This window comes from Myotis myotis, unplaced genomic scaffold (genome assembly GCF_014108235.1).
Source record: "Myotis myotis isolate mMyoMyo1 unplaced genomic scaffold, mMyoMyo1.p scaffold_m19_p_17, whole genome shotgun sequence".
In the NCBI taxonomy this organism is placed as follows: domain Eukaryota; kingdom Metazoa; phylum Chordata; class Mammalia; order Chiroptera; family Vespertilionidae; genus Myotis; species Myotis myotis.
In genome coordinates, this window is record NW_023416321.1 from 31,043,773 (window position 1) to 31,104,720 (window position 60,948).

At 40.4% G+C, this 60,948-nt stretch overlaps 2 protein-coding genes across 3 annotated transcripts; one reads left to right on the plus strand and one right to left on the minus strand.

The window, feature by feature from the left end:
• Window positions 1–7,021: 7,021 nt before the first annotated feature.
• LOC118672352 (S-phase kinase-associated protein 1-like) lies at window positions 7,022–7,869 on the minus strand. The gene has a single exon (XM_036341990.1). It carries the CDS (start codon window positions 7,782–7,784, stop codon window positions 7,293–7,295), a length of 492 nt encoding a protein of 163 aa, XP_036197883.1. The 5' UTR covers window positions 7,785–7,869; the 3' UTR covers window positions 7,022–7,292.
• A 31,630-nt stretch (window positions 7,870–39,499) lies between these two features.
• On the plus strand, window positions 39,500–56,226 carry WSB1 (WD repeat and SOCS box containing 1). Of its 2 annotated transcripts, XM_036340644.1 has the most exons (9): window positions 39,500–39,832; window positions 44,589–44,757; window positions 46,107–46,375; window positions 47,499–47,630; window positions 49,188–49,288; window positions 51,466–51,638; window positions 52,146–52,259; window positions 54,467–54,574; window positions 55,080–56,226. In XM_036340644.1, exons 1-9 carry the CDS (start codon window positions 39,793–39,795, stop codon window positions 55,237–55,239), a joined length of 1,266 nt encoding a protein of 421 aa, XP_036196537.1. In that variant the 5' UTR covers window positions 39,500–39,792; the 3' UTR covers window positions 55,240–56,226. The 2 variants fall into 2 exon arrangements, with proteins under 2 accessions (XP_036196537.1, XP_036196538.1); XM_036340645.1 differs by lacking the exon at window positions 52,146–52,259.
• The last annotated feature ends 4,722 nt before the right edge of the window (window positions 56,227–60,948 follow it).

Genomic DNA, 60,948 nt, shown 5'->3' on the forward strand with positions numbered 1-60,948 from the left:
TATATTTCCTTGAGAAAATGTCTATTCAGATCCTTTGTCTATTTTTAATTGGGTACTTTTTATCGTTGATTATGAGTTCTTTATATATTTTAGTAGGGATCTTATTTTATTTTGGGGGGGTTATTTTAATTTTTTTGAAATTATTGTCTTCTCAGTCATATGCATTCTCACTTAGAGCATCAATGTACTTGAATCCAAAGACTACAAATAGATGGGTTTGTCAGGTTGTAAAAGTGTTTGCAAGCTGATACAACCTTCTGGGGGCCCTAGGGACTCCTGGAATCCATGAGATCCAGCTAGCAATTTTAAAAGAATCTATTCAATCTCAATAAAGATATAGCTTGTTTCTCTCCTTTCCTTGGACAGGAGGAAACAGCACTGTTCCAGCTCAAGTCCACACCCCCAGGAGAAGTGCATCTTCAGGAAACAGCACAGTACAGGCTAGGGAACATTCCATGGTGCATGGACACCATGGCGCATGGACACCATGGCCCCAAGAAGTGTTTCATCATTTCCTTTCTTCTCATTTCCTTTTACTACATATTTAATGATAGTTTCTTTTCTTCTCTTCTCTTCTCTTCTCTTCTCTTCTCTTTTCTTTCCTATTAATAATGGTTTCTTTATGTCATATATAGAGACCCAAAGATGAGTAAGTCATGGAGGGAGAAATAGAAACACAAACAGAAGATTTTCAACACCATGTGAACCGAGATGTGTTCAAAGCATTCTGGGAGTGTGCAGACAGAAGCAACTTCTTTTGTTGAGAAGGGATAATGGTGAGATGGGAGATTGGAAAGTATGGGAGCTTCGTGGAGATCATATTTAAGCTGGTCTTGAAGAGTGGGTGTGTGAGCTTGTCAGGTGAACAAGGAGAACTTCACAGGAGATAGAATTATGCATCATCTGAGAGTTGGTGTACGGGCTGGATCAGGCTGTGTGAACCTTGACACACGTGCAAAATCATAGGGGTTTATCGGCATGGTCAGGTCCTCTTGTGCCTTTGTAATAAATGGCTTTTGAATGAATCAATTGATTCCTTTAGGGCAGTCTGATTCCAGCCCACCTCTAGGTTCAGAGTGAGTGTTTGGGTCAGAAGGACAGAGTAGGGAATGAGTTAACCCCAAAGCAGAACGGGGCTGTTCGAGAATTCAGTCTGATTCCTTAGTTGTCAAGGTTCACACAGCCCGATCCCGCCTGCACACCACCTCTCAGATGATACATGATTCTCTCTCCTGTGAAAGAGTCAGTCAGAGGGACCAGTAACTGTGGAGAGGGGTGGGTACGGCACCAAAACGGGGATTGGTGAGAGGGAGAGGGAGGAGACCCAGAAGACGCACTCTGTTCGTTCTATACGTCTGTTTGTCCTTACATCTTACCTAGTGTCCACAAACTTGTAATGAGTTGCTCAACGAATGACGTCAAAGGCTGAGCTCTTGGTGTAAAACAGGTGCTCTTATTCAGTCCCTAAGTGCCAAAAACATCCCATTGCCATGGACTCTTGTCCTCTGGAAGCTGGCAGGAGGTCAATCACTATCTTCCTAGAAGCTCCAGGAGAGCCGCCAGCTGGATGGGAATTGAGTCCCTGTGGCCCCTGCCTGGGTCTGACGTGCTGCCCCAGGTCTGTGTTGCAGTGTGAGAGCAGGTGTGTTTGTCAAGCAGCTCCCTGAGAAGTCACTGAAAGGTCAACTCAAATGGCTCAGAACAGTAATAAAAGGTGTATCTCACACAGCAAGAATTCCTTGTAGACAGCAGGGGCTGAGGTGACATTTTTAATTCATTTTTACCTTGAGGGTGTGGACCTGTGGGACCCCCTCTTTATGAGGGGACCTCCCACTAAAAGCCTCCCGTTCTGCAGAGCTTTGCCAGGCCATGAAATCAGTCAAGTTCACCAGGTTTGGAAAACCCTCAGGGCAAGAGCCGCCTTCAGCACTTTTCTCTGTAATTAGTCTGAGGAATCTTTACTTTCTAACCAGCTCAGAGATATATTCCAGAAGACATTTTTAATATTTCATCTGTCATAATCAGCAGTTTCCAGTGGGACAGTTGGTAGGATTACTACCAGACACCAATGCCATTTCTAATTCTATATTCACTTTCACCAGTTAACAAAAACCGTGAGAGAAGGATTTAAAGTGAGGAAGCCCTTTGGAAATCTCAGTTTTCTCTTTTTTGTTAATATGTTTTAATAGAAAATTGGTCCACATGATACAACACTCAAATAATATTATAGGACATTTAGTTAAGATATTTTGTTAAAGTCTCCTTCCTACCCCTCACCCCCAGCACCTTCCCACTTCCTACACATATAACATTACAGGTGTTCTTCTCCTATTCCATCCTTTTTAAAAATACAAATGATGGCAGGTTATTTTTCACCTAACAACATCTCTTGGAAATTGTTCCCAACTAGCAAAGAGCTTTTTCATCCTTTTGCGTGGCCTCATAGTATTCAGTTATGTATGGATGGTATAACACATCGAAGCAGGCCTCTATTATGGACATTTAGGTTGTTTCCAAGCTTTAAACTATGCAGCAATGATTAACCTGGCACATATGTCATTTTATGCTGCTTGAGTATGTCTGTAGGATCATTCATGAAGGGGAATTACTGGGTCAAAGGACAGGTACATTTCTAATTTTTATAGAGCTTGCCATATCACTCTCCACAGAGGTTGTAACAATTTATACTTTCATCATCAACATATAAGGGATAAAATGCGCTATTAAACTTTTTGATCTTTGTCAATCTAATAGTTAAAATGGTAAATAAGAAACAAGATTTTCTTGTGTTTAATGTGTTACTGTTTTGTTTTTTAAAATATATTTTATTGCCGAAACCGGTTTGGCTCAGTGGATAGAGCGTCGGCCTGCGGACTGAAGGGTCCCAGGTTCGATTCCGGTCAGGGGCATGTACCTGGGTTGCGGGCGTATCCCCAGTGGGAGATGTGCAGGAGGCAGCTGATCGATGTTTCTCTCTCATCAATGTTTCTAACTCTCTATCTCTCTCCCTTCCTCTCTGTAAAAAATCAATAAAATATATTTAAAAAAAAAGTCACTCAAAATGCTGAATCTCCATTAAAAATTATATATATATATTGATTTCAGAGAGGAAGGGAGAGGGAGAGATAGAAACATCAATGATGAGAGAGGATCATTGATTGGCTGCCTCCTGCACGCCCCGCACTGGGGATCGAGCCTGCAACCCAGGCATGTGCCCTTGACTGGAATTGAACCTGGGACCCTTCAGTCCACAGGCTGACACTCTATCCACTGAGCCAAACCAGCTAGGGCTAATGTGTTTTTATTGATTTGAGAGAGAGCGAGCGAGCGAGAGAAACATTGATCAGCTGCCTCCTGCACGCCCCCTACTGGGTATTGAGCCTGCAACTTGGGCATTGACTGGGAATCGAACTGGTGACCTCTCAGTGCTCTAGACGACACACCGGCCAGGGCAGAAACAAGCTTCTTGACATTTTGGAGAAGTAACTAGTAGGCAGAGGGCCTGAGAAAATACTGACTCCTGTTGACCCAGAAAGCAAACACCAAATCCCCTCCTGGGATTTCCAAATAGACTGGATTAAAAATTAAAAATAGCAAAGAATCTTGGCAAAGAAGCCTCTCTGACTTAGGTAGAAGATTTTCCCCTCTAAAGTCCTTCTTGTCTTCTTTCCTAAAACAAATTCTGATAAAGACCCCAAGCATCCAAAGTCAACTGAGTACAGAAAGTTTAAGGCAAAGGAATCTCCTTGTTGTGCTGCCAGGAAAAGGAATATTTACCATCTCTGTTCATGGCTAACACATTACCCCAAGAACTAGCTTCCTTTGTTTTCCTTTCCACGAGGTAGGAGAGTAAAAGGATTTTCTAGACCCAATAGAATTTTCTACAATACTGGAAATGGTTTGTATCTAAGCTGTGCAATTTGGAAGTCACCAGCCAAGGGTGGCTAATTGAGCCCTTGAAGTATGGCTAGTGTGACTGAGGCATTAAGTTTTTATTTTTACTAAATTTTACTTAACTTAAATAGCCACATGTGGCTAGAGGCTACCATACTGGACAGCACAGTTGTAGGAGACTAGTTTAGGGTGCTCTTTTCCTAAAGAGATGCCTAGGCCTTACTGGATCAGGATGCCCGTGAATGCAGCCTCTGACACAACTGGGGTTGTTGCTGCTAAACAACAGGACTATGTAGCTTCTGATTTTTATAGCAATAAAAATAAATAAAATGATAAAATAAAAGGATCCTTTGAGCCCACCATCACCCTAGGTCCACCCTATCCCCAGGGCTGAGTATGCATAAATGAAATAAGTGTTGGGTTGAGATAAACATCTTGTTGAGGAAGAAGTTTGATAGGAAAGGAGAGGGTCTGAGCTTTCTTGGATGACCTGGATATGTGTGTTTCACTTCACCATGTTGGGCCTAATAATACAACAAAATTACCAAAAAGAGTACTTGCCTGGTACAATTACAATTATTTTACTAAATGTCCACAATGTGCTAGTTACTAGACAGAACATAGAAATAACAGTCACCCTCCTCCAGGGCTATATACTCTAGTGAGATGGATTTTAAAATAATAAAGGAGATTGAATGGAGGTAAAAGATATCAAAATGGGAGGAAAAGATGCTTAAGCCAGTGGCATCTGTAATTCTCTCTGTCATGGATTTTTAAAAATATACATACTTTTATTCTTTCCCATCTAATCATAGAAATAATATTTGCTTTTTATGGAAAAGTTGAGATATATAAGCACAAAAAAAAAAGAAGTATTAACTAGAATATTGTAAAAATATTTCCTTAACTGCCCTGGCCGGGTGGCTCAGTTGGTTGGAGTGTCATTTTGTATACCAAAAGGTTATGGGTTTGACTCCTAGTTAGGGCACATCCTCAGACTTGGAGGTTGGGGTGCCAACGGGAGGCAACCAATCAATGTTTCTCTCTCACATTGATGTTTCGCGCTCTCTCTCTCTCCCTTCCTCTCTCTCTAAAAAATCAATAAACATATCCTCAGGTGAGGATAAAAAAAATTTCCTTAACTAATTTTCTAGATTATTATTTTTAGTGATCATGGCTTTCATCTTGTGGATAAACTATAATTTATTTGACCAATGTCCTGTTGTTTTCAATTTTTCACTTTTATAAATAACTCCATGATAAACTCAGCTTTATACATTAAACTCTGTGCATATATCTAATGACTTATCTCAGCCCATTTCCTAGAAAGGGAATTTCAGAATTGATAGATGTATTAGTCAAAACGTTTAAAGTGACAAATAGCTAAGGGAAACCAGATTAAGGAGTTCCACCACCAACAAAAGGAATTTATTGGCCCACTTGGCTAGTGTGGGGAAGCATGAGACTTGGTTGGAAAGCTTGTAAGGAGGATATTCCAAGAAAAGGGAAGTGTGTGGAAGGCCGCCTGCCCTGTTTATTGGAATTCCAACTTAGGGGAGACTTAGGGGAGTGTCGAAGGAGGCACCCTAAGGATTCCTTTACCTTTCCAAACAAGTCTGTGCATGTGCAGACCCCTGGGTGTTTACTGGAATCCTTAGGCTTAATCCCTGGATGCCCTTGCCTAGAGGACAATGTAAACACATGTGTCCTCCAAAAATTACTCACCCTACTGCTTGTATCTAAAGATAAAAATGCCAATAAAAGCCTAACAAGGCAGGCAATCGGGGTTGCCTGGCTCCTTCAGTCAGGCCGTCGCCCCTTAGCCTTGTCTTTCACAGGGAAACTGTATCGGATTAACCTGTTCATCCATCGCTCAGGGGCTGCTGGTCAGCCCGGCAGCTAGGCCCTACGGGGTGAGGATGGCATACCCTATTTCAGGAATGGCTAAATCTGGAGCTCAAACAATGCTCTCCGAACATTGTCTTGCTCTGTCTCTGAGCTGTGCGTTCTCCAGGTCCTAGAAAATATGTAAATGTCATCTACAATCCAGCACGTTAGCAACCACAGTAGAAAGGGTTCCATTTTTGTCCAGGTAAGAGTCTTTGGCCTATCCCTGGGTCGGGTGAAGGTATGGGGAGTTAAGCTCAGCCCCACCTGAAGCACAAAGCTTATGAGAGAAGGAGTAATGGTTCATTATAGAGAAATGGAAGTGACATTACAAAAAAAGAAAAGAGGGCAGGGAAGCCAGGCAGGGGTCTTCACTCCCATCAGCAGTGTCTGAGAGGGCTCCTCTCCCCAAACTCCCAGCAACAGTCTTTCCTGTTTTTTAGTTAATTAGGTAAAAATGACATCCTGTTTCGTTTTGCATTAAAAACTATTTTTATATGTTTATTGGCCAGTTGTAATCCTTCTTTTGGAGACTGCTCATTTACAAAATTAGAGCCTTCACCTTTTCATGATTTGAGTGTCACATGCATGAAGCTGCCTGTATTTTCACCATGGCAATTCTGCCTAAGTTAGGGTAGCTTTGGAATGCAATTTAAGGTCTGCAGTGCAAGTCCTGAGCTTGATGATGCCTCTCAATTTCTTATTTGGCTATTTTTCCAGATATCTTGTCAAGTTCTAAGAAAAAAATTCCTTTGTCACTTTAATTGAGGTGATGTTAAATTAATAACTTTATTTAAGGAGAACGGCTTCTTAACAATATCCAATATTTCCCCTCAAGGAACATGGCTTATCTTTGCTCATTTGATGCCCCTCATTAAAGGCTTGAGGTTTTCTACATCTATTTATGTTGTTATTATTAACATAATACATATATATTACATATGTATTATATAATCAGGTGATTTAAATTAACATGTAGAAGCCATTGATTTTTATATACTTATTTTATAACTGAACTCCTTGTTTTTTTAATGTAAATATCATATGATAGGTAAATGACAATAAATTTGATGCCTTTCTAATATTCCTCTGTTACTTCTTTATCTTGTTGTTCTGAAATTTTGGGACCAATGTTAAACACTAATGGTGATGGCTGTAGCCTAATATTGGTGGGTATGCCCCAAGTATTAACCTTTAAGATACTAATTTGTGATAATTCAAAGAAGCAGCCATCTAATTCTTTTTTTTTTTTTTTTTTTTTTTTTAGAGAACCCACAATTCAGTTTTATTCAGAGCAAAGAAAAGATATTTTGATCATACTGGAAGAAACTCAGCCATAGGTTTGGAATCTGTACCCAAACTACACATGCAATGAAGACAATATTCTGCTAATACAATTGATTTGCTGCTGCATTTGTCTACTGTTTGCCTAATATTAACAATTATAAACAGAGCAGTGCAACTAGTATTTGGAACAATCCTTACAGTGTTACAGTGTCAGGCACAACTTTTCACTTCCCTTCACACCACGGGTTCTCTTTGCGTACCTGGGCTTCCTCTTCTTCAGGAAAGTCATTTTTTATATTGAAGGTCTTGCGAATCTCTTCAGGGGTTTTCCCCTTGATCATATTGGCAACAGTCTTGCATGTAACATCAAGCAAACCTTTGTTGTCTAAATAGTTTGCAGCCAGAATTAGTTCAAACAGTGTTCCTTGGTCAACTTTGAGGAATTCTTGGTCCCAAACAGGAATATCATCTGTTCGCTTTTCTTTGTTCTCATCATCCTCAGGAGGAGGAGGGTCATCCTTGTGGTGGGTGCACCACTGAATGACCTTTTTTAATATTGCTGCATTAACATTTGGTAGAGGAACTGGGTCATCATCGCCTTCATCATCCATTCCCAAATCTTCTAACATGGTCTTGATAGTCACAGATTGTTTGGCAATTTCAACATCAACTTCAAATATCTCTCCATCAGAACTCTGCAATTTAATTGAAGGCATGGTGCTCGGTCTCAAGGAGAGAGCGGGCCGGAGGCTGACGAGAGCCGGGTAGCGCCAGCAGAACCAAAAGGAAAAAGGTGGAGAACAAGGCCACTTACCTAATTCTTAATATAATAGTTTTTGTTTGCTTTTTAAATCAGGAATGGCTGTCAGGATGGGTTTAAATATTGGTATCTTTGCATTGATCTTTCCTGGCGTGCCCTATAAATTTACACAGAGGCATTTTTTTTTCCCAATTTAGGAGAGTTTAATTATATCCTTGATTTTAGGTCTGTGGTAATACTGTCTTGTATTCAGCAACGGCTTTAACTCTGAATTGTTATCTTCACTCCGTTTTCTATAGTCACCATCCTCTCTCTCATTATTGTGAACTTTCATCTTTTCTCTCTGCATTTTAGGAGGGCTTTTGGCCTCCATATTATGGACTCAGTTCTCTAGCTTGTTGAGTCTGGAGACTTTATTGCTTTCTATATTTTCAAATTCCATTCTATTGTTTTAGCATACAAGGTGGGGCAAAAGTAGGTTTACAGTTGTGAGTACACAAAGCAGTTTATTTTTGTATTATTATTAATTATCAAATTATTTTCCATATGAACAACTGTAAGCCAATTTTGTTCCACCCAGTATTTATATTATTTTATTATCCAATTCCCATTTTGAAAACTATTGTGCCGGCCTCTGCCTCTCACTGAGTCATGTCTTCATGTCAGTCTACCTACTGTTGGGGAACATTTTCAGCTGCTGTTTTGCAGAGTCCATATTTTAATTTTGTTAGGATCACAATAAAATGTATCATCTAAACTTTACTTCAGGTTTCAACTATAACTCTGCTGTCAGCTGGAATGAACCATGTCCCTGGGATCCAGATGACCAGGGACTAACCTACCATCGCAGGTTCTGTGGGCAGTCCAATGCCACACAGAAGATTTCTACAGGTTCCTTGTGGTCACAGTTTGCTCCAGTCTCCTGTTCTGCTCGTCAAGAGCTCACTTTTTCTCCTGTGCCGTGTTTGTTCTCTTCTCCGCTCAGAGCCTACTTTCTTCTCAAGGTTGTTGAACTTCTAGCTTTTTCCCCTCCGACTCTCCCCACATCGTCGCCCTTCCGATCTGCTCCAACCTCTCCCAATTCTGGTTCATTTCCTTTTTAATCTCTTGATCTTTTTGCGCACCAGACCATCTTGACTGTGCCTAGAAGGCTTCATCTTCAAAGCCAGTCGTGCTCTTCATGTCCTTAAACAAAGGCACCTCATTTCTCTTGCGAAATTGCATACTTAGCTCATAAAGTAATATTGTTTCCTGTCCAGTACATTACGCTTCATCTTATTTAACAGTATGGTTTTCCTCCTGAGTCCTATGGTCTCTTCCCTTTACGATACAGAATATTTTCATGGTTCCCATATTGGGTTGTTTTCCTGCCCTTTGAAAACTGAGGGAATTATCTAAATGCCCTATAAGACCCTGAAACAGAGTGAAAGATTCTCTTGGGATCCCAACACTGTTTCCCCTCAACCACCCCTCCCAGATACTACTATGATTTCCTCCAATCTTAACCTGAAGGTCTCTTTGATCCTCAACGTAAGAAAAGAAGGAAGGCCTCTGGGGCTCTAAGCTGATGGGCAGAGACTGTGTTTGATGGTGCATCTGGGCCAACTTTCTCTGCTGGCCATATGACTAGCCTGGGGGCCCCAGGTCCAGCCTAGCCTATTGTTATAGCCACCAACTCAGGAAGGGGCTTTCCCCTTCTCAACAGGGTAGTCACTTGTAACTCCGTGTTTCCTCCTTAGGAGATATTGGTGGACCCAGCATCTCCATTAATTATTCTAGGACTCTGCCTCCTGGGGGAAGGAGATCAGGATGTACTAAGCTCTTCCTTCAATGCAGATTATCTGCTATAGTCCATTAGAAACGCCTCACCTTTCTAAAAACCAGATGATACCCTTTTCTAGTTGTAGCATTGATGGATGCTCTTTTACTGTTTCATTCCTTTCAGGAACTGGACGTGCCCAGTGGGATGGAATTAAATTTTAACATTCAAAGCCACCATCTTATCCAAAAGTACTCATAAATTCTTACTTTTTTTTTCCCTTTTCTAATCTACAGAAAAGATTTTTAAGTTTAAATCAGATATTCATAAGGTTTTTGGGTTTGGAACATGTCCAGAGAAAAGGCCCACTCAAAAATAAATAAGCAAACAACTATCGTAATCTAACTGCACACAGAGAGACAGGGTAGCATTGCCTCTATTTTTGTTAAGATAATCTTTGGATTTCTTTATTCCTGTTAGGAAAAAAAAAATCAGCTTAGAGAAATTTGAACACATCCCAAAAACAATACCCAGCTGAAAATTCCTTTTACTATAGTTTCTCAGGAAGCAGAGCAAGCCTTTCCATTTCCCTGCATGTCCCTTAAAGGTCAAAAGAACAGGGAATGTTTTTAAGGTATCTTGTTTTGCTTTTGTTCTCACCGGCCCTCAGATTCCCTGGGAACGCCAGACTCTAATAAGCAAAATAATCTAAGGAGTGGAAGAAACAGCAGGCACCTTTTAGATAGGATGCACTGCAGGCAGAACATTGACCTTGGGTCAGCTCTGCACCTAGTTGCTGTTTTGAAGTTGGCAAAGTTCCATCTGGTTGGTAACCAAAATCGGGGAGGTGGGGGGGCGGGGGAGAGGAAGGGGGGAGAACTGCTCCTAGTGAACTCAAATTAAGTGGCATTAATAGAAAGATATAGATAAAATGAGATTCTATTTGGTAAGTGAAGTACCACAAATCAGGCCAAGTCCATGACGGAGTGGCCCATGTGACTGCACATATGAACCAAGTCCCAAGAGGAGTGTCAGAATTCCACACTGCTATAGACCTCAGAGTGCGTTTGGGGTTCATCTAAAGAAGGCTTCTTAGTGTTTCTCTGGAAGGTCCTTGCCACGACTGTCACTTAATTTTTACATGCCTCAGTTCCATGATTGGTCCCACCTGTTCTGACATTATTACCTACAGCACACTTTTTCTGACTTCCTTATGTGAGTTTGCTAAGCTAAAGCTGGAATCGTGAGCTGTGGTCATTTCTGCTCCCTGTTATTGCTCAATTGAAGAATTGTGGGTACAAGACGTGTGTGTCAGACAACAAAAGGCCAAGCTACCTCTCTCTAGCTGCTAGAGTCTAGCAGAAAGGCCATCAAAAGAGAAGTGTGTCACCCTGGGATGAGTGGCATAACTGGCCTACCTGGGTCCAATATAAAGTCTCTAGAGGTCTTTGTGCTTTCCCCAACCTGTTGCATAAACAAGAATACTTTATTTTGCCAGACTTTAGAACACTGTTAATAATTAAATCGCATCATCTTTGGTAATATACTGATTTGCTTATATAAAACTATAGTTCACATGTATTTTTAAATATTGTCATCTCAAAGATATATTTGTCAAGGTAGGAGGATGGAGCACATTTTATTTAGCAGTTTGGTCATCTGATTTATTACTTTTAAATGTTTAGGCATACAGTCTGTGGGCCTCCACATGGGCTTTGGTCCCAGGGACAGCAAATGTTAGGAGTGGTCCTAGTGGGAGCTTCCTGGGCGTGTGGTCCAGTCTTCTACACGGACAGCTTTTTTCTTGGGGAGGAGCTATTCTGGAATTCTAAGAAGTAAAACCTTCCCCGTTGCCTTGCACATAAAGGACAGTTTATTTCATGTCTCGTGCCATCAGGTTCTAGCTTTTACATAATTTGTATGTACAGCTTGATGTTTTCCTGTTGTGCCAGGGCTAGGGCCTTAAAAACAACAAACCACCTAAGAACTAAACCAACTTAGAACTAAAGAACTGGAAACAGACTGAGTCCAAGTGAGGTCTTTGGGACAGAAGCATTGGCACCACCTGGAAGCTTGTTAGAAACACAAAAATCGCAGCCAGACTGAATAAGACTATGCATTTTAACAAAAGTGTGAGAAGCACTTCTCTAACTCTGGACTGAAGCAATTAAAGGAATAAAGGTGAGAACTCGAGGGAGAATGGTGACTCAGGGCCAGCTAAATGTCTGGGGAGAAACACCCATGGGAGTACTGGGTCCTGGGTTTTATTACTAGCAAGGAGACTTGGGAAGCAGCATAGGAACAGAATAGTTATGACTGGGCCACTGAGTCCTGGAATGGAAAGGATGTACTGAAAGGTATTTTAGGGTGTCTGTCTTTCTATCCCCTCTTCAGGGGAACTCCTGTCCCTAGATCCAGCTGCCCCTGAGTAATCATGTCAAATACTGTGTGATCTGAGCCCCCTGGCCACACCTATATAATCAGAGACAGACCTCAGACTCAGAGGCAGCTAATTCCTGGCCTGGACAGTCCCCTATGACTTGTGACCTGGCTGGAAAATAGAAGCTGTGTCACTGAGTTCCTCCTTGGGGGCATTTAGGATGGTTGGGGTGGGAGGGTGGAGGTTAGGATTCTGGAAAGTCATAAAGAGTTAAGGTTGAGTGGCTCTAACGGGTCAAGTGCATGCCTAAGGTATGAGGGAATGGAGACAATGAGTAAGCAGAGGAAGCCAGCCAGAAAGAGAGTGAGAAAGGAATGGATTAGATACACATACAAGGGGGTGGGGATGGGAAAGAGAAAACAACAAAAGAGGACCTCAGTTTCCATTCTTCTTTGAGCACACGTTTAGTTTTTTTCTGGGGATGAGCCTTTGATTCTAGCAGCCAATAGACCCTTGACTAGAAGAGTTGGCAAATTAATGCCTAATAATCTAATCCTGGATAATCTAAGAATACTGATTTATAATCCTCCTAATAGTATTGGCTCAGACACTGGGAAGGGTGGGAAGAGTAAAATTTGGTGGGAAGAGAGAATATATCTCTGAGGACCAACATCTCAGCGTTTGGGCACTCGGTGTTTGAGATTATAGTAGCATGTTTTATTTCTTATTCTTTGGTTTGTCTCTCTGTTTTTCCAAATTGGAGAAAAATGTTCAAAAGTCCAACAGAAAGCTCAGATTAGGAGTGCCGCTGCTTAAGTACTTACTTCGAGTTTAGATTAACCAAATCAACTTTGCTAATAGGGTCTTAATATTTTAACTTGGGAAGCTTAATTAGGGAGATTTAAAATAATACAGCTAAAGCAGACTAGCCTTGAACCTAAGCTGTGTCCATCATAGGGCTATGTAGGCATGTATTATGGCCATGAGGGGTTGGTGCAAAGGAGTCGGATCTTGAGACTCCATTTATATGAATTGTTGTCAAAGGAGCATGAACATCTGCCCACACAAGAGGACAGGGTCTTGGGAGAACAGTGTGGATCTGAGGGCTAGCAAGAGAGGGGCTTCCGAAGATGCCGAAAGAACGTTGTCCCTAAAAAGTCTGAAACATCAGGGCACGAGCCACAATGTTTTGAGGCCCAGGCGACATAAAAATGTGACAGACATGGAGGAGGGGTTCCCCTACTTCAGCAGTGGGCTTCTGGGCGCTGAGGGCATCAGCGTCACTCGGCGTCCCAAGCCTTCCGGGCTGTCTACATTTTGTTTTAAGCTGGCTTACTAGCTTGTGTGCCATGTGGCCTTGGTTTGTTCGTAGTCTATACATTTAAACTCTGTCCAACACCTGCATTTACTTTTTTTCAGCTCCTGATGTTATGCATAGCCCAAATCTTTACGCGTCTGCTGGTCTCCAATACGACTTAACTACTGTGGTCCCTTATCGGGTCTCCCTGCTTCCGTTGTTGCCCTCCCGCACTCTGCTTTCAGCATAATAGCTGGTGGGCACTTTCAAAAATGGAAATGTCCTCTTGATAGTCCAATGTCTTTCCACCATCTGTAGCACGAACCAAACCCCTCCCCCTGGTCTACAAGCCCCTGGGGTTCTGGCCCTTGCTGATCTCTCTGACATCCCCTGTTTCAGCTCTCCTTCCTGGTTTCACTTCAGTCACTTCGATCACCCCAAGCTCCTTCCCACCTCTGAGCCTTTGTGGAATCTGGTCCGGCTGCCTGGGCTCCTTCTTACGTCAACTCAAATGCTACCTCTTTTGCTAAGCCTTTCCTGATCTCTTTGTTTAAAGTGGCCTGCTCTGTGCTGAAGCCAGAATCCCATGACTGTGTTTTATTTTTTCATCCAGTGTGTTGTTATCTGGAATTTCCATGTTTCTGTTTCTTGTTTGTTTGGTTATTGCCTATCTCCTCCTTTCCATATAATGAAAGCTTCACTGTGGCAGAAACCTCATCTGCCTCGTTCACTGCTGTATTGCCAGGGCCTAGAACAGGGGTCCTCAAACTTTTTAAACAGGGGGCCAGTTCACTGTCCCTCAGACCGTTGGAGGGCCGGACTATAGTTTAAAAAAAAAAAGATGAACAAATTCCTATGCACACTGCACATACCTTATTTTGAAGTAAAAAAACGAAATGGGAACAAATACAATATTTGTATTTGCATGTGGCCCGCGGGCCATAGTTTGAGGACCCCTGGCCTAGAATGTCTTCAGGGCACAGTAGATGCTCAGTAAACATGCACTGAAAGCATGAGTAAGTGAAGTGACGCCTATGTCTGATCTCCCACTGGCCACTTAGATGGCATGCCTGCATGTTCCTCTGGCTGTGGAGACTGCCCTCTTCACTTGCACCTGTTTCTGGCAATTCTGATAAACTACTCAGATCAAGCCTCATCCTTGGATTTTTCTCTAGCACTGGAAGAGGAAAGCTAGTGGGTAGTTGACTTGGAGCATTTAGACCTTCCCATTCCACATCCACTTGACGCTGCAGATAAACCCTTTCTATGAGCACTCTGCTCTGCCTTGCTCTCTGCGTGCTGACCCTATTCTCCAAGACAGTGGTTGGCAAACTGCGGCTCGCGAGCCACATGCGGCTCTTTGGCCCCTTGAGTGTGGCTCTTCCTAAGCCTTAGGAGTACCCTAATTAAGTTAACAACAATGTACCTACCTATATAGTTTAAGTTTAAAAAATTTGGCTCTCAAAAGAAATTTCAATCGTTGTACTGTTGATATTTGGCTCTGTTGACTAATGAGTTTGCCGACCACTGAACGGACCAAGAGAATGGACCTGCCTACTGGCAACACCTGGGACTCACATCCAGAGAGATGTTGATTCTTTCTCCCAAGTTCCCATTTGAAGGCTCCTGGGGAATGATTCGCCTGGCTTGTGTCACGTGTCCACCCATCACCAGCCAGCCGTGGCAGGTGGCCTGAGTCCCACAGCACAGGCACACCCACTGGGGTCACTCCTGAGTCTCAGGGCTGTTTCTGGAGAAGGGAGTCTTACTGTGAGCTGGGAATCTACACAGATCTGTTTCTTGTCCAGCAGCCTCCAGCCTTGGCTGTTGGGACTCAGAGTGGATATTTGACTCAAACTGAGCCAATAAGAATCCCTCTCACAAAATTTTGAACAGTAAATGAGTGTAAAGCAAATCAATTCTGTTGAAGCCTAAGTTATATACAGTAAAGCCCACCTATCTTAAGTTCAATGAATTTTGACAAATATATGCACCCATGAAATTACACACCATAATAAAGACATAGAATATTTTAATTATCCTCAAAGGTCTCCTTTGCAGTGAACTCCTTCACTGTATACCCAGGTAACCATGCATCTATTTCCTGCCACTATAGGTGAATTGGGCCTTTCCTAGAGTTTTGTATAAATGGAATCATACAGCATGTATTCCTGTGTCTGGCTTATTTTTTTTTAAATATGTTTTTTAAATTGCTTTTAGAGAGAGGGAGAAACATCAATGTGAGAAAGAAACATGGATTGGCTGCCTCCACACGAACCCAGACAGGGGTTCAAACCCAAAACCTGGATATGTGCCCTGACTGGGAATCGAACCAACAACCTTTCTGTGCGTGGGATGACACTCAACCAACTGCGCCACACCGGCCAGGACTCCTGCGCCTGGCTTCTGTCCTTTGGCCCAATTCTGTGAAATTTATGCAAGTTGTTGCATCTACCACTAATTTGTAGAACACTCCGTTTTGGTCACAAACTAACAGCCGATCAATACAGAAGAATGAAGCCAACATGCCAAGGGAAATAGTGATGGAAGACCACAAGGTCCAGGAGGGATAGAGTGATCTCAGAGCCTGGTTCTAAAACAAAAGCTTTAAAAAACAACCACCGCTCTCCAGGCAGTACCATCCCATTTATCAAAACAAAGGGAGAAAAACAAGCCCATATATGAGTATATTTGTCTAGGCAAAGGCTGGAAAGATACACACCAGCAGGTTAATTGTGGTTATCTCTGGGTAGTGAGATTATGGATGTTTAAAAATACTGTTTTTTTGCTTATCTGAAATTTTAATTTTCTGTCGTCCACAAGTGTTATTTTTACTTGAAGGAAAAAAAGTGTTTTTATTTTCAAATGTGCAGCTTTTAAAATCAAGGTGGAAAACTTCTCGAATGCTTAACATTTTTAAATGATGGGAAATGCTCCTAGTTACATGTCAAGCCTCTCTCATGTGGCAGTTACAGTTCTGCCGCTGTTGTTAAAAAATGCAAAACTTGTGAAATGGGATCACTTCTGACTAATGATTCACTAAGTCCAGTTATGTTGAAGGCCCTCTTAAGTCCTCACTTTCTAACTGTTCTATTTGTGGGCTAAAACTTAACTCAATTGTCCTCCTCATCCTTGAGGCTGCAATCAAGTGGAAAAAATTGTGCTTCCCGTCATTCTCAAAATGTGGGTCTGCAGAATCACTTGGCGTGGTTGTAAAAACGCAGATTCCTGAGCTGCACCCCAGATGTACTGGCCCAGAGTCTCTGGGGGTGGAGTTCAGAATCTGACCTTTAAACAACCCAGCTAGGTGATTCTGGTACACACTAATCTTTGAGAGTCGGTGTGTTTGTTTCTGCCCAAAAAAGACTTAGCTCCTTCCCTGAATAGGCCTCTTAGGACCCCCACCTCTAATCAGCTGATCTTCACCTTAGCTCCACCTCTGCTCCCAGACCAGTCATACCCTTAGGCAGAAGAGAACATAACTGCTATTTAACCAGTACCAATCCTGTTTTGTTTCAAATAACTGTGTGTCCTTTGCTTCTGCATGTTTAGCTTTGTCTATCTCGGGACTCTGGGCACCGCTCTTGAACCTTGGGCCTTCATGGTGACCTTGCTGTCTGGAGACTCCTTAATGCCTATTCTGTTATGTCCTACTCAGGGTGCTCTTGTTTTGCATTGCTTGTCTCCTGGCCAACTCTGCTAACTTGATGACTGCCCTCCAGACTGAACCTTCTCTCTTTGTGCTTATAATCCCCTGCCCCCACCCACCCACCCCTACTCATGGTCCGTGTTCTGTGCTAGTGACTGGGTTTATTTCTAGATGCAAGTTCCATTCTGCTGACTGGGTCCCAGAAGGTAATGGATATGAGACTGGCTATCATGAATTAAGTTTCACCTGGACGTATTCCTTCAAGTAGAGGAATTATCCCTTCAACAGTGAAGTTTAAAACCATTGAGTCTTACTGAGTCTCAGTGAAATTGTTTCTAGTTAGTCTTACAAAAGGATTTTCTGGGTGCTGCTTTATCTACGCTTACTTTGCCCTCATTTATTTTTAAAGTTTTGACTATTACATTCATTGAATTTATCCTCCAGAATAGAAATAACAAGTATAAAACCAATTATTTATTACTACAATGTCTATATCACATTTAACATCCAAACAGTATTTGTGTGTGTGTGTTAAGTCAACTCAATCACAGCCCACTATTTCAGAATCAATAGCTTCTTTGACATCATAGCAACACTTAAATATGGTTAAAACTCAAATGCAGAAATTTAGTTAGTTGGAAAGTTTAATAAATTTCGAACTTTCTCAAATAGAATTACCAAGAGAAAAATTTAGGGTTTTTTTGCCTACAGAAATATAGGGCAGTGGAATTACCAATACTAGAGAGTTAAGCAAACACCCAGAAGCGATCCTACTGGACTAGAAAGATTCTTGATAATCTAGTTAAGATGATGGGGGAGCTGTCCTATAAAATGCAGCTGAGCAGGGGCAACATCCTGCAGGGCAGTTTTAAAAAGCATTTCTCTCAGCCTTATCTGACTTTAACTCTTGAGGCTATACCTTGAGAATTCACTAGGGCAACGGTTCTCAACCTGTGGGTCGCGACCCCTTTGGGGGTCGAACGACCCTTTCACAGGGGTCGCCTAAGACCATCGGAAAACACATATATCATTACATATTGTTTTTGTGATTAATCACTATGCTTTAATTATGTTCAATTTGTAACAATGAAAATACATCCTGCATATCAGATATTTACATTACGATTCATAACAGTAGCAAAATTACAGTTATGAAGTAGCAACGAAAATAATTTTATGGTTGGGGGTCACCACAACATGAGGAACTGTATTAAAGGGTCGCGGCATTAGGAAGGTTGAGAACCACTGCACTAGGGCCACAAATAAGTAAAAGGATAATTATTTCCTCATTCAGAAATAATCCCAGAGGGATCATCTGATATTTCTACTCCCACGGGTCTAACAGACAACTTGGTAAAGTAATAGCCTCTTGCTGGTTAAAATACTTTTGGTTGAGGAAGTTGGACTGTTAAATTTGCAGGGAGGTATATGACTCCGGTTAAAAGCTTCATCCTTTTTTAATTCTTTAATTAGATCCTTTAGTAACTTTTTAAGGCAGTAGATGGGGGTGAGGGATGAGCTCAGGATTACTTTTTGCCTCAATGTGGAATGCCGTTGAAAGACCATCCACACCCTTTTAAGGCCATGCCGGGACAGCAGAGAACATGCAAGAAAGCTCTTATTAAGCTTCCTTCCTAGCTCATAATAGTGTGGCAACAGAGGCAATCTCTAGCCAGCAGTTTCTTGGCTTGGGGACTCAGTTGCTTGGGAAATTATGCAATAATGGAGTGTGGAAGGGGCTTCCTGTTACAACTACTAAAACCAAATAATTTACTTAAAATTGACATCCAGATCCTATGTGCTCTATCCATTGAAACTTTTTTTAAACTTTGTTTTGTTAATCCTCACCTGAGGTTATTTTTTTTATTGATTTGAGAGAGAAAAACATTGAACAGTTTACTTCCCAGGGAAGGAACCCACAACCTTCTGGTGTATAGGATGATGCTCTAACCAACTGAGCCACCTGGCCAGGGCATAGCCATTGAAACTTTTGTTCATCACAACAAGGGAACACCAGTGAGTGAGAACAATGGTGGTGCTGCCTTGGTTGCCAAGCCTCCACCAACAAAGCCCCTAAAGACAGCACCACATTTTAAAAGGCACCAGTGAAAATATTTAAACAAAGTCACCCAGCATGCTCTCCTTTAGGAGCACAGCTTTCATTTGAAGAGAAAAGTCAGCTTAGTAAATCTACAGCTTCTGAGCAAAGAAAAATATCGCTTACATCATGGTGAAACATAGCAGGCATAAAGCACTGCTTATGCAAAAACAACTGAGTACCACAAATTAAAAAGAATTTGCTGATTCATTGTATCATGGATAAGAATTTTAAAGAGTTGTTTTGAGTGAGCACAATAAAACAATTGGAGAAACATAATGGAGAAAGTGTTTGTTACTCTTTGTCTTTTATTTTTTTCTCCAAGTAGGGATAAATGGAAATTATGGCCATGGAAGAATCTGCTGAGTGCTTGCCTGTTCTTCCTCTGCACGCCCCTGACTAAATGAGACTATCATTTTAGCTTTTCTTGCCTTAAGAAAGGAGGGCAGGCCAGCTAGCCTAGGAGACAACTCTGGGTATTAATCCCAAAGGTGATCTTGGCATCTTCCTATTGAGACCCTTCCTGGAAGTGTTCTTACCTTTGAGAGCCTGGATGTCATGGAGAGACGTGCTAAAATTCTGTAGAATATTTTAAAGATTATATGTCAACATTTGTAGATATTCAGAAATTTTATTGGTAATGTGCTTTCTAATTCACAGTGAAATTATACCTATCTTTGCTATTTCATAATAAAACTAATTTGCCTATTAAATTCGATCCTTTTTATTTATGTGCAATCTTATATGCATTGCAAATTTTTAAAAAAATCATTAAAACATTTCTAATTCTCAACAACTTTTAACATAAAATTTAAGGGCAAATTCAGTTTCTTCAAAGGAAAGCTCACTAAATCTCTGAGTCTAGCAGAAGTCTTTGCAGTTAAGACTGATCATACTCCAAGGTGTACACTATATGGATAAATGAAGACATTGGTTCTTATGGAAGATCGTGCTGAATCTAGAAAACCTGTACAGTAAAGAAATGGTGGAGGGAATCCCCACCACCCATCCCCAACCAAACAGATGAATACTCTATAGCCGTGGTTGGCAAACTGCGGCTCGCGAGCCACATGCAGCTCTTTGGCCCCTTGAGTGTGGCCCTTCCTAAGCCTTAGGAGTACCCTAATTAAGTTAATAACAATGTACCTACCTATATAGTTTAAGTTTAAAAAATTTGGCTCTCAAAAGAAATTTCAATCACTGTACTGTTGATATTTGGCTCTGTTGACTAATGAGTTTGCCGACCACTGCTCTATAGTATTCATTGTAAAAAGTAGAAACACTCAAAGATGTGGGGAATGCAGAAACAGGAGTTCTCACAGAATGAATAAGGCAATACCCACAAAATGGAAGATGAACTCACTGGGAACCTGAGCCATGCATTGGAGCCCTGCCCGAACCACGCTCCTCCCCCCAAAGACCCAGAAGGCAAGAAAAATGGGGCATATCTTAGAATCCAGAAAAAGAGGTCTGTGAAAGGAGTTTGATAGTTCCTGTTTTTTCAACAGCAGGAACATTTAAAACTATTTTTAAAACTTCCTGTAATCTAAACATCTTATCTCTATCTTTGTGACATAATTATTGTAATTTTTATTATTCAACTAGAGGCCCGATGCACAAAATTCATGCAAGGGGCTCATGCAAGAGTTTTCCTTTAGTGGAGATTTTTATGACTATCACATGGAGAAGACTGGGGAGAAACAGATGCAATGCTTTAAAAAAACATTTAGGTCTATTGCTTATATGCCTGTCACACAGTAGAAAGAATAATACATTTCATTTATGAATAGCCTAGATAGGGGTGGGGAACGTCTGGCCCATGGGCTGTATAAGGCCTGAGAAATCATTTGATCTGGCCCTGCCAAGGCATTAGGGGTGAGTTAATTAAATGTTTGACCAAATATAGCAGGCTAATTTTTAAGTTGATAATTTTATATGGCCTGCAAATTATGTTATAAATATCCAAATGGCCCTTGGCAGAAAAAAGGTTCCACACCCCTGGATTAGGAGAAAAGAGAGACCTAAACTTAACTTATAATAAAAACTTAGGTGTAGTACTTCTTTTTATATAACCTTCCCTGAAAAAAAGCAAGTTATGCTAAGTGGAAACAGTCTGTTCATCTAAAAACATTAAGTTATTTGGCTCCATCAAGCACTTTCTTTTAATAGTCAAAAGTTAATGTGTCCAGGTTCACTTACTGTCTACTGAACAGCATGCATTGTTTTTGCTGGTTAAACAATATAAGCAGCAATTTTTAGATTCCACTGTGACGATGAGAGAGAAGCTTAAGCCTGCCTGCTTTTAAAAAAATGTCACTTAAATGCCAAGAGGTAAGAAAATAAATGCAGACTGCTACAGAGATGATTCATTTGGAAGCCTTTCGCTTGTTTTCTTTTAAATAAGATGCTGATTGGAAGTAAAGGGGCTCTGAATTAGAAGCCTAGCCCTGCTACATCTTACTGCTTTGTGCTCTAGGTAATATAATTTCAGAAACCTTGATTTATTCAGCAGTTACCTTAATCTGAATAAAGAAAAAGGAGCTGGGAAAATATCCCTGATGATGGATTTTTAGGTAGTTTCCAGAGATTAAATACCACTATTGTTCTTTTATTCTCTTATAAGCAAATTTTCCCACATGGTTCCAGGAATGAATATTATATGACTTTCCCATTGTTCTCTCTCTCTCTCTCTCTCTCTCTCTCTCTCTCTCTTTCTCTCTCGTTTATTTGAGCCAAATTGACAAGATCTCAAATGCTTCCCTTTTCCATTGTTCTCCTGGTAAGGAGGCATGATGGACACCTGGTTCCTGAACTATTTATCCTATATAATAAAAGGCTAATATGCAAATAGACCGAACAGCAGAACGACCACTTGCTATGCCACACACTGATCACCAGCGGGGCAGATGCTCAACCCAGGAGCTCCCTCCTGGTGGTCAGTGCACTCCCACAGGGAGAGTGCCGCTCAGCCAGAAGCTGGGCTCATGGCTGGTGAGCACAGCGGCAGTGGCGGGAGCTTCTTCTGCCTCTGCAGCAGCGCTAAGGAGTGGGCCTAAGTTGTCAGTCGGACATCCCCTGAGGACTCCAGGACTGCGAGAGAGCGCAGGCTGGGCTGAGGGCCCCCTTCCCCACCACGACCTGAGTGCATGAGTTTTGTGCACCAGGCCTCTAGTTTATAATAATAATAATAATAATAGTAGTAGTAGTAGATATATATATGGGTGCCAAACTGAAAAGTGGTGGACTTTGGTGGCTTTGTAATTTATCAAGTTGGCTAGGCTGAACTATATTTCCCATAATTCCCTCCCTTTATGTTTCTGGCTAGAGTGGACCACAATCTTCCACAGATTGGGGCTTGGAAGTGAACCATTTTGTAGCTCACATTATTACTTATCCCATTGCATGGGACAGTGGCTGGACATACAACTACTCCACTTTCCCCTGAATCCTCCTCCAGTTTTTCCAACCCCTGGGCTACATATGATAAAAGGGGACAGCTTCTCCTGCGGGATTTCCACACCATCACGTCAGATGCAGTTAGAACTGACATTGTTTCAGTCTGTCCATGTGGGTTCTAACTCATGCTTGGAGGTTTCAACTCACACTTGCTTTTCCTCACTTTACATCTATCCTCCCTTCCAGGCTGCCTTCCTTGAAGTCTTCAAGCTCCAGGATTAGGTGTAAAGACAACAGTTCCCACAATTGTGTAAGATTAGATACGATACATTTATAACACACACACACATATACAGAGTTCCTAGTGGGTTCTACTTCTGTGATTGAATCCTGACTGATTCTATTATATTGATTTTATAGTTGGGTGAATGTATTACCTTTTTGGGGTTTGCACTTATAAAAACTTTATCATTCATAGTGGTATATTGTATGCTGGTTATGTTAATTTTGTACTTCGAAGACAAAATTAAACTCAATATCTGAATTTTGAGGAACAATAAACTTGATCAGAATAGCTCGTACACATCTTTTTAAAAAATATATTTTTATTGATTTCAGAGAGGGAGAGGAAAGAGAGATAGAAACATCAATGATGAGAATCATTGATCAGCTGCTTCCTGCATGCCCCCTACCAGGATTGAGTCCCTAACCCAGGCATGTGCCCTGACCAGGAATCGAACTTTGACCTTCTGGTTCATGGGTCAACACTGAGCCACACTGCCAGGTATTGTGCACATCTTTAAGCTTTTCACAATTGTCTGACATAAAATTGCTGTGTGACAAAGTAAAAAGAGATAATATACACACCCTTCTTAGAAATGAGGAGGTAAATGTCAAGAGAGATTAAAAAAAAACAGTTGAATGGTTGCCTATGAGTGGCAGGAAGTAATGATGAAAAGGGAGTTGAGGGCATCAGGAGCCTTTGTTTTGGGTATGTCTTTTTTAAAGCATTAACTCCCTAAACGAACTGCATGAAACATTTTGATGAAAATAAACAGTGGTGTCCAGCCAGTGTGACTCAGTGGTTAGTGTCGACCTATGACACTCAACCAGGAGGTCACGGTTCATTCCAGTCAGGGCACATCCCAGGTTGAGGGCTTGATCCCCAGTAGGGGGCGTGCAGGAGGCAGCCGTTCAATGATTCTCATAGTTGATGTTTCTATCTCTCTCTCCCTCTCCCTTCCTCTCTGAAATCAATAAAAATATATTTTAAAAATAAATAAACATTGCTTATAAGAAAGTTTTAATAAAAAAGTCCATGCCATCTATTTGTAATAGGGCAGGCGAAAAGGAAGGAAATAAGAAAAGTTATCGCTTGAGTTAGACAATAGAACTTAGTTCTGGAGAGATTTCAATACAAGTTGAAAGGAAGGTCAAGTTTGGGGAGGAATATGACACAGTAAGATTTCAAGGGATAAGAGAATGAGCTCTTCCTTATTTAAGAGTCATTTGCTTGGTTGGGGGCACATGGTGCAATATGCAGATCTTGTAACATAGAAACCTGAAACCTATACGATCATATTAACCAATGTCACCCTAATAACTTTAATTTTAAAAAAGGAAAAAAGAAAAAACAGTCATTTACTACAAAAAGAAAATCTTGGCAACATATGCTCAGGCTCTCTGCTTTCTTTCTCCCCACCTCTCTGCTTTCTTTCATCTGTGCGTAGTGTACTAAATGAATCCAAACCTAAGAAGTTATTGAAACAAGATAAGAGCTAAGTTTCATAAACTTGAAGTCTTGAGTTCTGGGACTGGCATAGTAATGCCCTAAACAATAATTTCATGTAAGAAAAAACTTGGATTCCTCATATGGCTTGATCATATTTCAGCCTCATTTATTTCCTTTTCATGACTCAAACATTTGGATTTCAATTCCTTGCCAATTCTTCTATATCCCCAATTTGACCTTCCTCTCAGCATTAATATTTTCCACCCAAGTTCATATACAGAAACATGTTTGAGAATATCAAGGCTAATTTAAGTCAAGAGAGTGGTGAGAAAAGTTAGGTAGTTAATCCTTTAGCAATGCCCCTCCTACCTTCACCCAAAGTAGATGGAATGCCCCTCCTACCTTCACCCAAAGTAGATGGATGGGAAGTTTTTAAACAGAAAAAAAAAAAGATGAAGTTGGGAGGGAAACAACAAGAAAGAGGTAAGGATAAGTTCAAGGAAAATGGTTCTACTTTGACAGAAGAAAAACAAATGTTATATTTAGCAGCTTTGCTAGTCCTATTTCAAAGCAAAAGAACAGGTATTATCTTACTAATTTACTGATACCCATTTTAGCATTGCCTGCTTCTCCATAACTTGCAGCTCATTCCTCATATCAGTTGGTAATTCCACTACATAAATTTCTAATGAATCCAGTGAAGCCTGGAAGCTAAATTCTTCATACATAGTTTTTCTTTCTAGTAGAGCTATAGAGGATTTCATAGATACTTTCTCTTTTATTCACCAAGCATTTCTATGACTGCAACAGAAGGCTGTGTACCCTTCAGTGGTTGGCAAACCATGGCTCATGGCAAACCACAAAATACCACGTACAGGCGTGCACGTACAGTGCGATTGAAACTTCGTGGCCCATACGCAGAAGTCGGTATTTTGTGCAAGAGCCATACTCAAGGGGCCAAAGAGCCACATGTGGCTCACGAGCCGCAGTTTGCCAAGCCGCAGTTTGCCGACCACTGTTCTAGGTCAGTGGTTGGCAAACTCATTAGTCAACAGAGCCAAATATCAACAGTATAACGATTGAAATTTCTTTTGAGAGCCAAATTTTTTAAACTTAAACTATATAGGTAGGTACATTGTTATTAACTTAATTAGGGTACTCCTAAGGCTTAGGAAGAGCCACACTCAAGGGGCCAAAGAGCTGCATGTGGCTCGCCAGCCGCAGTTGGCCAACCACGGCCCTAGGTCATGTGAATTGTCAGGAAGACAGAACCAAATTCCAGACTTCAAGTTCTGGACTTTTTCCACTGAACTCTGCTACCTCTCCTCTCTAGACCCAATGACGTACTTTCCAGGCTGTGGTTCTTTCTGACCGATGATTGCTCTTCCTGATTTTTAATTCCCCAAAGAATCTCTCTTGGAGAGCTTCCTTTAGGTTGTTTTCATTCCATTCATCAACCCCTTTGGATACAGTTCCTCAACATGTTACAAATTCAGTTAACATTTTTCTTTCTGACTTCTCATCAAGGAGTTGCTATCCTGGCTTTATGATCAAATTTGTAATCTTGGGATGGAACATGTCTGGGCATGAAGACAAGCACATTTATGGGACTACATTCTCTTTTAATGCCTTCTCACCTACCTTCTGATTGAATTCCCTTCTAGAGGTATTTGTTTAAAATCACTTTTTGGTTTGAGATCATTTTTTCCAAGAGCAAGTCAAGAGGTTGGCAAACAATGAGAGGTTTTGACTGTTGTTTTTGTAGCTGACTCAAGGATACCACTTTGCCTTGCCCTATGACTCTGAAATAATTTCTTTGTGCTTTCAAATTATCTATATATATAAAAGGCAAATATGCAAATTGTCCCCTCGGGAGTTCAACCATTTGTTATGATGTGCGTTGACCACCAGGGGGTGGCGTGGAACAGAGGAAGGCCCCAGTTGGCAGCCAGAAGGCCCTAATATATCAGCCCTGATTGCCAGCCAGGCCTAGGGACCCTACTCATGCATGAATTTTGTTCACCGGGCCTCTAGTATAACAATAAAATTGGAATCTCTCCAATGGCAGAATAATCACTGGTTTAAAATATTACAAAGAAATTGATAGGAGAGCAGATCCCAGCTTTTTGGAATTTTTTGGTATATGTGTGGACTAGACTGTGTTGAGGGTGAAATGAATGGTAGATAGATTATCCAAAATCAATGATTGCAACAGACAAGCCATTGCAAAATAAGAGGATACGCCACTTGCTGGCTCCTCATGTGATATGCGTCCATTAACGTTTTGCTACACTTCAATAAATAAAATGAAAAACAGAACCTTCATTTCCACACTCAGAGGTATTTCCCGGATGTTCTACAAAATGTATGCATCAAAATATATGATACAGTGGGCCTTGAAGATAGCAGTGCCATGGCTTTAGCAACATGACAACTGTGGGGTACGGCATCCACAGAGGTTGCATGAGAGGATGATGATGTTCTCCAAGACACCAGGCTGCTGGAGGAGCTGTTGTCCAAAGGGAGCAAAAGCAGCAATGAGGCTCTATTTTCTAGGGCACTATCATTTGTTCAAGGGGTGTGAAAAAGCTTTATAACATATGCAAGAGCTGCTGCCAGCAGAGCAGCCAGGCTAAGGAGCTGAAGAAAGGAGAAAACTCTCTTCTTCCTCCTTCGTCATCTCCTGTCCCCTCACTCCTCACCATCCCTATATCTACACGCCCCCCCCCCCCCCGCCACCTACACACTTTGCTCCTCATCCCTAAGTTCCTCTGAATCCTAGTCATTAAGATCCCTTCACTCTCCCCATGTTTCAGCCCTTTGAGTCTCTCTCTTAATGACTTCCCTTCAAGCAGTTTGCCCTCAGAATCCCCCCCCCCCCCCCCCCCCGCCTACCAAAAACCTTCCTAATAAGATTTAGGGGATAGCCAAGTCAAATGATTTATAAGTTGTCTCTCCGTATGGATTATTTCTATATATTTAAAAAATTAGTCTAATTTATTTGATTCTTAACAGCATTAATTTGGGAATTTCAATTTTTAAAACCAATTTCTGAAATTTTGCCACTGCTCTAATAACATAACAGTAGGATGCAATATAAAATAAGGACCCAATGGCATTTATGCAGGTTCTTGTACAGGGAACAGAGATGGAATGAGAGGCCTACTACATTAATCCACTGGGGGCCTGTTTGAGGTGATAAGAAAACTTAGGAAACCTATGACTGGGCAAAAGGGGCAGAGATACTGGATCAGAATCCTTTGATCTTTAGCTCAGTATTAGATTTCAGTTTGGTGGGAAAATTACCCTAACACCCAGGTCTCCAGATCGATAACTTCATGTTGTCAATAAAACACATGAGCTTGAAAAATCAGAAAGAGGAGTTTGAATCCTGGCTCTGCCTCTTACTATAAGTGGTGTGAATTTGCAAAAGTTATTTAGCCTCTTTAAAACTCTTTCCGGCCCTGGCTGGTTTGGCTCAAAGGATAGAGCGTTGGCCTGTGGACTGAAGGGTTCCGGGTTCAATTCCGTCAACGGCACATGCCCAGGTTGCGGCTTGATCCCCAGTGGGGGGCATGCAGGAGGCAGCCAATCAATAATTCTCTCTCATCATTGTTGTTTTTCTCTCTCCCTCTCCCTTCCTCTCTGAAATCAATAAAAATATATTAAAAAACAAACAAATTGTTTCCCTATCTGTAAAGTGGGGCTACAGTTGCTGGGAGGTTTAAATGAGCCAACCTGGCAAGAGCTTCTCCCCGCCCTCTTTAGCCCTTTGCTTGACACCTGGAGTCAACATGGATTGCACAACTCCTAGATTCCCAGATCACATCTAGGAAGGGAGGAAAGTGGCCAAATCTTTATCAGGAATTTAAACTCCTGGTTTATTTGCCCCTTGGCTCAGTTATCTTATCACTGCTGGTATAATTCTCAAAACCTCTCTGGAACTCAGTTCATTCCTCAGTGGGATAAGACAATAACAATCGATGCTCTTAAAACACAGGTTAGATAAGAGGCAACTGACATTTATGAAATACAATGTTACCCAAGGATAAAAATGCAGAGTCAAGCCCTGGCCAGGTAGCTTAGTTGGTTAGAACATCTTCCAGATACACCAAGGTTGCAGGTTTGGTCTTGGCACATACAAGAATCAACCAATGGAGATCCACCCGGGGAGACGAGGTATTGATGAGCTGGTGGCGGCCTGGGATTACCGGGCTCATGGCCAACTGTCCATTTCCTACGCGCCCTGGACACAGAGTATCCAGGATATATACTTGTGTTCCTTTGTCCCGGGGTGTTCCTGGACCCGGACTCGCGGGCGGGTGGCAGCAGGGTCCAGTGTAGAACTCGGTACCCGCGCTACCCGCGACGGGGGTCCGCTGGAGCGCTCATCCCAGCCGGGCAGGCGGCACCGCGCCTTCCACCCTCCCGCGGGCGCGGACCCCGAGAGCCTGGGGCGCGCGGGAGGGGCTGCGGCTCCGCGCTCCCCGTACGCAGCCCGAGGTGGAGGTGTGCCAGGTGAAACCCTCCTTCGCTCGGACTGTGCTCTTCTGCCCAAAGCTCCTGACCGTGACCCGGGCCGGCGCCTTCCCAGGTGTTAGCCGCGCGCAAAAGCAGACGCTCTCCAGATGTCTTCCGATAAGGACCAAGTTTTTATCCCAATGTCACAAAGAAACACCGATGGCCTCCCGGGGACCATCCCCAATGACCAGAAGACATTTTCCCAAGGAGCCGTGTTAAGTTTCCATAACATCTGCTATCGAGTAAAAGTGCAGAGTGGATTTCTACTTAGTCGAAAAACAGTTGAGAAAGAAATACTGATAAAAGTCAAGTATGTGCATGAACTTGTGTTTAAACAGCTTTATTGACAGCAGTGGACTTAACTGGTTTAGTCCAATGCAAGTACAGGTGCTATGGACATTTTATTTGTATACATGTCTGTACAGATACACAGACACACTTTCATTTTGTTGGGCTCAACAGGGAGTAAAATGGTTGGATCACATGTTGGGTATAAGCTTAAGTTTTTAAAGAATGGCCAAACTGTTTTTAAAGCGGTTGTATCGTGTGCATCAACTTTTGTTTGAGAAACTGAATAATTAATGTGACATTTAGCTTTTCCTGGGTAAGCCTTGTGGTTTAGTGGGAAGAGGCCTGGCTGTGTGACTTGCAACTTCCTAACTGTGGGGATAGAATTGTAATCTCTATCTTTAATATTTTAACCTGTGAAATAAAAGATCTGTCACTGTAGTTTACAAAAAAAAAAAAAAAAAAAAAAGAATCAACCAATGAATACATATGTGGAACAACCAAATCGATGTCTGTCTGTCTGTCTGTCTGTCTCTCTTTCTCCCTCTTTCTCTCAGCTTTCCTCTCGCTCTCTCGCTCTCAACATCAATAAATAAAAGTAAAGTCAAAACACATTTTCAGTAAATGCCATTATAGGGTACAGCAGTGTTTCCCAAAATGTGGGGTGTGAATTGCTTGTGGTACACAAAATGATTTTATGTGGAAATCAGCTCCAGCATAAAATCTCATAGAATACACAGAAAGCTATTCCCTTTTCTTTTTTTTAAAATATATTTTATTGATTTTTTACAGAGAGGAAGGGAGAGGGATAGAGAGTTAGAAACATCGATCAGCTGCCTCTTGCACACCCCCTATTGGGGAAGTGCCCGCAACCAAGGTACATGCCCTTGACCGGAATCGAACCTGGGACCCTTGAGTCCACAGGCTGATGCTCTATCCACTCAGCCAAACCGGTTAGGGTGCTATTCCCTTTTCAATAGTCTTTGATTACCTCAAGAATTATCATTTTGGGTCCCTGACACCTGCTTATTTCTCTCTTTAAAAGGAGAGTAAGCCTCAGGTTCCATGCCTTCAGCAAGAGGAGTAATTAAGTGGAATTTAGAAACATTCCCAAAGTTTTAATTTTTACATTTATCTTCTTATTATACTAAATAATACTGGTTTTCCATTTATGAGAATGGCAAAAAATTATTATTAAAATAAATTGAAGTTTTAAAATGCATTACATATTAGAAAATTTTATATTTTTAAAAATGAGTTAGCAAATAAAAATATTAAGTGAGTTCTAATACAGTGTGGATTCAGACAAATTGAAAAGGATAGTTTGCAAATAACTGAAGCTCAGGAAATACTGGCCTGGGGATGGGGAATAAGGATACCTGGATTCTGGTCCTGCCTCTGGTAGTGACTTACTGCGTGACGTTGTCGAAGTCACTGGAACCTCTCTGAGTCAGCATCTTCATCAGGAAACTAACAGGGTTTGCTTAGGTCGTCTCCAGGGACCCTTCTGGTTCTAATATCCTATAATTTGAAGCAGATGATTAGAGCATTTTCTGTTCTTTTGGCTAAGAATCAATGGCTGTCTTCCTACCCTATTTTCTCTCCATAATTCCCACCCCCTTTCAGGCATTTTGATATCTAATCCAGAAGAAATACGGATCTCCTTTTTTATTAACACTCATAAATTTAACTAGTGCATATGTTATTCCAAAAATGCAAAATGAAGGAAGGAATTCTTTGTAATGGAGAGAATGCTGGATTTTGAGGGAGATGTCATTCATCCTGGCCCTAGCTTTGCCATTTACTGACAATGTGATCTTAGGTAACCTTAAGTTCCCTTTAGCACTAAAATTCTATGAAATGCAAATGAATCTATAAAAAGGAAATAGATCAGCTGAGAATTTACTTCCTTTCCTTTCTAATTGCATATTTACCATCTTACAGTAATATTTTAATATAGACTCCAAGCTGAAAAGAGATCTTAATGTTAATCCTCATTTTGATACTAACATGGGATTTGGGACATGGTAGGCAATTAACAAATATTTCATGAATAAATAAAGCGTGGCTTCTCACCCTGGCCAGTTGGCTCAGTTGGTTGGAGTGTTGTCCCGTACACCAAAAGGTTTAGGGTTCAATTTCTGTTCAGGGCACAAACCTGAGTTTCAGGTTTAATTCCCGGACGGGATGCCTGTGGGAGGCAAACCCTTTAATGGTCTCTCTCAAATCGATATCTCTCTCTTTCTAAAATCAATAAAAAAAATATCCTCAGGTGGGGACTAAGAATAAAAATAATACTTTTTTAAAATAAGTAAAACTAATTTAAAAAACATTTTAAAGTGGCTTCTTATGAGCCCAAGAAAAGCATATGTCATCAGGTAAGAACTTAATTCAAAGAGAGTTAATTGAGAACCTACTATTTATTTGGCAGCCATATTTGCCAGGCATTATACCTATTTATTTTCCATAAAGAGCAAGATAAAAAAGACATGACCCCTGTCTTCCATTAACGTATGACCCTTTTGGGGGAGATGGCACATATATAAATAACTTCATTATGCTAAAAGAACAACAGTACACTAGGAAAAGTGCTGAGCTTCTTATGAGCAAAACTGAGCCTCAACCGTATTCTTCCACTAACTAGTTGTATGAATGTGAGAAAGTCATTTGTACAATCGAACATCAGTTTCATCACCTGTAAAATAAGTTTACACTGTATGATCTCTAAGGTCCCCTTCAGTTATGAGTCTGAAAGTGATTTTATGCCTCTGAGAAGTTAGTTTATTTATTCTTGAAAACTTTTAACTCTGTGTTGGAGGTGATCTTTTCAATACAAGCAAAGTCATCAAAATGTTTTTTATTGGCTTCAATCTTCAATTGCCTCAATCTTTGAACTCTCCTATTAGTAAACTTTCTAATTTGATTTCTCTTTATTTTTGTAAAGACAGTATTAAGAACACTTGCTTTCTAAATTAACTTCAACTATCCTATTAGGAAGTTAGATGAAAGACACAATTCAACTCCATTTGACAAACGTTTATTGAACATCAATTATGTGCAAAGCCCTAAAAATGATTCCAAGATAAAGAAAGGTCATGGCCCTTAGGAACCTACAACCAAGTAGAGGAAAGAAAACATTTCCATTATATCAAGGGTATTCATTTCATAGAAAGGAAAAAACAAATCCAGAAAGCAAAACAATAAGGAAGCTATAAAAGAACTTGAAAAGAAAAAATATGAAGGAGTACTGGAAGTCAGTCAGAAATTCCACAGCCTAAAAAAACCTATCACCCATAAGCTAGCAACGAAAGGCATCAGTAGGAAGATCTAGCATTTAAATCCATCACACAAGGACCAGACAAGCTAGTGGGGGCCAGAAGCTCAAGTGGAGATAGCCTATCAGCTGTCCCCAGGACTCTCTGGGGCCCGTGAAAAAGATTCAAATTCCAGTCAATGTGGTTGCCCTCCAACAGAAGGGAGAAACAACTGATCAAAAGCCAGGCAACTGCCGTGGCTGGTTTGGCTCAGTGGATAGAGCGTCGGCCTGCGGACTGAAAGGTCCTGGGTTCAATTTTGGTTAAGGGCATGTACCTTGGTTTCGGGCACATCCCCAGTGGGAAGTGTGTAGGAGGCGGCTGGTAGATGTTTCTCTCTCATCGATGTTTCTAACTCTCTCTCTCCCTTCCTCTCTGTAAAAAATCAATAAACTATATTAAAAAAAAAAAAAAAAAAAAAAAGCCAGGCAAAAGAAAGCATTTCCCAAACAAGAAACAAAATAATAGAGGGGGAAGGGAGTACCAAGTAAGAGAAATCTTTGTGTTTTGTGTGGTATGTGACGTGTAATTTTCTTTCCCCTCATAACCTCTATAGAATGGTCACAGGCAGAAACATTCAGAAAAATGAAAATGCAAAGCTCTATCAAAGGAAAAGAAAAATGATTGATATGAGGAAAATCTCCATTACAGTGTGGAATATTCCATTTTGTACAGATTTCTCCTGAAGGTCAAGGGCTGAGCTAAAGGACACAGCTAGCATGTGAGTGCCCTGAGTTTAGGAGAGGAAGGGGAGCCCTGGCCGATAGCTCAATTGGTTAGAGCACCTTCCCCATACACCAGGGTTGCAGGTTCTATCCCTGGTTAGGGTACATACAACAATCAATCAATGAATGCCTAAATAAGTGAAATGGAACAAGTCTCTGCTCTCTCTCTCTCTCTCTCTCTCTCTCTTTTTTTTTCCTCTCTCTCTCTCTCTCTCTCTCTCAGTCACACACACACACACACACACACACACACACACACACACACACACACGTCTCTCTCTCTCTCATCAATCAATAAAAGGAGAGGAAGGGGAAGAAACTGGGTTAGCTCAGAAACAAGCACAAGGAATCAATCCTGAAGAAGGGGCCTCTTGCTTACTCTTTTAGATATAATATGATAATTTTCTGGGGCATTCCAGCCATAGATACAGAAACATCTAGACTGGTTGCACCATTTCCCACACTTCTGAGCAATTTTAGTTGTAAACGAAGATAAAATTATACATCTTTGAAAACCCAATGCTGATATTCTGCCCATACCACACTGTCAAAACACCCCACAAAATGTGAATCAGGAAGAAGAGTGAAAAATAAGATAGGGTAAAAGTGGGGCCACTGTTAGACTTTTCATCCTCAGAAAGACTACCACAGAAGAAAGGAATTGCCACCAGAACTTTCCTCTGGACCCTGTTGTTTTTCCAGCATGTTTCACAATTATAAAGGTACCTATTACTGTTTATTAATGGATATGTTTATGTATGCAAAGTAAGCTTGTCTAGCTAAATCCTGAGCAAACTCCACAATCTTCAATCTAGAATCCCAGACTTAGCTCTACAAATTCATGATTAGAAACTCCAGCCCTGAACGAGTTGGGATGAATTCTTCAGCTTTGCCTAAGAGTTAGCCTGGGGGGAGCTGGGTAACAATTACAATAGCAGAGAGGTCCAAAAAGCAAAAACGAACACCAAACAAGCAACTATCTTATTGTTTATTGTCTAAGCCATGTGGGCTTTCCAGGCTGTTATTAACTTTTATTTGTTTGTTTGGTCTTGTTTGTACAGAGTCAAAACACTATGGCAAACCTTTTCATCTTTGACATTTAACCACATTAGGGAACAATAAAATATTTGGTACTCTGGATGTTGTAGTTTTTGTTTCTTTTTTCCTGGTGGTGCTGCCTTCAAGCCCCTGTTACAAAATTTATTAAGTAAAAAAAAAAAAAATCTTAGTCATGTTTGATTATTGTTTTAAGTAAGTATTGTTTCCCTTTAATTATAGGGAGGAGACACTTATTGTTCTTACCAAGACATAGGTTTAGAAATAAGATCCTGTCCTGGCTGGGGAGCTCAGTTGGTTAGAGTATTGTCCTACTGTGGGTTCCATCCAGGGCACATATAAGGAAAAACCAATCTATAATAATAAAAGCGTAATATGCTAATTAGACCAGACCTCCTTCCGGACATCCTTCCCAGGTGCCAGAGGGAAGCTGGTGCTGGCAGCTGGGGAAAGGAAGGCCTACTCTTGCACTAATTTCGTGCATTCGGCTGCTAGTAAATGTATAAATAAATGGAACAACAAATCATTTCCCTCTCTCCCTTCCTCTCTTTCTAAAAATCAGTAAATAAAATAAAATAAATAAAGAAATAAGATCCTGCAAGAATCCTTATTTAGAAATTTGTCTATAACTTCAGAGACCAATATGGACCAATATCTTAACAGCAATCCACTTGAATTGCTCTAATTTTTGGTGAATATTGATTCTCCCCAAAAAAGGCCATGGTTGTGAACTGAATGCATTTATGACATCAAGGGAAATATACCTACAATGTCCATGTGAGTAATGAAAAGTTAATTACAGGAGAAGCCCACCTTTCTGTGCTATTATTATGTATTCTGGAGGAGAAAAAGAAGAAGTTCACCTCCAAATGAAGTTAAGATTACCTACAATAATGTGGTGAAAAAAATTTTTTAATTAATATAGGAAATTATTATTTTATAATATGAAAGAAAAAAGGCAAGACAAATTTTTATATTGCAATCTACTTCCAAATGCTAATTATTTACATATGCGTGTTATATTTTCCTTGAACAAAAGTATGTAATCAGCTCTAGGCAGTTTGGCTCAGTGGATAGAGCGTTGGCTTGCGGACTGAAGGGTTCCAGGTTCGATTCCGGTCAAGGGTATGTACCTTGGTTGTGGGCACATCCCCAGGAGCGGGTGTTCAGGTGGCAGCTGATGGATGTTTCTCTCTCATCGATGTTTCTAACTTTCTATCCCTCTCCCTTCCTCTCTGTAAAAAATCAATAAAAAATATATTTTAAAAAAGTATGTAATCATTATTGCTCCCCCTCTCTTATGCTTAAAGTACCTCTCTACCAATATAAGAAAATGGTAGAGAAAAAACATACACCCCACCCTTAAGAGGTATAACTCCATGAAATGCTATACTGTAAAAACACCATTTTGTTGAGGTGTGAGAAATGGAATATAAGGTAGGATGAAAAAAAAATTTTAATTGTATTTTAAGATAGCAAATTGTATTTTAAGATAGCAAAAAATTATGAGTAACCAGCCTTAGATAACGACACAGCAGCAATGTTTTCTGAATAACTCAAAAATGAGATTCAAAAGAATAGGGTGGGGGTTTTTTAGTGGTTTTGACACCATTGTGATGAGCTAATAATAATAGGAAAAGAGCAAAGAGGGAGGCCAGACATTATAAGCATGGTCATTTGGGCAGCTTCCCCAGAAAGCTGCAACTTCACACTCCCCAGGTAGCCACTGGTCCATTCCCTGCAGAGCACTGTGGGAAGGGATTGGACAAAGGGGAGGATAGACACATGCGCAGTAAACGTGGGGTGACATAGGGAAGGTGCTACGGTCAGTCAAACCTGGGAATAGATATCATTGGCTAGGACTGGTGGAGCCAATCCAAGTCTGGGAAAATTTGGGAACACATAATCCCCCAAACAAAGAAGCTCACCTTGGCTCTCTTGGCTCTTTGGTTCCTTTGGCTTGTTCCTACCCATGTTCCCTCCATTGTCTTGTGGCCCTGCAGACCCTTCATGCAATGGACTGATGAACTGCAATGGGGAACACAAGCTAAGCTAGCCTGATGCTGGCTTAGACTGTGCAGACATGGAACGGACACTCTGGGCAACAGCTTTAATCCTAGCCCGATTAAAGGCACAGCCGGACCTTTTCCTTGGTGGGATGAAGGGAGAGGGGACCTTGGAAACTCAGGGATAGAATTCCACAGAAATAAAGCTTTCTACAGTATCTCATTCTCCCCTGCGAGTCTCAGGAAATTCCTTTTCTCAAGCTATCACAAGAAACCCACAGGCAACCTGTGGGGATGAGGAGAGCTCCCCACTGATTCCAGTTTTAGTGTTTTGAAATGGAATACTTTCCAGAACTTTCCTTTATTATTTTGATTATACATATATTTAATGCTATTTTTTATGGCTCTTGGCCCATCCCTTATTTTTTATGAGAATATGATCTTTCAATTTTGCAGTTAGCTGGGATTACTATATATAAGAATAGTATCTAACACATATCTGCCACTTAGTATCTGACATTGTATCAGACCCTGTTCTAAATGCTTTTTTTTTATATATTAACTCCATCTTTAAAACTATGAAGTAGGTATTATTACGATCCTCATTTTATAGATGAGAAGACAAGCACAGGGAGCTAAACAATTTGGTCAAAGACGCACAGCTAGTACATTCTTAAAAGACCAGAAGAAAACACGCCAAGATGGTTTTTCTCAAGGCATGCGGTTATAAAGGATTGTTAAGAGAGCTGTCATAATAAGATCTCGGACAGTGGCAGCTGAGTTGGAAAAGAGAGGACAGATTTCAGAGCAGTTTAAGAGAAAATACTGTCAGAGCTTGTGGACTGATTGATTCCACCTGGGGTTGAGAGACAGGGAGCTGGGTCTTAAGAATACTTCAGCCTCTGGCTCGGGGGTCTGCCTGGGTGAACATGATCACGGAGGTAGGGAATATGGAAGATTGGAGCAGCTTTGAGAGAGAAGATGGTGCTGGCTCAGTCTTGACATGATGAACTTTATTAATTGTTTAAATATGCAAATTTTTAAAACTCAAGAAAGAAGTCAGGTCTGGACTTGAGAGTCTTCACACAGAGCTGGTAGTTAAACCCAGAAGAGAGGGTGCCAAGGAAGCAAGAAAAAAACTGTGGGCAGCCCTAACCGGTTTGGCTCAGTGGATAGAGCCTCAGCCTGCGGACTGAAGGGTCCCAGGTTCGTTCTGGTCAAGGGCATGTACCTTGGTTGCGGGCACATCCCCAATACGGGGTGTGCAGGAGGCAGCTGATTGATGTTTCTCACTCATCGATGTTTCTAACTCTCTATGCCTCTCCCTTTCTCTCTGTGAAAAAAAAAAAAAATCAATAAAATGTATTTAAAAAACAAAACAAAACAAACAAAAAACAACAACTGTGGGCCAAGGATAAAACTCTGGAGCACTTTAACTTTATGTAATTTACAAGGAATATGATAGCTATTCAGAGTTAACATTAAAATTAAAAAATAGATATGAAATGCAAGGCATATGTTTGCTTTTCCAGCTAGGTTTCATTTATGATAGATAAGGTAGCATGGGGGTAGCTAGGGCAGGGCAGTCAGACCATTTTGGGTGCAAATCTAGCACTTCGCCACTAAATAACTCTGTCACTGCTGTCAAGTTACTAAGTGTCTGTAAAATGTGAATGATTAATACACTACTCATACCATTGTGGGTATGAAATGGGTTAATCCACAAAAGCACGTCTATGGCATAGTGCCTAGCATGTAGTGTGGACGCAATAAATATTCAGTGTAGCCAAAACCGGTTTGGCTCAGTGGATAGAGCGTCGGCCTGCAGACTGAAAGGTCCCAGGTTCGATTCCAATCAAGGGCATGTACCTGGGTTGTGGGCACATCCCCAGTGGGGGATGTGCAGGAGGCGGCTGATCGATGTTTCTCTCTCATCGATGTTTCTGACTCTCTATCTCTCTCCCTTCCTCTCTGTCAAAAATCAATAAAATATATTTAAAAAAAAAAATTCAGTGTTATCACTAATGAGGACATAAGTCATAAAATTATTTTTCATTCCACTATCATGCTTTGCCAGATGAAAAAATGGTCAGGAGGTCTGCTGGTTAGCAGAAATAAACAAACTACAGTGGAATGAAATAATTGTATGAAAGCCACCAAAATAATTCACAGACACTCAAGAACTGGTATTTTCCCCATGAATTTGTATGGTATAGTACACGTAACCGGAGGTCATAGCAGTTGGCTAAAAGTATTAGAAATGCTGGTTCATGAACTACAAGACTATTTAAACTTTTCTTTTGTTCTCTCAATATTTACCCGACTGCCTGGCGGTAAGTAATTAATAAATATGTTAACTGGATGTAACAAAGTGATTTAATAAAAAAAGGAGGGTAATTTTTTTTATATCTGCGATTAAACATTTCACTATTGGAAGAATGATCAGTTGCAATGAAAAAGTGGACACCGTACGTGTCATCTGAAACCTCTCCAGAGTTGGGCTATGCAACTCTCTTCCCATCCGTACCCGCCGCACTTTTGAGATTCCCAGCCTTCTAGAGGTTTCCTTTTGGAACAGGGTTTGGAGTCCTCGGAAGGGCTCACTAAAATGCAAATATGTCCTCTGTAAATGGGAACCAGCGTGGCTCCCGGCAGACACGGACACAGCTCTCAGCCCTGCAGGGTGGGTGGCGAACTCCCGGTGGCCTCGACCTCGGGCGCAGGAGGGGCCGCTTCGGAGCTGACCTGTGGGGCCAGCCTCGGCCGAAGGCCAGGGCACCGCGGACCAGCAGCCTCGCTGCAGCCCGGGGGCAGTGCCCGCCGCAGGGCGCCGGCCGGACAAAGGCGGCCCGGGGCGGCCCGGTGGTGGGGCCGGATGCCGTCACGCCCGGGCTTCCCGGTTTTTCCCGACGCTTCACCCCGATTCTTTCTAGAACCCGCTGGCTCTCGTCAGAACGACCGCGGCCTGACGAGTGGGTCATAGCGATGCTCACTTTTTTTTTCCTTCTTCAGTGCAACCTCCAGTTCCCCAGCACATTGGGGGACGTGGCCAAATCGAGTTAAAACCTGAAATGTCTTTTTTGTTCCTTTCAGTTCAGCTAGTTTAAATCCCATGCAATCTTGAAGCTGTGGGCTAATATGTATTGTGCAATTCTCGGTTTGCCGTTGCAAAGGCAGGGCAACTTATAAATACCGTGCTCGGGGTCCCGGCGGGGAAAACCAGACCCAGTTAAATGCCTAGTCAGCGCCGACTCAGGAGTTCCGGCCCCCGCTTCCGCCTTCCCGCGCTTCCTTCTACCGCGGACCCGATCCCACCAGCTTAGGCGCGCGCTGGGGGGCGGGGCGCCGAACAGAGGCCGTCACGTCCCGAGCGTCGGGAGGCGGGGACTCTTCCTGTGACGTCACGAGGCCCCGCCCCTCGCCGTCCCGATATCATTCCCGCCGCCCGCCATTTTGTCTCCAGTGTCTCGTTTGCCGTCGACAGCGTGGAAGGGAGTGTCTGGGTCTGTAGACGTCAGGCAGCGACCAGGGTCTATTGTCTGAGTTTGACCCCGTAGTTCGGTCCGAGGCCTTCCGGAGCTTCCCCGGGGCAGTCGGCAGAGGCCGCCGCGACCGCCCCCGCCCCTCCCTCCGTCCCCGGGACCGGGAGGGACCCATCCCGCGTCACGCCCCTCAGCGCTCGCCGCTCCCTTCTCTGTCGTTGCGCCCGCCTCGCACCCCCGGAATCAGACGGTGCCCCATAGATGGCCAGCTTTCCTCCGAGGGTTAACGAGAAAGAGATCGGTGAGGAACGGGACGGTGGGCGAGGGGTGCTGGCCAGCGCGCGGGGGCTCGGGAGAGGCAGGGACCCGGCGGAGGAGGGTCGAGGGGAGCCCTCCGCCGCTGAGGGGGGGTGGGGTGAGCCGGCCGAGCCCCGGAGCGAACTGGAAGGAAGCGGCCCCGCGCGCGGGTGGGTGTTGCGAGGGAAAGAGGCGATCCTCATTGATGCGGCGCCCCCCCTCCCCCCTGCGCCTGGCCCCGGAGGCGGCGACTCGCGGCTCTCAGCGTCGAGGGGACCGTGGGCGCCGAGCAGCGGTGGCCCCAGTGATGACCGCGGCCCGGGGCCAACACACCCTTGGGGACCCCAGTGTCCTCCTCCGAGGTCCGAGCGGGGCCGTGATCCTGGGATCCTCCTTGCTTGGCTCAGCCGCTGGGGCGTCGAGTGGGCAGGGGAGTGAGTCCTGGTCAAGACTGGGGGACTCTGACATTTTTATGATGCGAAAGTGAACTCGCGTGCTCTGAGCTGCAATGAGTGAACGGCGGGGGTCCCCGCGTGCCCACCGCTCTTTTAAGGAGGGACGCGACCGAAGCGCCGCCATCGGCCCGGCAAAGGCAGTGTTTCAAAAATGGCCTGGCGTTAAGGAAGGGAGTGGTTCGGGGGAGGACGACTCCGAGTTATCTTTCGGGCGCCCAGGAGCAGGGAGGGGCCCGCGGCGGGGCGGAGTGGCCGCAGGGAAGCCGCGGTGCGGAGGGGCCGTCGGGAAAGGCTGTGCGCAAAGTGGGGCACGGCCAGCTCCGCCGCCCCGAAGCCGGGGGCAGTGCGTGTCCCGGGTTGGGCGTCAAGACCTCAGTGGCTCAGTTAAAAAGCATCTCACGTTTTTTTTTTCGGGGGGGCGGGGGGGGAGAGGTGGTTGAGGCACAGTGCATTGCTAGACTTAGTAAAAATTGCACATGTTGTATACCATACATATAGGTCATTTTTATTTTAAAAATTAAAATAGATGTAGCAACCTCCCCTCCCCCCCAACAACAACAAAAAAGCCCATCTCTGAACTTACTATGTTAATGTGAAGGTGGCAACTGAGTAAGAGCCTTTGCATTTCCTTGTTCTTCAGCTAAATGGGTGCCCTGACTAAATACATGGAGGAGGTATTTGTAGAGAAAGGGAGAAGCTGAACCACCCAAATCGGCCTCTATCCTCTCTATGGGCACATTTTTTATATTTAGAGACAGCTTAAAACGAAATGGCTTTAGTTTTAAGGGTAAGGTATTGAATGGCAGTTTAGGAAGGGAGCTTTATAATTCTGATTTTAATAACCTTTAAATTTGCAGAGAAAACAATTCGTATCCCATTTTTATTTTCACTGTGCTTTAAGACTAATATGCTCTGATGTGGAACATAGAAAGCAGAAGAAGTTATTTTTTAAAAAGTTCTTTTAGTCCAGTGGTTCCTTCCCTCCCCCATTACATAATATCACAGATGAGTGATTTGCCTTTCTTTAATTTGTGTTTTTGCTTCACCTTGATGAACCATTTTGAAAACTTTTCAGTCCTCTCTTCTAAGGGATAGAGCGGACCTGCATAAGGTAGAATCATCTAAGTAGCCTTTTCAGTTAAATTTTTTTTTTTCATATTTAGGTCTCAGTGTTATTTCCTGGATATAAGGTTACTAAGTGCCGGTATAAAAATACTTTGGTCTTTTCTAACTGAACAAATTTTATTTAATCCTCATGGAGGATATTTGAGAGAGAGAAAGTGAAACATTGATATCAATTAAGTTACCTCCCTGGATTAGTTGCCTCCTGAATCAGCCCTGATAAGGGCTTGGTGCAAGGGAGGTATGAGCCCTTGACAGGAATCAAACCCGCAACCACTGGCGGATGGGAAACCAGCCAGGGCTTTTTTTTGAAGTATCGTTTGGATACAGGGTTAAACACTAGTATCTCCGTGTAGCTTTGTAGCTATCTGTAAGGACTTACTTTCCCCCTTCTTTCTTGGGTATTAATTATACCTATTTTGGTTCTCTACTACTTACTGAAGGAGGGGAGACAAGATTCCATGAATAATTAAGTCTGTCAGGGAGTTTCTGCCCTCTTTCACAAGGCACTATCAAAGATCCTTTCTGGTTATGAATTTGCAGGGAGGAATGTGAAGAAGGAGCTAAATTTGGTTCAACAGTGACTCAGATGATGTGTACTACTGTACAGATATTAATAATGGAGAGTTGTATTTATGGCCGAGCTCCCATGGCAGGCAGCTTTCCCCTTATACAAGGTCTAAATCATACATTTCTTTAGGATACCAACATTAAACAGTTGCAGGTAATGTAATAAAGGTTTATCTTAGAAAACTTTTCTCAAAGCACTTCATTATAAACGTTGTGCTAGTTTAAAATATTCTACCAGTATTTAAATTAGTGCTTAAATCCATTTGATTAACTGAAAGATCATTTGCTCCACCTATGAATAAAGAAACACAAGGTAATTATTAATACAATACTTGTAACAGTATTTATTTGGTAGGTGTGCTTTTTATATTTCTTGAATTTATATTCAAGAATAAATTAGCTTATTATTTCGTGGTCTTTGTTTTATTTGAACCAGTTTTTAAGTTGTTGATTTATTACCACCCTTTATATAAAGGAAGTTTGTGATTGTGGCCAAGGTAAAAGAAGAAAAAAAACCTCTGCCTTGTAATTAAAGATATTTTGGATGCTGAAAGAAAATAGAGTGATCTTAAAATACAGACCAAAAAAAGATTATGGACTTGGAGGAATGTAAGGAAACATGGAGAGGCAAGCCCTTTCAAAAAGCCTTTGTATATTTAAAAAGTTATTCTGCAGGCATTTGAGAGTCACTCGTTTGGAAATTTTGTATTAAGAAAGTCACATTATTACTAATGAAGTTAACGTCACTTTATATTGTATTGATTACAAGTGAGTTGGCAGTAGGTGGTGGGGTGTTCTGCTGCTTTTATGAAGCCACATCTTAAGTACTGTGTTTAGTTCTGGGTGCCACTTTTATGAGGGCCATTACTAACTGGAGTTTATCCAGAAAAGTATGATGAAGGTGAAGATGGGGAATAGACTTGAAACTACCTAATCTAAGGAATGATCAAAAGGACTAGAAATTTTAGCCTTGTGAAAATATTTAGTTGATGATGTCATAGCTGTCTTCAGCGTATGAATGTCATGTGAGCAGGATTAGGCTTATTCTCTTAGGTCAGAATCAGGACTGAGTGGGTGGAGTGGCAAGGAGGAAGATTTTGAGTCATCAAAAGGAAAATTTCTGATAATCTGAGCTACACCAAATTAGAATTAGCCTTATTAGATACTCATACTTAAGAGTATCATAGAAAAATAGGTCTGTTTTGTTCCTTTACTTTTTTTAAACCATAGCTTATTCATTAATATATCAAAGAATTGGGCAATGAAATATTTAAATCACTTAAGAATGAGAGCTTATACATGTACTTTCATGTTCATTTAAGAGTATAAGTGGTTCTTATTTGAATTGCAATACATAGAATATATTGAAATTTAGTTGTTGGAAATAAACTGTAGAGATTACCAGGCAACTGACCACAAAATAGATCATAGGGAAACTAAACTTGACAAAAACTAATAACTGAGAAGGAAGAGTAGCAAAATTTGAAAGTAAGACCAACCCAAGATAAAGAATATCCTTTCCCAAAATTGAGGAAATTCCAGCTGAGTATATATGCACACGTACGGAAGGAGCTTGTTGATCATGCATGTTAAACACAATAAAAATTCTCTCTGCACTCTGTTAATAGGCCAGTTTTATTATGAATGCTAAATTTAAGACTCTTAGTTAAACAAAAAATGTATGGGATTGTCTGTTTTTTGTCCTTCAAAAAGCAAAATAATTATTTCATTTTGGGGTCAATTTGTAGCTTATTAGGAAGATGATGAGGGCCGCTGTTGAATGTTAGGCATTTAAAACACTGGTTGAGAGGTTGGACTAAATAGTCTTTAAGTCCCTTCTAGTTTTGAGGGTTTTGTGCTTTTTTTGTGACCATGGCCTAAAAAAGATAAGCATTTTCATGTTTGAATAGACCATTTTATAGTGCTTTTCTTTCAGTAATGATGTAGTATTGTATTTTATAATGGATTATGGCTTTTGAAAGCTACAGACTTTTTAGAAGATACTTTTCTTACAAAGTAACTTTAGTTTCTTGCGTTTTATTTTTTAATATGTTTTTATTAATATCAGAGAGAGGAAGGGAGAGATAGAAACATTGATGATGAAAGAATCATTGATCAGCTGTCTTCTGCATGCCCACTATCAGTGATCGAACCCACAACCTGGTCATGTGCCCTGGTTTTGTTCATGAGTAGACACTCAATCATTGAGCCACATTGGCTGGGCAGCCTCTTGCATTTTAAATGTTAGCAAATTGATGACAACATAAGGCAGTGCAAAAGCCAGGACTTCAGAAATTGATAGCCGTGATTGACCTTTGCAGTATTGTTACTTGATCATTTTTTTGGTTTATTTTAATTGAAACTTTCTAAAAAGCTCTTGCTTTGGAAAATTTTAGGAAGCTAACTTCAACAAAACTTGAAGATGTAATCATTAAGGGGTCTTTACACCAGATATGTCCCCTCAAAGGGTGGAAAGCAAAACTCATATCTTGTCCTCATAGGAAAAGGGAAAAATACTCAATGGAGTTAGTGTGTCCCAAAGTAATATGGAGGCAGTCTTAAATTCATTGCTGGTTATATATAATATCCTGTATTTTTCTTTTTCTTTTTTAGTGAGATCACGTACTATAGGTGAACTTTTGGCTCTAGCAGCTCCTTTTGACAAGAAATGTGGTCGTGAAAATTGGACTGTTGCTTTTGCTCCAGATGGTTCATACTTCGCTTGGTCTCAAGGATATTGTACAGTAAAGCTTGTTCCATGGTCCCAGTGCCTTACGAACTTGTAAGACACTTTTCTTTTTTGTACTTTGTATCTGCTTGTAGAATTTCCTGTTTTCAGTACATGGAGAGGAAAAAAAAAAAAGATACTGATATATAAGTTTTACCTTTGTAGATTGTTATAAAAATATTTTATCATAAGCTGAATGTATTGGAAAATTTGTGGGAAGAATTATCTGGCCTTACCCTATATAATAAAAGGCTAATATGCAAATTGTCCCCTTGACCAGGGGGTGGGGCCAGCTGGCCAACTGCCCTCGGCCCCTCATACTGACCAGCCCCACCCCCACTCTGATCAGGGGTAGGGCCAGCCAGACCCCACCCATGCATGAATTGGTGCACTGGGCCTCTGGTATGTTATAGAACACTTTTTCAGGTACTTTTGTGTTTTTAATAAATGTTTCTGTGTATTATAAGGCAGATTAATTGTGTAGTGTATATATTGTGTTGTGGCAGGTCAGATGACCTTTGTTATCTGATACTTTTTAATTTCACAATATTTCATTAGATAACAGAGGTGGCATAGATCATATAATTACTTTTTATGTACTTATCCTCTGGGTTTAATTGGGTTTGGATAATTGTTGAAAGTTTTTTAAATGTATCATATATTAAATTTAATCTTTTCCTGCTTTTTGTGTGTAGTCTACTTCATGGTTATACTTATTAATGTCCTTATTACATATTACTTTAGGTCAGTGATGGCGAACCTATGACACGTGTGTCAGAGGTGACACGTGAACTCATTTTTTTGGTTGATTTTTTCTTTGTTAAATGGCATTTAAATATGTAAAATAAATATCAAAAATATAAATCTTTGTTTTACTATGGTTGCAAATATCAAAAAATTTCTATATGTGACACGGCACCAGAGTTAAGTTAGGGTTTTTCAAAATGCTGACACGCCCAGCTCAAAAGGTTCGCCATCACTGCTTTAGGTCTAGAAAGTATGGGAAACTACTGATTATTACCAGGGTGTTTTTAGGGAAATTTTCTGGTGTCAGCTTCACAATATCTTAACTTCTCGGTGGTTTTATTTCGTTTATTTGCTTATTTACACTTGCTTTCGGTTAATTAAAGGAGTCCTAACCGATACAGTGATTTCAAAGAAAAATTTGAAACAAATAAAATTACTTTATTGTTGAACTTCCTCTTTTTCCGCTATTGAGGATTTATTTGGTCATACCCTCATAGCTAATAACTTTTTTTTCCCTTCCCATTTATGGGATTCTATTGTTATTTAGTATCACGATAATAATATTGAGGTTAACAAAGATCATTTCATATCCACAGGAGTCCAGAGTAAATAATAACTAAATTTTAATCTGACTTTTTTCCCCACCTCTTCCCCAGTCTCTTGCATGGCACAAAGAATATCACTAATTCAAACAGTTTGAGATTGTCAAGACAAAATAGTGATGGTGCTCAGAAAAATAAGCCTCGTGAACATATTATAGACTGTGGTGATATAGTCTGGAGTCTTGCTTTTGGATCTTCAGTTCCAGAAAAACAGAGTCGCTGTGTAAATATAGAATGGCATCGATTCAAATTTGGACAAGATCAGCTACTCCTTGCCACAGGATTAAGCAATGGGCGTATCAAAATATGGGATGTATATACAGGTATGGATTCAGAGTTTTAAAGGCAAGTTTGATTAGTTTATGATGGAGGGCGTTGCTAGTAGGCAGTAGAATATATGATTTGAGGATTTTAACTTAGTGAAAAGCAAGAATTGGTACAATGTGTCTTTTTAGTTAGCCTAATGACATCTTCAGCTGTGGTTTTAATTTAGGATAATAGAGTTCACACTGCTTGATCAATCTTGAGAATATTACAGCAAGAAGGGCATATCTAAGGAGTGTATCAAAGAGTAAGGTGATTTCTATTTTCAGTGGTTGATAGCTTACACGTTTCAAGGCAAATCTGGTTTTTAACAATCATTTAACCCTTTGGAAAGATTTTTAAAAATGAGTATTAGAATAATATGTACATTAGAATATAGCAGGTGATACAAACATGGAGTGGGGGTGTCATTAAATGTATTGGATTCTTGAAAAAAACTAAGCACATAGATTTTCATAGAAAACAAAACTCTTAAAATATTAGATGAACAAAGTACTTCCCCCCCCCCCACTGGAATTATGTTTGAAAATTTAAGTGGTTGTGGGATAACGTGCATCTTTTGGGAAGTTTGATAATCCACTAGTAATCCAAGGCTAAGGAAAAGAAAAGGAAAATTTATATTTTAAAACCACAGTATACAAAGATTTAAAAATGATAATGGAAGTTTATATGTGTGTGTGTGTGTGTGTATGTACTAAATAATAACTTGTTCCAAGAGCTTGTGTATGCTTGAGGAATTCGAATTCCCTTTTAATTTTTTTTAATAAATACAGGCTTTGTGGCTCAGATGGTTGGGCATATACTGAAAGGTTGCCAATTCGATTCCTGGCCCGGGTTATAGGCTTGATCCCCAGTAAGGGGCTTGTAGGAGGCAGCCAATCGATGTTTCTGTCTCTCTCCCCCTCACTTTTCCTCTCTAAAAATCAATTTTAAAAATCTTAAACACACAATGTATATAGTGAATCTTTGAAGGTAATAGTAAAAACACTAATAAGTAAGTCATTTTACACTTGGTAAGCTAAAGATGTGCCCAAGTATTTTTTAAACGGTGAGGAACACTATAAAGTAGAAACTGATAAATGTTACTAACATTGGCTTATTTTCCCTTTTCATTGCATTTAGGAAAACTCCTCCTTAACTTGGTAGATCATACTGAAGTGGTCAGAGATTTAACTTTTGCTCCAGATGGGAGCTTGATCCTAGTGTCAGCTTCAAGAGACAAAACTCTGAGAGTGTGGGACCTGAAAGATGATGGTATGTCTTTTTTTTCCAGGCTATGAAAAAGAATTAGTTTCTTGATATTACTACTGAAAGATACTGGGTTTATCAGGGGCATTTGACTTATAAATGGCATATGATCAGTTTCCTTTTCTATACCTAGTTCTTTGGCCCTTTTCCCTGTATTGATAAAATCATAAATGTGACCCAGAATAGGAGCCAGCAGTTACTCTTAAGTATACAATCTAATATTAGTCACAAACTAACCACACAGATCTGTATCAACTATTTGAGGATAACATCTAGGTCAGTTTTAGGGTTTTATATGAACTGGTTGTGTTGGTTTATTTCCTTATCTTAGGGAGAGTTATTAACTTCCTTCATTTGCTTAGTGAAAATTTAAGTAGACCTTATAGGATAACAAACAGATGTAACTTAGTGATCTAATAAAATTTAGATTGAAATATGGTTTGTACATCAGAATTTATAACATGTAAATGCTAGTAAGTATATTATTATGTTGGATAGATAAAGTAAGAAATTATTTTATATAAGTAAAATTACCCTTTAATATAATAAAAGGTATGTGAGTGCAAGTACTCATTTTTTTCTGAAATCTTGATACTTGTGATGCTTAAGGTTTTGGAGGATCATAGAGAGTATATCTTCCCTCTTCTTAGCCTTTAATGAGTTTATAGTTTTAACTAAAACCTTGTATTTAAATAAGATCTGCTAATTCTCTAACAGCCACAAGCTGAAAGTTGACAGGCTTGCTTAGCTTAATGTAGTAGGAAGCAAAACTCTCAGATTTGGAGACTTGTTCCAGCTGATGGGTAGCAACCGTTGCCTAATAAAATCATATGTTGTTATTCCCAAACTATGAGGTGCTTCCTCTGCATTTTATCAATCCTCTGATTTCTCAGGTGTCGAGGGTTAAGGGATCCCAATACTTAAAACAGTTTGGTAATTAAATTTTTATATTCTTTTACATATCACACAATGCTTGCTTTCTCAACATGTTTTAAGAATGTAGACTTAGTAAAATGTAAGCACCAAGCGAGTAGGGATTTTTATTCACAGCTGTATCTTCACTTCCTGGCATGTAGTAGGTATTCAGTAAATATTTGTAAAATTAAGAGTTAAAATATACTTGGCCGTAATTGTGTGTTTAGAGTATAATGTACAGGGAATTTGGAGTAGAATGTAGATTACCAAAAAGAAAGAAGGGTGAAAAGACATTTTGAAGATGTTTATTAAAGCTTAACCTTGCTGTATTTCAGTTTTTTCATTTGTAGAATAAAGGGATTAGACCAAAAGAAGTCTTTTCTATAAATGAAGGGTGAGCAGATTTTTTTCTTAAGGAGCCAAATAGCAAATGTTAGGCTTGTGGACCATGCTAACTTGGCCATAGTTACTCAATTCTGCCTTTGGCATGATTGTATTCCAGTAAAACTTTAGTTACAAAAATGAGTAACTGATGTGTATTGCTAACTGTCACTGTAGAAGTTTGTGATTCTATGATTCTGCCATTTTCGAATGATACTCATTTGAAGTGGATTCTAGGGTTAACATGGGTATTTCTTTTTTTTTCAGGAAACATGATGAAAGTCTTGAGAGCCCATCAGAACTGGGTGTACAGCTGTGCATTCTCTCCTGACTCTTCCATGCTGTGCTCAGTGGGAGCCAGTAAAGCCGTATGTGTCAAAGTTCTTATACATTTGTTGCGAATTAGATTATAATAATGTGTGCATAATCACTTTTAAATCTAAGTAACATCAAGTCTGTGCTCGGTGTCATGAATATCTTAAATGTTTTATTTTGTGATGCAGTATTTGCATGAGGGAAATTAAATATAATTATTGATTGTGAAGTAAGAAATTATATTACTTTTAGTTAGAGATACTATTCATAAAAGAGGGGGTTTGTCAAATTTATTTTTTTCTAAGATCTAGGAAAGTTTATGTGCTATGGAGGAGATATAGTCCAAATGTTAAGACATTCCCTTGCTAATAATTTTCTTCTTTGTTGTTCTATTTTTTTTGTCCAGTTTGCTGTTTAAAAAGTTTGAGTCCCAGCTGGACCTGGACATTTATCTGAGAAAAAGTAACTTAAAAGTCTAATAAAAATGAAAATAGCACTCATGTATGTCCTAGAGTGAATTACAGAAGAAATTTGGTATAATAAAGTAACTCTTAAGAGGGTTACGCTTACTGATGAATTCTCTAGTTGTCTACCAGCTCAGTATAGTTAGAGATCTTTTTAGCTTCAGATACTTATTGAAAATGGTTGAAGTCCAAATACATGTGATAATGAGGGGGTGGGAGGCTGGTTAAAATGCATTTTATCTGTCCAAGAACTATGTTAAAATGATAGTTGCAAATGTTGGAAGTTTAGAAAAAATACTTAGTTTAGTTCTTTAAAAATCATAAGAACCACAAAGCTAGATGTTGACATTGCTATTTTAGGCTGTGTGTTTTCCATATGCTTCTTGCTTTCCCTGTCACAGGTGGTGGCAGCAATATTGGTGTGATTGAGGTTATGCTGGCACCACTCGCACACAGGCGCACAATGGTGTTAGCTGGGCAGAAAGAGTGGCATCTCTGGCTACCGGGCTGGGGGCGACCTTTACCATAGGATGAAGTAACCTTGCATTCGGCTGCAAGGTGTACTGTACGTACACAGGTGCTGGTCGATGTCCACTTTCTGCTTTTCTTTCTTTCTTTTTTTCTTTTTTAAAATAATTTCCCCCCAGTGAAACCCACTGACTCCTCCAAGTAAATTGATCTTCCAGTCTGGAATTGGGAGTCTGACATGTGAAACCATGTAATGTAATTAATTGGCTTCCAGATGGTTTCTCTGTACTATTTTTTGGAATTCTTTAAGATGGTAGAGATACCTTAAGTCTGATCCAATTAAAAATTTGTGTGTTTTTTTTCCCCTTTGGAAGTAATATATTGTGTCTGTGCAGAAAAAAATGTAGCCAAAAGGATTGTTTTATCCCAAGAGGAAGAGAAGTTGTCTTATTAGAATTGTTAAATTTCCAATCTCACTTTTAGTATAACAGACTGCAGTAAACATTCGAATCCTATTTATAGTTATTCTGCACAGTCTAATTACTGATTTTAAAATCTAAAACTATATGTGAACTTGTACTAAAGTAATTTAAATGTTTTATACTTGAAATGACTAATAATGATTGTGTGGTCAATTTAGGAAAATCAGATTAGCAAATCTTGATTCACAGAAATGTTGTTATTGTATTGTTTTCATAAATTAGCATTTTCATTTTGTAATGTGGCTTAACATCCTTGTTGTTTGCCAAAGAAATTTCATTTGGCTGTGAAAATTCTCCTTGCTTGCAGTATCTGTTTCTCTTCCTAGGCTCACGTTGGTGACCCAAGCCTTTTGTAAACAAGTGATTATCTCAAAGGAGATGCCAATGGAGTAACAATTTGTTAACCTTACATTTTCTGTCTGTATATTTTTTAAAAATTTGGTAGTTTCTGGAAGAAAAAGAAGGGGGTTTGTAATACTTAACCCTATTTATTTCTGTATATTTTAATTAATTAGTTTTTGGAATAAATGGATTTCAGTATAACTGGTTAAATTACATTGCCTTTTTTATGTTTAGGCTTATTTTTAATTAACATTTAACAGAAACATTTGAAATAGAATTTGCATGTCTACTTTAATTAACTTAAAGACTGATTTTAATCTGACTATGACACTGAGCATATTATTTTAATTATCCATAATTTATAATCTTTAATTTAATATAATCTGGATTAAATTTAGCAGTTTTAGTTTAAGATGTCCCATTTTGTCCTCTGTGTGTCTGAGTGAAGCTATAACATTTGCCTTTTTATTGCAGGTTTTCCTCTGGGATATGGATAAGTACACAATGATACGGAAACTAGAAGGACATCACCATGATGTGGTAGCTTGTGACTTTTCTCCTGATGGAGCATTGCTGGCTACTGCATCTTATGATACTCGGGTATATGTCTGGGATCCACATACTGGAGACATTCTGATGGAATTTGGGTAGGTACAGCATGAATGACTTTAGTCTGTAATTCATCTCTGGCTATCAGTATAACTTTTTAAAAATTATGAATGATTAGAATTAACATGTGAAACCTAAAATTGCAGTCTATTGGAATTTAAAATTTTGTTATTATTTAAGCCCTTGAATATTGCAAAGCTTTAAATATAAATTCTAAAAATTAAACTTGGCTCTCTTGATATAGATCTTGTTACTTAACAGGACATGACTCTATAGAAGTGGTAATTATATTTAGAGTTTCATGTTGGGAAAAAAAGTTAAAACTAGAGTTGAACTTAATTTTAGTGCCTTAAACCACATTCTTAAAAGGAGATTAGTAATTCTTTTCAGGTTCCTTTAATTTGGATATATCAGCTCTTCTTAAGTCTTCTTAGTTATGTTAAGGTCACTTTAAACATTACTCAAAGACAGATGTACTTTGTACCTGGGTAGTTTTGTTTCTTGAAGTGATACATTTCCACTGAAAACATGTATTTCAACCTCAGGCACCTGTTTCCCCCACCTACTCCAATTTTTGCTGGAGGAGCAAATGACCGATGGGTACGATCTGTATCTTTTAGTCATGATGGACTGCATATTGCAAGCCTTGCTGATGATAAGTAAGTGTGTGAATCACAGCTTGAACTACTTATTATTGCCTTTTAAAGATTTCCTTTTATCTGTCTACTTATAACATTCTTAAGGCTAAAGAAAAAAAGCCTTTTTACAGTTTGGGTTTTAGTGTCTCTCTTTTAAAAAAAAAAAATATTTTTATTGATTTTAGAGAGGAAAGGAGAGGGATAGAGAGATAGAAACATCAATGTTGAGAGAGAATCATTGATCGGCTGCCTCCTGCACACCCCCCACTGGGGATCGAGCCTGCAACCCAGGCATGTGCCCTTGACCGGAATCAAACCTGGGACCCTTCAGTCTGCAGGCCGACGCTCTATCCACTGAGCCAAACCAGCTAGGGCTAGTGTCTCTTTCTTTAGGCAAGAACCTGGGAGATGTTGGTGTGTCTTAAAGAATGTTGACCTGAATAGTATCCATGTAAACTAAAGATAATGCATACCTTTCCCTGTGTTCCTTTTTGTTGTTGTTGTTGTTATTTATTTATATATTTTTTACCAGAGGCCTAATGCACGAAATTCGTGCAAGAGTAGGCCTTCCTTCCCCCAGCTGCTGGCACTGGCTTCCCTCTGGCACCCGGGACCCAGGCTTCCCTCGCAGCCCCGGCTTCGTCCGGAAGGATGTCCAGTCTAATTAGCATATTACACTTTTCCTATTATAGATTACTGACGGCATTATAGATGTCTCCCATTTCTCCCCCCCTTTGCTCCCTTCCCACCCAGCCCCCCGCCCTCCCTTCCTGTGTTCCTTGTTTGTGAACTAGTTCGGGAAAACTGGGTGGATTTTTAACTAGCTTTTAGCCCAGCAGTGCTGTCTTACAAAGGTTGAAGTAAAAGGACATTGTCAAAGTGATAAATGGTAAAAAGAGTAATTTATATCCACCGCAGTTGAGACTACAAGATGAAATGTCACATGAATGAGATTTTGTTTATTGGTAAGAAGCAGAAACTAGATGTAGCCATTCCATTTTCTCATGCTTTTATCATACAGTGTGCATGGATGTAGCATTAAGAAATTTGGTCCCATTAATTCTGAAAGCAACACATTATCATCTTTCCAGAATGTTAGCAAATGTACAGGGAGAGTTCTTTTTTATCCTCCAGTAATCATTGTTTTCCTGTTTGCTTGGGTAAATTCTGAATGTCAGTTTTCTACTGTTCCTAGACACACTACCTAGGTAAAAAGGCATTATACATGTCTTGGAAATATAGTAAAACATCATATAGTGGGTTTTAAATGTAAGAAAAAGGGGAAAGGTTGGGCTGTGAGCATTATGGATCTAAACTGAGAAGGGAAGACAGACATGCATTATAGTTTCTTAAGTGTGAGTTGATCCAAATTACCAATTGGTATAGACCAGTGATGGCGAACCTTTTGAGCTCGGCGTGTCAGCATTTTGAAAAACCCTAACTTAACTCTGGTGCCATGTCACGTATAGAAATTTTTTTATATTTGCAACCATAGTAAAACAAAGACTTATATTTTTTATATTTATTTTATATATTTAAATGCCATTTAACAAAGAAAAATCAACCAAAAAAATGAGTTCGCCTGTCACCTCTGACACGTGTGTCAGATTCGCCATCACTGGTATAGACTATGCTTTTTTTTTTTTTAAATATATTTTTATTGATTTCAGAGAGGAAGGGAGAGGGAGATAGAAACATCAGTGATGAGAGAGAATCATTGATTGACTGCCTCCTGCACATTCCCACTGGGGATTGAGCCATCACAACCCAAGCATAGCCCTTGACCGGAATCGAACTCGGGACCCTTCAGTCCATAGGCCAACACTCCATCCACTTAGCCAAACCAGCTAGGGCTACTTTTTTTTTTTAATCCTCACCTGAGAATGTGTTTATTGATTTTAGGAGGTGTGGGGAGAGAAAGATAGATGTCAGAGAGAAACATCGATGGGTTGTCTCCTGTACACACCCCAACCAGGGATCCAAACTTGCAACCTAGGTATGCTCCTGACCGAGAAGGAACTGCTCCACCCAACTGAGCCACCCGGCCAGGGCAAGACTATAACACTCTTTATAAAGCAAGTTACAGTAATTGCTTATTGCAGTGATTTGTGTGTGAATGTACTGTTTTGTGACTCAGAACATAGTGGTATTTTTTTGTCAATTTTAAAAGTTGTTTTTACATTAAATTTCCTACTAGATATTTACTGGACAATGTTTTTCCTTTTCAGAATGGTGCGGTTCTGGAGAATTGATGAGGATTATCCAGTACAAGTTGCACCTTTGAGCAATGGTCTTTGCTGTGCCTTTTCTACTGATGGCAGTGTTTTAGCTGCTGGGTAAATCCATTTTTCTGCTTTGTTTTTAACAAGACAATTTCAGGTGGTTTTTAATCAAAACAGCCACTATTATTGTCAGTAAATCTTTAATGAGGGCTCTTTATAATATTAGCTTTGTCATAGAGGAGACGATGATCATTGGTTAGGTTTCCTTAATAATTTTTTCTTTTTATATATTGATTTCAGAGAGGTAGGAAGAGGGAGAGAGAGATAGAAACATTAATGATGAGAGAGATCCATTGATCCTCTGGTTCCTGCATGCTCCACACTGGGGATTGAGCCTGCAACCAGGCATATACCCTGACCGGAAATTGAACCATGACTTCCTGGTTCATAGGTCAATGCTCAAACACTAAGCCATGCTGGCTGGGCCTTAATTAGGTTTAAACGTGCAATTTGTGACTCTAATACACAGCCTTGGACGATAATTGTTTGAACTGTAGGATGTTGAAATACATGTATTTGGATGACCGAGCTTGTGATTTTTTGTTTTGTTTCTGTTTAGGACACATGATGGAAGTGTGTATTTTTGGGCCACTCCAAGGCAAATCCCTAGCCTTCAACATTTATGTCGCATGTCAATCCGGAGAGTGATGCCTACCCAAGAAGTCCAGAAACTGCCGATTCCTTCCAAAGTGTTGGAGTTTCTCTCCTATCGTATATAGAGGACTCTGTAATAAGAGTAGGAGGGACTGATGGAACACACTTTACACAAACCTCAAGCTTTACTGACTTCAAGTATCTGTTTTTCAAGGTTTAGATTTATTTAATTTGATACGTTCTTGTACTGCATTTTGATTAGTTGAGTTTTTAAAATATTATTTATAGACCACAGTAGAAATATTTCTGAACATATAAAATGTAATTTTTTTCTAAAATTTAACTGTGAAAACATACATACATGTACATATTTAGATATAAGCTGCTATGTGTTGAATGGACCTTTCTGCTTTTCTCATCTTTAGTTCCAACATTTATATGTTGTTTCAATAGAGCCACAACATGTATCTTTGCTGTAAAGTGTAAGAAACTTTTTTTTATTTTGGAACACTGATTTTAGATGGTAAATATTGACTTTAAGAAAGTTGAATTGCCTCATATAAAATGCATTTGGAGATAGGGGGCAGGCAACTGATTTGCAAGTAAAACAAAGTTTTTGTATAGGAAAAGGATTTTGTTTTCCTTAACAATGGCATCTGAGAGAGTTTGAATGTGACATTATTCAATTAAAAACAGCCAGGATTTAACTAGAAAAAGGGTGTCATTTCCCCCGTCAAACTGCTGCTGCAGACCTTAATTTTGGAAAGCAGCTTGTTAATTTAATCTTTGTATATAAAGTATTACAAATTTTAGTCAATTTAAAAATCCATCTACTGTATTATTGCTAAATATTTTGCTGTTTGTAGTAAGGTTCAGTTATTTTAAGACCATGGTTTTGTGCTTTTTGTTGTTCTTACATGTTGTTTTTACATGTATCCTGTGTTTCTGCAGGGGATAATATTGGTGACTTACCAAAGAGAAGCAATACAGCATACCTGCTTTTGCCCTCTGTTATTTATCTTACCTGCAGATATTAAGAATGTATGTATCATGTAAAATTCTGATTATATATTTTTGTTCGAGTTTTTTAATTAAAGACAAAAAAATCACTATCTTCTGCAAATTTTTTTTTTTAAATATGTTGGAAGGTTTAATACTTTTTGTCTGTCTCCATTTTAAGATTGATGGAGCACCACAAGCAAATGAAGTAAGTAAGGTAGTAAAGAAATAGCACAAGTATAGGGCTAGAGTTAATGCTTCATGAATTTAACTTGTACATTGTTTCTTCTGGGAGAATTGTTGCAGTAATGCTTTAAGAATCGCTTTTTTGAATGAATGATTCTCTGAAAAGGCCAGAATTGCTTGCTTCCTTTTCTCATGAAAACCATAGTGCCAAGATGAAAGGGAGATTGAAGAATATGAGTCAAGTAGAAACATGCTTATATCTTCCATCCTTTGGGAAGACGGTAATAACAGGATGGTAATACTTTAATGTATGAGTGACCAAAGCAAGGGAAGTAGGGAAGATGTAGTTGGAGTCTTTAACATGGTCAGAATCTGACTACATGATTTTAAAATGATACTGCTTCTTTCTCTCTTCTAGTCTTTGCCACAAGCACATCATTTGGAGAACTGGCAAGAGATTATTTATGTTTAGATTTGGTATCCTAGTTTAGTACCAAATAGGGCTGTGTGTAAACATAGGGAAATGCCTCTCATGTTCAGCAGCCAAGCTATCTTTTCACAATTTCAAATGATCTAAAGTGATTTTAAATAACTTAAAGGCCTATATCTTGATCTTGGGTTGGCAAATCTTAAATTTTTGACCCCTGAAATTCCCTGCCTGCTTGTGATTAAGACTAAGTTGGATTCAACTGGTTTTCACTGCCTTCGGGGCAGCAAGACCAAAAAAGGCTGGATGGAGCATGCTTCTGGGTTGAGGCATGGGCTTGTGGATACAGAGGACCTGGCTGTCGGCCAGCCAGCTTTGGGATAAGAAACTACAAAGTAAAACATCTCACAATCCAGAAACCATTGAGAGTGGATTTAACCTCCAGATTAATCAGAATGAAAGTTTGTGGGTGATGAACATTTTATCCAAGTAATTCTGATCAGATTCTGGCCTACGACAGTGTTTTAACTACAGAATTTATAGATCTTAAAACAATACTTATTATAGAGTTGTATATGGGTTTACTCTTAGGTCATTTTCAAAATCATACAGTTAATTGAAGTACACTGATTATTTTTTACATCCTTTCCCCCTCAGAAGTAAGAGTTTTTGGTAGCAAACAAAGTGTAATCAGGAGAAAGGGTCATCGTAACCTTGGCTTATGTTTCCACTAAGATGTTTGGGAGGAATAAAGATTAATGGGCAATCTCAACCTGCCTTTTGCTTTGTAAAGCTTGCCTTTATAGGTTTGTGTGGTTGTGACTGGGTACTTATAGAGGTTTATTTTAACCGTTGAAGAATCAGGAGGGGGGAAAAAAGGCTGAATGAGGCTAGGATTGGGGAAGAAGAAACAAATTTAATTCCATTTAAATGAACTCCAGCGTTATTTTCCCTATTAGAGACTGCAACTGTGATTATTCTTGTGGTTTCTCTTTTAGAGACAATGTTAGAAATCCAGGAGCTTTTCCCACTTGTAACATCACAGGAAAATAAACCCCTGACTTTGTTAAGGAAAAATGATAATACATTGATGATGGCGATAGGCTTTTTTATGTTTGTTTTGTTTTAAATCAGTCTGAAGCAGTAATGGCTCTTTTTAAAAATTATTCTCCAAAAAGAGTGTGAGCTAGAAATCATCTCTTGTAAGGTCAGGAAATGAGATGAAATGACTTGCAGTGAAGACAGATGAAGTGGCAACTCCAGTAAGTTATTTTATGTATATTAATTAATAATGAAATGTTCTCACCCAAAAAAAAAAAGGATTATGTATGTTAAAAGTTACCTGAGAAAGAGGAATGAGGATAATATAAAATGGAAACTATAAAGATATGAATTTCACCAAGTGAACCAAATGTTTGGTTCTAAACTAACACAAAATGGCAAGCCCACCCAGTAAATCATGACTCACAGTCTACGCAATTGTGAGGAATGTTCCTGAAAATGTTTTAAATAGATGGAAGCTCAGCTGGATCACACAATCACTTAGTATTCCTCAACCACTTCCCCACCTCCAAGTCCTTTGTGATGTTTGGCAGTAGTTACATAGGTTTCAAGTTCTCTCTTAAATGATACCATTTGAGCTGAGAAAAAGCAACCATTCCTATGGGCCAATTGTGTTGCAAGGGTCTGCGGTCCCTAAGTCAAAGGTTGTCTCCATCCTCCCCTCTTTTGTAACACAAGCTTATATCCCTCAATTTCATGGCATTCCCAAATCTTGTCGATTTGAGTTTATAACTTAGCTGGTTTCTTTTGACAGTTACAGATAAGCTGCCTCAGCCCAAAGTAGTCTTGCCTCTTTCTTAAATTCCATCAGTCTTCATTAATTTCCATACCACTTGGCCTTTCAGATATGCTCTGTTACTAGTTACAATCCTTAGGGATTGATGCCTCATTTAGAAGGCAAAGGGGTCATGCCTGGGCAGGGATTGGTTCTCTTGTCCTCTCTCGGGGCTCAGCTGGCATTTGGGTCCCAGTGACTGGTTGGTAGAGCCATGGAAAGATGAGAGACCAGAACCTGGGCAGCAGGCATGGAAGCACCCCTGGTTTGGAGAGGCCCAGTGCCAGCATATTCAGCTTGTGCTAAACAGAGAAAGCCAGCTCTCAGACTGTCTGGGTCATGCTGCTCAACTGCTGGCAAAGACCCAGCCTTCTAGGCTTGGCCCCATCTGGCCTCACATCAGGAGGATGTTCATATGGCCTAGTTTCTCACCCCAGGGCCTGCTGCCCAGAGGACTGCAGTGGTGCTGGCTGAGGCTCCAGTCCTAAGAAAGACAGGTGATTGCTGACTTGGCTGTTTAATAGCTTGCCACTTAGGGAGGTTTGATATAATAAATGCTGTAGTAATGCCTCCTCTATATGAATAGTGTTCAGCTTTTATTTCATAACTGCACAGTGTTGGTTCTTGGTAGGCATTTGACAATTGTTACTACTACCACTTGAGCACTGGCTGTGTGCTCATTGCTGCCCCTGTTGCTTCCCAACAATTGAAGTAGTATTCCTCACCTTTTATAGCTGTGGAGGTTCAGAGAGACCAACTCACTCCCCTAGGTCATACAGCTAAGAAATGACATCCAGGATTTAATTCTGGTTACTCTGTCTCCAGAACCCTGTTTCTCTCTATAATGGGCATAATTTAGGAAAAGGACTCAGTCAACATCAGACTCCTAAATTAGTGCCTGCGTTAGTCTTTGCTAATCCTTTAGGGCAGGAGTGGGCAAACTTTTTGACTCGAGGGCCACAATGGGTTCTTAAACTGGACAGGAGGGCCGGAACAAAAGCATGGATGGAGTGTTTGTGTGAACTAATATAAATTCAAAGTAAACATCATTACATAAAAGGGTATGGTCTTTTTTTTTTTTTTTTTTTTTTTTATTCATTTCAAACGGCCCGCGGGTCGTAGTTTGCCACGGCTGCTTTAGGGTCAAGTATGATGTCAGGCTTAACCTTTCCAAATACACTCCACCTTTCACTGCATTGTGGAAAAAACAAAGGAATAACTCCAAATATAATTTGACAAAACCCACTCAGACAAGAAAACGACTATTGAGCTCTGCCCTTTGCCCACTGCCTGGGGAAATTACTCTGGACATTGGTTTTTCCTCCACATGGCTCTCCTTAGGAACTTATCTTAAATCATTTTTATTGCCCATCTGAACAACCCAACTCAGACTTGCTGAAGCAGGAAACAGCAAAACAGTCACTGGGGGTGAGAAAGTCATGTGACTCTGCAGCCACTGGCTTTAGAGATCAACACTAAGGTCAGGTTACAAGCTGCCAAACCCAGGGAAAACCCGAGCCCCTTGCACCAGCTGTGCAGACAAGGTTAGACTCACTTGTCTGGAGCTGACCCAGCAGGAGTCGCAGCCACCAGGTGGCCCTGGGCCAGAGTCCCGGAGGCCAGACTGGATTTGGTGGAAGAGTTATCCAGGTCAACTGATGCATCAAAAAAGCACGGACATTTCATAGCCAGGAGGGGCCCAAGTCAGGAATAAAGGCTCAGATCATTCTAATCATAGTCATGAATTAGAAATTAATCTTTTGCCCGGCCGGTATGGCTCAGTTGGTTAGAGCGTAGTCATGTGCATCAAAAGGATGCTGGTTTGATTCCCAGTCAGGGCACATGCCCAGGTTTCAAGTGTGATCCCCACTAGGGGGCTTGCAGGAGGCAGCCTATGCATGTTTCACATTGATGTTTCTCCCTCTCCCTTTCTCTAAAATCAATAAAAACATATTTTTAAAAATCTTGCTCTACTTTGTAGCTGCATGGCCTTGGGCTCATCAACCTCTGAAGTTCCTCTTCCTCACCTGTGAAGTAGACATCACCATAGTACTTACGGCCCAAGATGATCAGATTTAAATGAAACCAAGCTGCCAAAGCACTTAGCACAGAGCCTAACCCAAGGCAGGGAGCTGCTGTTATGCCTGAAAGTTCACCGACCTTTCCATGTATGATAGGGGCCACAGATCACATCTCCACAGCAATAGGGTCCTTGGGTGTCTGATTACCCCTTCCCCCATACAAATTTGAGGCAAGTCATAAAATACTTTTCTAGTGTGTTAAGCAGTTGTTTTGTTAAGTTCTCCCTCCCCCCACCTTGAAATAAATGCCAAAGGCCTTAAAAACAGCCACACCCCACTCTGGGCTTCATGTGAGCAGTCAGAT

What these genes read in the sequence shown, in the direction of transcription:
- WSB1 (XM_036340644.1), top strand. Translation starts at nt 39,793, where the DNA reads ATGGCCAGCTTTCCTCCGAGGGTTAACGAGAAAGAGATCG. An exon ending in TCCCAGTGCCTTACGAACTT is followed by an intron (nt 44,758 to 46,106) that starts GTAAGACACTTT and finishes CCTCTTCCCCAG; the next exon opens with TCTCTTGCATGGCACAAAGA. An exon ending in GACATTCTGATGGAATTTGG is followed by an intron (nt 51,639 to 52,145) that starts GTAGGTACAGCA and finishes TTTCAACCTCAG; the next exon opens with GCACCTGTTTCCCCCACCTA.
- LOC118672352 (XM_036341990.1), bottom strand. Translation starts at nt 7,784, where the DNA reads ATGCCTTCAATTAAATTGCAGAGTTCTGATGGAGAGATATTTGAAGTT.